The sequence below is a fragment of the Castor canadensis genome, chromosome 11, assembly GCF_047511655.1.
Source record: "Castor canadensis chromosome 11, mCasCan1.hap1v2, whole genome shotgun sequence".
Taxonomy (NCBI): domain Eukaryota; kingdom Metazoa; phylum Chordata; class Mammalia; order Rodentia; family Castoridae; genus Castor; species Castor canadensis.
The window spans coordinates 119,090,461-119,160,180 of NC_133396.1; the positions used below are offsets into that span (position 1 = coordinate 119,090,461).

The window sequence follows — 69,720 nt, forward strand, 5'->3', positions numbered from 1 at the left end:
TCAACTAGTTGATACTGAACTTGGAAGAAGCAAACTCATCAGAACTCCATAATCATCTCCTAGGGTTTAATTCCCCTGAAAACTTAGACTCTGATTCTGATACCCAACCACCTAGCAAATAACACAGAGATGAAAAGAACTGGAGGTCAACCGAACAGAAGAGAAAATGCTTTTCACCCCTCTCTTACACATAATAAGAGCAATTATATTCTAATAGTTACTCCATTTGACCTCTGGTACTGGGCCAAGCATTTCTACTAAATGGTTTGTCTGAATTATCTTCACAACATTCCTACGAAGTAGGAATTATTCCCATTATATAAGTGAGGAAAATGAGGAGTAGGGACTCGCACCACTAGAAAGGATAATGGGAAGATTTAGGTCTAAGTCTTTCTGACTCAAGCTGGCGTTCTACCCACAACAGACAGCTCCACAATCTTATCTGTAATTCTGAGGCCACAATAGCACTGAAAACCCCAAGACACTAATTAGGACTCTGGGGACTTTCACCCCAAATTTAACTTAAATTGCGGTGAGACTCCTTAGAATCTTTTATTATCCACTTAGCACGAATATTGATACTTCTCTTTACAACAGAAACATGAATGTATGTGACTTCAAGTTTCTCTCTTAGATGCAACTGGTGGGGTCATAAGTGAGATGGTGTAGAGCATCCTCAAAACTGTAGTGCTCTACACCTAAAATACCCAGAATTCCAAAAACACTGACTACAAGTATAAAAGAGAGCATGAACTTGTATTTATAAATTATTTTAATCATTTAAAAATATTTCCAAAGTCACTGATCGAACTTTGGGTGATAAATATTTATATGCATATGTGATGTATGTGATATAGCAAGGAATATGGTTTTTAAAGCAGAAAGAACTTCTGTCAAATGTTTGGATTTCATTTATCTCTCAAAAAACAAATTATATATGTGGGGCAAAAGTTTTTTTAATATTCTGGTAGTTTGGATTTCAATTAAATTGTGAAATCTTTGTAAATATATTTGCTTCCTACTGGTGCACTTTTGAGAAGTGAGAATTTGTCTTTTCACAAAGTTTAAGAGGACAGAACAAGTGATTATGACTTTTCTCTAGTCTGGAAGTGACATGCTGATTTTGCTCAAGTCAGGAAGTGTTTATGTTTTGAATTAACTAATAAAACAAAGAATGCTAAAAATAAATGTTGAGCAGCAACACATTAAAACAATTATACAACCATTATTTCTAGTAAACAAAGACTTCAATGATACTATTGCCTCTCTACATTTTTTTTTCCAAAAAGTAGTAACACATGAAAAGTAAACAGTGTAATTTTGTGGCTTAAAATGACACTTCCATGTAAATTGCTTGGTGCCATTAAGCTGTTCCTCTGTATTTACCACATTCATTTGTCACATATTGATATTGGCATTACCATCAGGCTTTTGTGAACTTAAGTGAACTGTTTCTTTTTTTTTAATTTTTCATTATGAGCCATTTTAAATATACACCAAACAAGAAAAACAACAAAATAAATATATCCAGTATATAAGCTCGATGATTATCAGTATTCTGCTGGACTTGCTTGACTAATCCTCTCTTCTTTGTCTTCTTCTTCATTATCTTCCACTTCCTCTTCCTCCTCCTCGTCCTCCTCCTCCCCTTCTTTCCCTCTCCTTTGCCTCTCACTTGCTCATTCTTTCTTGCTTTTTCTCCTCATGACATTTTAAAGCAAATTCAAGGTATCATGATATTTCATCACAAAATGCTTCTATATGAGTTCTTAAAAATAAGAAAATCTTTTTACTTAACAATTATCATTGAAACATTTAAAGTAACTATAACCTTCAAATTTTATCCATTATCTCGAAAATATATGAATAGTGTTCTTGTTTTTGCATACCATTGACTTACTAAGGATTGTTTCAACATTTTGAATTCCAATCATCAATTTTGTTGAAACATATTAGCTAAAATAATATATCCTTTATCACATGGACCCATGTAATCTATATCTGGGAAAACTGGTCATTAGACTGAAAAACATTGGGTTTGACTCCCAGCTCCTCCACTTACTCTCTGTGTGATCTTAAACAGGTGTGTAATTCTCATATGCCTCAAGTTCTTCTTCTGTAAAATGGGAAACTACCAACACACTTCCAAAGGTTTATTGCGAGGAGTGAACAGATTCCTGCAAATAAAGCATTTACTATTATACCCAGAATGTAGAAAGAACTGAATGAATTAAGTTTATTATTTGTGTGTTGTGTTTCCTTTTGAACATACATTGCAATTCTGCAATATGCTTAGTATTTCTTGCACTTTGAGTATACATGTTTTTATACTTAAGGAGAAATGCCTATAACATAAGCATCAAAATGGAGGCAAAGATTCCTGTAACTAAACTGCATTTAGCTCTCTTGGGGGGAGAATCAGCCCAAAATATTAATTAAAACCAGCAGAGATCCTCATGCAATTATAAGCCCTATGTTATATAGAAAGAAGGTATCCAAAAGAGCCAAAAACTGCATCTTTGTTGAGCCAGTGCAGTATGTAGAGGAGGAAATGAATTCAAATGCCTTCTGGTAACTCCTCTGTAACCTGGTTCCCACTTCTTTTAATTTCTTCTAAAAATAAATTTTTATTTTCCATTCTGATCTTGATTGCTAGTAGTAGTTGTACAAGGATGTTTTTAATGTTGCATAAACTCCTGGGACACCAATTTCCTCATCTGAAAAATGGTTCTCATCAAACTTGTTTTGTGGGATAGTTGGAAGGATTCAGGACAACAGTCAAGCATCCCTTACAGTATAGGTTCTCCTTAAAATGTTACTCTCTTTTTCACTTTGATTAAGTTTGGATTGCACCATTTATTGTAGGGATAAATAATATCCAATCCTTCTTGTTGCTCCTTTTTCAATTCCCTCACTGCCTCAGACACATTAATTTTCTCCCCTCTTTGCTTCTCATTTTTTTTTGTTTGTTTATTTTCTTTCCTCTCCCCTGTCATTGCTGGTCCATTTAGCAATGCCCTGAACTAAGGAGGCCAAGGCACCAACTAGACTATCATTACTGCAGCATCCAAAACTATTAACATCACCTTCCCACCACTACCAAAAACAATGACAGAAACAGAAACAAAAACTGCTTAGACTTATGTGGTAGGTTATAATCTTAAGTAGTTTTCACAGGTAATTATGTTGGATCCTGGACACAACCCTATGAATAGAATATTCTAATAAATTTTAAAATTTTGAAGAAATGGACAAATCTCTAGATACTTATGACCATACAAAATTGAACCAAGAGGATATCAACCACCTGAATATATCTATAACACAAAATGAAATTGAAATAGCAATAAAGTCTCCCAAAAAAGAAAATTCTGTGACCTGATGGATTCTCTGCTGAATTCTACCAGGCCTTTAAAGAAGAATTAATACCAACTGTCCTTAAACTTTTCCATGAAATAGAAAGGGAAGGAACACTGCCTAACTCATTTTATGAAGCCAGTATTACACTCATCCCAAAACCAGACAAAGACACCTCCAAAAAGGAGAACTATAGGCCAATCTCCTTAATGAACATTGATGCAAAAATCCTCAATAAAATAATGGAAAACTGAATCCAACAACACATCAGAAAGATCATTCACCACAACCAAGTCAGCTTCATCCCAGGAATACAGGGGTGGTTCAACATATGCAAATCTATAAATGTAATACAGCACATTAATAGAAGCAAAGACAAAAACCACTTGATCATCTCAATAGATGCAGAAAAAGCCTTTGATAAGATCCAACACCATATAAAAGCTCTAAGAAAACTAGGAATAGAAGGAAAGTACCTCAACATTGTAAAGGCTATATATGACAAACCTACAGCCAACATCATATTAATGGAGAAAAACTGAAACCATTCCCCCTAAAATCAGGAACTAGACAAGGATGCCCACTCTCCCCACTCCTATTCAACATAGTCCTGGAATCCTAGCCAGAGCAATTAGGCAAGAAGAAGGAATAAAAGGAATACAAATAGGTAAAGAAACTGTCAAAATATCCCTATTTGCAGACGACATGATCCTATACCTTAAAGACCCAAAAAACTCTACCCAAAAATTCCTAGACACCATAAACACTACAGCAAGGTGGCAGGATACAATATTAACTTACAAAATTATTAGCTTTTCTATACACCAACAACAAACAAATTGAGAAAGAATATATGGAAACAATTCCATTTACAATAGCCTCAAAAAAATCAAATACCTAGGAGTAAACTTAACAAAGGATGTGAATGACCTCTACAAGGAGAACTAAAAACCCCTGAAGAAAGAGATCCAGGAAGACACAAAAGTTGGTGAGATCTCCCGTGCTCATGGATTGGTAGAATCAACATAGTAAAAATGGCTATATTACCAAAAGCAATCTACATGTTTAATGCAGTTCCCATCAAAATCCCAATGACATTCATCACAGAGATTGAAAAAGCTACCCTAAAGTTCATATGGAAACACAAGAGACTGTGAATAGCCAAGGCAATACTCAGCAAAAAGAACAATGCTGGAGTATCACAATACCCAACTTCAAACTATATTACAAAGCAATAGCGATAAAAACAGGATGATACAGGCACAAAAACAGACATTAAGACCAGTGGAACAGAATAGAGGACCCGGATATGAATCCACACAGCTATGCCCACCTTATTTTTGACAAAGGTGCCAAAAACACACAATGGAGAAAAGACAGCCTCTTCAACAAATGTTGCTGGGAAAAGTGGTTTTACGCCTGCAAAAAACTGAAACTAGATCCATGTTTATCACCCTGTACTAGTATCAACTCAAAATGGATCAAGGACCTTAATATCTGACCCAAAACTCTGAAATTAGTACAGGAAAGAGCAGGGAATACTCTGGAAGTAATAGATATAGGCAAGGACTTCCTCAATAAAACCCCACCAGCTCAGCAACTAAGAGAAAGGATGGACAAATGGGACTACATAAAATTAAAAACAACAACAAAATAAATGGTCTCTAAACTAAAGAGACCACCCACAGAGTGGGAGAAAATATTTGCCAGCTATACATCAGACAAAGGACTAATAACCAGAATATGCAGAGAACTCAAAAAACTAAACTCTCCCAAAATCAGTGAACCAATGAAGAAATGGAAACTGAACTAAACAGAATTTTCTCGAAAGAAGAAATTCAAATAGCCAAAAAACACATGAAAAAATGTTCACCATCTCTGGCCATAAAGGAAATGCAAATCAAAACCACACCAAGATTCCACCTCACCCCTGTTAGTATCGCCATCATCAACAACAGGTGTTGGCGAGGATGTCAGGAAAAACAAACCCTCATACACTACTGGTGGGAATGTAAGCTAATGCAACCACTCTAGAAAACAAATATGGACTATGAGCACATGATAAAAGCGAGAGCACACAAGGGAGGGGTGAGGATAGGTAAGACACCTCAAAAATTAGCTAGCATTTGTTGCCCTTAATGCAGAGAAACTAAAGCAGATACCTTAAAGCAACTGAGGTCAATAGGAAAAGGGGACCAGGAACTAGAGAAAAGGTTAGATCAAAAAGAATTAACCTAGAAGGTAACACCCACGCACAGGAAATCAATGTGAGTCAATGCCCTGTATAGCTATCCTTATCTCAACCAGCAAAACCCCTTGTTCCTTCCTATTATTGCTTATACTCTCTCTACAACAAAATTAGAGATAAGGGCAAAATAGTTTCTGCTGGGTATTGAGGGGGGGAGCGGGAGGGGGTGGAGTGGGTGGTAAGGGAGGGGGTGGGGGCAGGGGGGAGAAATGAACCAAGCCTTGTATGCACATATGAATAATAAAAGAAAAATGAAAAAAAAAAAAGAAAACAAATATGGCGTCTTCTTAAAAATCTAAGCATAGATCCAGCAATCCCACTCTTGGGGCTATACCCAAAAGAATGTGACTCAGGTTACTCCTGAGGCACCTGCACACCCATGTTTATTGAAGCGCTATTCACAATAGCTAAGTTATGGAACCAGCCAAGATGCCCCACTACTAACAAATGGACTAAGAAAATGTGGTGTTTATACACAATGGAATTTTATGCAGCCATGAAGAAGAATGAAATCTTATCATTCGCAAGTAAATGGATGGAACTGGAGAACATCATCCTGAGTGAAGTTACCAGGCTCAGAAGACCAAAAATCGTATGTTCTCCCTCATATATGGACTTTAGATCTAGGGCAAATGCAGCAATGTTGTTGGACTTGGATCACATGCTAAGGGAAGAGCACATATGGGAGGAATGGGGATAAGTAGGAAACCCAAAACTTGGAAGTGTTTTGATGTCCCCACTGCAGAAGAGCTAATATAGTAACCTTAAAGCAACAGAGGTCAATATGGGAAGGGACTGTGAAGTAGTGAAGAGGTCTGGTAGAGATGAATCAATTTGGGTTGTAATACACTTGTGCATGGAACCAATGCTAGGAATCTCTCTGTATAGCTATCCTTATCTCAACTAGCAAAAACACTTTGTCTTTCTTGTTTATGTCTACTCTTCAACAAAATTGGAGAAAAGGACAGAACAGGTTCTGCCTGGAAGCGAAGGGGGTGGGGGAAGAGAGAAGGAGCAGGAGACAGGGGAGAGAAATGGCCCAAACAGTGTATACACATATGAATAAATGAATAATAAAAAAAGAATCCTTGGCTAATACACTCAAGCCTTATCTAAACTTAGCACTGGCTAAGGGAAAGTAAGAGACACAGAAAAAGTTGCCGTATTTTGTGTGTGATAACCCTTTAGTTTCTGTGAAAGATAAGAGAGAACAAAGACTGTAGAAAGCAAATGAAATTCCTACCACCAATTTTTAATAAGGAGTGAGTGTTCAAGTATTCACCTTCACTAAAGAAGGGAAGCAGTTGAGCAAAGCTGTCTACAGGACTTTATGGTGGCAACATTGTCTATAATACCCCCTAGAATGGAATGGACTTGTTGGCTGTTAGTTAATAGAAATAAGGTGAATGCCTCAAAAATAATAATTAAAAAATGCTATTCTCTTTATTATTTCAAAGACTTACTAGTGAGCAATATAATTTATTCTGTTACAGGATGATAAGAAAGATATCCAATCAGGATAACTTGCTTTTTCACTGTGCTCTCTCAATGTACAACTGTCAACCGTTGTATGTTTAGAAGAACTTGCTAAAATTATATAAACTCCTAAAATTATACCTTTCCTAGTTTCACTTTTATAGTGGGGAATTTTGAATATAAGTTATTGTTAAAATTGTCCAAATATTTATAACATTAATACACATTGAATGTCAAATTCAACTTTTCTTCCATTCTCTTCTCAAATAAGAGGTAGTTCTAGGACTTCTAAAGGATAATGGAAAATAATAATGTTTGTAATGGCAAAAACTCTGATGGTACCACATTAAAAAATAATAAAACAGATTGAGGGGAATCTAAAAAGGAAAAGGATATGAGAAAAGAAACAAAACTTCAGCCAAAAGTGATCAGCTGTGGGAGGAGAAGAAAGTAGAAGTGAGGTTTTAAAAGAAAGCAAACACCATTCTCATTATTGTTTAATAAGTATTTCTTGTGAGTTATCAAAGTGCTCTATAAACCATAGACTCAGATAAAATTCTTGGCCAGGAAAATAAATCAAGGACCCGTGGGTGCTAATGAGTAGAAACTCAATAACTCAACTATATCATTCAATAAAATAGGACAACTCAAGAGCTGACATCTACTTTCAGTCCATTCTGCATATCATGTCTGCTGTTATTATTCAATGTTGCTTTGTATTTTAGCTTTCATGGAACTTGACAGAAATAATCTGCTGTCATCTTGCTGCCTCCACTGGATTATGCCACCCTTGAAGGCGGGGACTCTACTTGCATCAATTTCTGTGTGCTCAGCCCTTGCAGTGCCTCCACATCCATGATCCCTTTTATGAGGGGGTCAGCCTGGAACCTGTCTCAAATGCCATTTACCCCCAGGCCCCCTACATGCTTGCTTCTTTTCATTTTCTGTTTCTAAATTAATGGTGTCACTCTGAAAGTGCCTCTCAACATAGTAATGTGGTGTTGGTCATCCTTAATTTTTACCTCTCTTTTATATCATGCACCAAACTTATAAACAAAAAACTCAATTACTTTTTCCCTAAAAATGTCTCTCAACTCTGAATTTCCTTGTCCATCCTCATGGTCACAACCTGGTATCTCACTTGAAATGTTTTGCCTACCTTCCAAGTCACGCATTTCTCTCCTTCCCTAAGCATCTGTCACTGGAAAGAGGAACTAGGAAACATCAGATTGTGTTGTTAAACAAACTAAAAAACAAATAATGTCAATCATTCATTTATTCAGAGGTTTCTCATTAGCCGTGAGAAAGTTTGGCCTTTTCTGTATAACACCTGCTGCTCCGTGTTTGGGAACTAGTGTCTTCCCTCAAGCTCATGTCTCAGCCTCTTCCTTGCACCCAGACACCTACACTCTCCAAAACTGAATTACTGCCTATCCCTCAAATACTCAGTACCTCCATTGTGATATGCACACAATTTCCTCTTCCTGAAATGCATCCCTCTTTTATTCTAGGTGAAGTTGTAGTCATTCAATCTCTTGCTTAATACTACCTCCCCTGAAAAAATTTTCCAAACCTCTAGTGTTTGCTGCTGTAACTACATGTTCTCACAGCAAACTGGTCATAATTCTATTAGACTGTTAATTATATGCTACCATCATCACTTGCTCATGTCACAGCACCCCAGGACAATGCTACTATGCCCATCAGTACAACTGGATCTCAGTGCATGATCTAGAAATACTTTAATGGAAAAAAATGAATCGATTAGTTAATTAATTAAAAGCCAGGCTAAGAAGCAACAGAGAGCTGTCACTCTGTTGATTGAAGAAGTTTGGTGTGATATTTTTACACTGATATTTTTCATTGAAGTTTCTAGTTTTCTTGAGATGAGAAAAGAGAAGTTAGTCTTTTAGGAACCTGCTAGCCTACATTGTCTTCCTGCCTAAACCACACACTAATTTTGGAAGATAAATGCAAGTGTGCTATTGTGGGGGAGGGTTGGTAACTGGGGACTGAACTCAGAGCTTCATACTTGCTAGGCAAGTGCTCTACTGCTTGAACCACACACACTCAGTCCTTTTGCTTTTAGTCCATTTTTCAGATAGGGTCTCACTAACATTGACAGGCAGGCCTCAAACCTTGATCCCCCTACCTCGCTACCTTCCAAGTAAGAGGGGTTATAGACATGTACCACCACACCTGGCCCCAATCATGCTTCTTTTTTTTTTAAGATTGCATTTAAAGAATTATTCTTACCTGTGTAGTTTACCTATGAAATGACTTTCTACTGGTTTCCCTTGCATAGGAAACATCTTAGTCCTTTTTTAGTAATCCTTGAGGGCTGGAGGTGTGGCTTAAGCCATAGAGTATCTGTTTTGCAGGCACTGAAGCTCTGAGTTCAAAGCCCAGTCAAAGAAAAAAGGCTTACTTTAAATAATCCTTGATTTTTCACAACTCAAAACATTTAAGTCCTTAGGGAAGCAGTACCTCATGGCAGTTCCAATCGTGAACTTTGAACCCAGGCAAATTAATAATAACCCAGACGTTTATTGTGAACATTAAATGCCTTAAAACATGCAAAACATTTATTTCTTCATGAGCCGTCCACCCGTCTTGATTTTGTTCTACTTCCTAGAAGTAGATTCTTCCTCCCTGAGTTGACCCCTCACTTGGATAACATGGTTGACTTTATCCTGGTTTACTAGTTGTTGACACTCTGATCTCCTTATCCGTATTCTGCATATCCTATGGGACTCCTGAAATCTACTCCAGATACCTCGTAGACTATCACTTGCCAAGGATGGATATTCTGACCCTTCCAAACTTAGGGGTTTGTTTGTAACTCTGCAGCCTTCTGCCTCTCCAGCTCTATTGGACTTAATTCTTGCTATGCATTTAGATACGTGACCCTAAACAAGACATCCAAGTTTAAATCTGTCTCTACATTGACCAGCTGTGCATCTCTAAGCAAGTTTTTCCCCTTGTGTCTCTTGGTTTCATTATTTCCTTATCTAAAACCTGGAGATAATATTAACTACCTTAGTAAGATATGTAATGAAATAAGATGCTACAAAGACAGCTTTTAGAAAATATAACACATAGACGCACTTGGTGTGTGAGCTACGATTATGAAGGCTGTCACTAGTATTTGTTGTGGTTATTAATTCTTCACTTCACCACAATGGGACTTACCTTTTTTTTTTATTCATATGTGCATACAGTGTTTGGATCATTTCTCCCCTCTTCCCCGACACCCCACCCTCCCCTCCCGGCCCCTGCCACTCTCCTCAACCCCCTCAATACCCAGCAGAAACTATTTTGCCCTTATCTCTAATTTTGTTGAAGAGAGAGTATAAGCAATAATAGGAAGGACCAAGGGGTTTTACTAGTTGAGATAAGGATAGCTATACAGGGCATTGACTCACATTGATTTCCTGTGCGTGGGTGTTACCTTCTAGGTTAATTCTTTTTGATCTAACCTTTTCTCTAGTTCCTGGTCCCCTTCTCCCATTGGCCTCAGTTACTGTAAAGTATCTGCTTTAGTTTCTCTGCATTGAGGGCAACACATGTTATCTAGTTTTTTAGGTGTCTTACCTATCCTCATACCTCCCTTGTGTGCTCTCGCTTTATCATGCCAGCACCTTGTTGTTAGTGGTCTTGCTAATAATGGCTATTCTAACAGGAGTGAGGTAGAATCTTAGTGTGGTTTTAATTTGTATTTCCTTTATCGCTAGAGATGATGAGCATTTTTTCATGTGTTTTTTGGCCATTTGAATTTCTTCTTTTGAGAAAGTTCTGTTTAGTTCACTTGCCCATTTCTTTATTGGTTCATTAATTTTGGGAGAATTTAGTTTTTTTAAGTTCCCTATATATTCTGGTTATCAGTCCTTTGTCTGATGTGTAGCTGGCAAATATTTTCTCCCACTCTGTGGGTGGTCTCTTCAGTTTAGAGACCATTTCTTTTGTTGAGCAGAAGCTTTTCAGTTTTATGAAGTCCCATTTATCTATGCTATCTCTTAGTTGCTGTGCTGCTGGGGTTCCATTGAGAAAGTTCTTACCTATACCTACTAATTCCAGAGTATTTCCTACTCTTTCCTGTACCAACTTTAGAGTTTGGAGTCTGATATTAAGATTCTTGATCCATTTTGAGTTAATATTGGTATAGGGTGATATATGGATCTAGTTTCAGTTTTTTGCAGACTGCTAGGTTTGCACCTAGGTATTTGATTTTTTTGAGGCTATTGTAAATGGATTTGTTTTCATATATTCTTTCTCGGTTTGTTCATTATTAGTGTATGGAAATGCTAATGATTTTTCTATGTTGATTTTTACATCCTGCTACCTTGCTATAGCTATTGATGGTGTCTAGGAGCTTTTGAGTAGAGTTTTTTGGGTCTTTAAGGTATAGGATCATATCATCTGCAAATAGGGATGTTTTGACAGTTTCTTTATCTATTTGTATTCCTTTTATTCCTTCCTCTTCCTAATTGCTCTGGCTAGGAATTCCAGTACTATGTTGAATAGGAGTGGAGATAGTGGGCATCCTTGTCTAGTTCTGATTTTATAGGGAATGGTTTCAGTTTTTCTCTGTTAAGTATAATGCTGGCTGTAGGTTTGTCATATATAGCTTTTATAATGTTTAGGTACTTTCCTTCTATTCCTAGTTTTCTTAGAGCTTTTATCAAAAAATGGTGTTGGATCTTATCCAAGGCTTTTTCTGCATCTATTGAGATGATCAAGTGGTTTTTGTCTTTGCTTCTGTTAATGTGGTTTATCATGCTTATTGATTTTCATATGTTGAACCACCCCTGCATTCCTGGGATGAAGCCTAATTGGTCATGGTGAATGATTTTTTGATGTGTTGCTGAATTCGGTTTGCAATTATTTTGTTGACGATTTTTGCATCAATGTTCATTAAGGAGATTGGCCTATTGTTCTCCTTTTTGGAGGTGCCTTTGCCTGGTTTTGGGCTTCCTAAAATGTATTAGGCAGTTTTCCTTCCCTTTCTATTTCATGGAACAGTTTAAGGAGGGTTGGTATCAGTTCTTCTTTAAAGGTCTGATAGAATTCAGCAGAGAATGCATCAGGTCCTGGACTTTCCTTTTTTGGGAGACTCTTGATTGCTACTTCAATTTCATTTTGTGTTATAGATCTATTCAGGTGATTAATATCCTCTTGGTTCAGTTTTGGATGATCATATTATCTAGAAATCTGTTCATTTCTTTAAGATTTTTGAATTTATTTGAATATAGGTTCTTGAAGTAGTCTCTGATGATTTCCTGGACTTTCATGGTATTTGTTGTTATCTCCTCTATTGCATTCTTGATTCTACTAATTTGGGTTTTTTCTCTCCTCATTTTAGTCAGGTTTGCCAGGGGTCTATCGATCTTGTTTATTTTTTCAAAGAACCAACTTTTTGTTTCATTAATTCTTTGTATGGTTTTTTTGGTTTCTTTTTCATTGATTTCAGCTCTTATTTTTACTATTTCTGTCCTTCTATTTCTTTTGGGATTTGCTTGTTCTTGTTTTTCTAGGAGGTTGAGATGTATCATTAGGTCATTGATTTGGGATCTTTCAATCTTTTTAATATATGCCCTCATGGCTATAAACTTTCCTCTCAAGACTGCCTTAGCTGTGTCCCATAGGTTCCGGAAGGTTGTGTTTTCATTTTCATTGACTTCCAGGAACTTTTTAATTTCCTCTTTTATTGCATCAATGACCCATTGTTCATTAAGCAATTAGTTATTCAGTTTCCAGCTGTTTGCATGGTTTTTGTTCTTTACTTTTGTTGTTGAGTTCTAGTTTTATTGCATGGTGATCAGATACAATGCATGGTATAATTTCTATTTTCTTATATTTGCTGAAGTTTGATTTGTGCTCTAGGATATGATCTATTTTGGAGAAGGTTCCATGGGCTACTGAGCAGAATGTATATTGTGTAGAAGTTGAGTGAAATGTTCTGTATATATCCACTAGGTCCATTTGATCTAGGGTTTATTTTAGATCTAGGATTTCTTTATTGATTTTTTGTTTGGATGACCTATCTATTGATGATAATGGGGTGTTAAAGTCTCCCACAACCACTGTGTTGGAGTTAATATATGCTTTTAGGTCCTTCAGGGTATGTTTGATGAAATTAGGTGCATTGACATTGGGTACAATAAGTTGATAATTGTTATTTCCTTTTGGTCTAGTTCCCCTTTTATTAGTTTGAAATGTCCTTCTTTATCTCGTTTGATCCATGTAGGTTTGAAGTCTACTTTGTCAGAGATAAGTATTGATACTCCTGCCTGTTTGGGGGGCCAGTGGCTTGGTAAATCTTCTTCCAGCCTTTCATCCTAAGCCTATGCTTATTTCTGTTGGTGAGATGGGTCTTCTGTAAGCAACAAATTGTTGGATTTTCCTTTTTAATCCAGTTCGTCAAGCGGTGCCTTTTGATGGGTGAATTAAGTCTGTTAACATTAAGTGTTAGCACTGATAGGTATGTGGTGATTCCTGTCATTTAGTTGTCTTAGTTGTTTGAAGGTTTGAATGTGTGTACCTAAGCTGTTTCTACTGTCTTGCTTTTTCTTTTCCTGTAGTTCAGTGCTGCCTGCCCTTTCATGGCTACGTTGGGTTTCACTTTCTGTGTGCAGAATCCTTTGAAGAATCTTTTGTAGTGGTGGCTTTGTGGTCACATATTGTTTTAGTTTCTGCTTATCATGGAAGACTTTTACTGGTCCATCTATTTTGAATGATAGTTTTGCTGGGTAGAGTATCCTGGGGTTGAAGTTATTTTCATTCAGTGCCCGGAAGGTCTCACCCCATGCTCTTCCTTCTTTTAATGTTTCTGTGAGACGTCTGCTGTGATTTTGATGGGTTTACCTTTGTATGTTATTTGTTTTTTCTCTCTTACAGCCTTCAATATTCTTTCTCGGGTCTCTGTATTTGTTGTTTTAATGATAATATGCCGTGGGGTTGTTCTATTTTGGTCTGGTCTGTTTGGTGTTCTGAGGCCTCTTGCATCTGTATGGGAACAGATTTCTCTAGATTTGGGAAATTTTCTGCTATTATTTTGTTGAATATATTACGCATTCCCTTTGCTTGCACCTCTTCTCTTTCTTCAATGCCCATGATTCTCAGGTTTGGTCTTTTGATGGAGTCAGTGAGTTCTTGCATTTTCTTTTCACAGGTCTTGAGTTGTTTAATTAATAGTTCTTCAGTTTTTCCTTTAATTACCATTTCATCTTCGAGTTCTGAGATTCTGTCTTCTTTTTGTTCTTTTCTGCTGGACTGACCTTCCGTTTTGTTTTGCAATTCTGTTTTGTTCTTTTTTCTGAGGTTTTCCATATCTTGAGTCATTTCCTCTTTAATGTTGTCTATTTTTGTCCTGAGTTCATTTATCTCTTCATTATTCATGTTCTTTGTTTCACTTTGGTGTTTATACAGTGCTTCTATGGTTTCTTTTATTTCTTCTTGTGCTTTTTCAAATTCTCTATTTTTTTTGTCTTGGAATTTCTTGAGTGTCTCCTGTACATTTTGGTTGACCCTATCCAGTATCACCTCTATAAAATTCTCATTAATTACTTGCAGGATTTCTTCTTTCAGATTGTTCTTGTGGGCTTCATTGGGTTCTTTGACATAGTTTATCTTCATTTTGTTGGAGTCTGGATCTGAGTATCTGTTTTCTTTGTTTCACTCTGGTTCCTGTACTAATTTTTTGCTGTGAGGAAAGTGGTTTCCCTGTTTTTTCTGTCTTCCCGTCATTACCCTTGGTGTTGTTATTGTCCCTGTACTGTGTGTAATTAAGTATTTTTAGCTTGTAATAATAACAATGGTAATATTTAGAATGGAAGGGTGAGAGGAGATGGAAAGCAAAGAAGCTAAAGAAAAAGGGGAAAACAAGTAAAGGAACAAGTAGAAAAAACAAAACAAACAAACAAAAAAGTTTCAAAAATATAAACAGGGAGAGATAGTGTACTAATCAACAGTAAGCTCAACAGGCAGTAGAGAGACAGAGAGAGGATTGAAAATAAAAAGTAAAAATAAATAAAAATAAAAATAAAAAATAAATAAATGAAAAAAATCTCCAAGTTCAAATGCAATAAAGTTTCAGTCTTAATAATTTTGGTGTTCATCCCTTAGCTTCCAATCCTGGAGATGGTGTCTCAGAAGTAGTTCTGTCATTGTCTCATCAAAGGGGAAAAAAACTAAAAAAAAACAAAACACAAAACAAAAAAAAACCCACAACATGTCCCAAGTTCAAATGCAATACAGTTTCAGTAAGTTTTTCAGCATGCAAGCGTAGTTTGGTTGTTGTCTCATAGAAGGTAAGGAGAAAAAAAAAAGAGTCTGGAGACAGTTCTGTGAATGGCTATCTGAGGCTGTGGCTCACATGCCTGCTGCTGTCAGCCTGCTGTTGCTGGAGGCTTTATTTATGCAGATCTCAGGAGTGAGCTTAACACTCACCTAGCCCCACAGGCTATGTTTACTTAGAGTTCTCCTGGGAGCAACCACCACTGCTACAAGCTTTCCCCTTTCCAAGCACACTGTGTAGGTGACACTGCACCCACTTTCTCAGGCCTGTGTGTTGATTTACAGTTCACATGGGAAGTTGGTCTCCCACCCTCTCCTGTGGAGTTTTCCTCCCACTGCAACTTTTACATGCTTTCCTGCTCCTGATTGCTGGGTGTGTGCCACTGCCACTGCTCTTGCCTTCTCTGGCCAGCTTTTTTATTTACAGCTCATGTGGGAAGTGGATCTTCCCCCTTCTCCTGTGGAGTTTTCCTCCCACTGCCACTTTTACAAGCTTTCCCGCTCCTGGTTGCTGAGTGTGTGGCCCCACTCCTGTCTTCTCCAGCTGGCTTTTTGTGAGGGATTTCCCTTCCCCCCCTCTTCGGCTCTCAGGGAGTCCCGCCTTCTTTGCTACATCTCTTCTTTGTTGTTATTGCTTATTATTTAGTTTTTTTTCCTTGGGTGGGGGTCAGTCTGTTCAGTGGGCTATGCTGATCTGGCCCAGGGTTGTCTGTGGGGGTACCGCGTACCACTTAGTTCACCTTGTGGTCCACATCTTCCCAAGCTGTCTGGGCACTGCCATCTGGCAGTGGCCTGGGGGCCCTCCCGGTTTCTCCATTTAACTTGAAGTGGAGATGCTCTGCGCAGGCTGGGGGTGTGGAGGGGTCAAAGTTTTGCCTCTTCTCCGTGGTTTTTCCTGTAAGGTGTATCTCCAGCATCTCTCCAAGATTTTACTTTAGGAGGCACACTTTCTGCTTCCTCCCTCTAGCCACTATCTTGGAATCTCGGGACTTATCTTCTTGAGCAGGGTTACAAAACATTTTCTTAAAAAGCCAGAGAACAAATATTTCAGATTCTGTGGGCCCAGAGGTAAGTGGAGATACTTATATAAACATTTAAAATCCAACCCTTTGCCTTAGTTTATAGACTGCTGTTCCAGAAGAACACTGTCCAGCAGAAAAATAAGGCTAGTCTCAATGTGAGTCACACAATTATTAAAATTTTTCTAGTAGCCATGCATTTAAAAAGTAAAAACAAATACATGAAACTAACTTGATATTTTATTTAAACCAATAAATTTTAAATATTATCATTATAAAATATAACCAATGTAAAAAAATTATTGAAATAATACTTACTTGGTACTAAAATTGTTGAAATCTGGGGCATATTTCACACTTACAGAACAAATCAATTCAGAAGAGCCAGATGTCAAGAGATGCATCTGGTGAGTATTTGAAAAACACAGTTTTAGAAGTATAAGATAAAAAGATTGAACTAAATAATATGCATATTTCCTTTTGCACTAAATGAAAATTGATTATGAAGTTAATTTAACTTTCTAATATCTCACCAACTCTTACAGTTTGGACTTCAGTGTCCCAAAAAGTTCATGATGTGAAGACTAGGTGCCCATCAGAGCACTGGTGGGAGGCGGTAGACCTCTGAGATATGGGGTCTGATGAGTGGTATTTAGATCATTGGGGGTGTGCCTTTGAAAAGGATAAAGGGATCCCAGCTCCTTTTCCTCTTTCTTTTGCTTCTGTGCCATGAAGTGTGAGCTGTTTTGTTCCACCATACACTAACACTCCCCCCACCATGATGTACCACCCAAAGTAATGAGGCCAATCAATCCTGGACTAAAACCTCTGAAACTATGGACCAAAATAAAACTTTTCTCTTTGTAACTTGATTGTCACAGGTATTCATCACAGTAATGTAAAGCTGACTTGCACACCAACATTTGTTTTGATTGTCCCTACATGTCCTGTAGTGCCACATACTATATTAAATACCAAGAAAAGACAGGCATCTTAAGAATGGGTCCCTTCTTCAAGAGTTCATTACCTAGCACAAGAAGAGTAATTTCTAAGCCTGTAAGAATATAACATAGTAAGAAAGGGACACAGAGTTGGATAAATGTTTAGCTAGGAAGCAAGGTGTAGACATCAAGAAAGAGATGGCCAATTCTCCTGAGGACTGAGGAGAGGTCCAGGACAGCACCCAGAAGTGGGAAAGTTGAGCTACATGTGCAGCATGGTGAAGAGTGTTAATCCCCACAGAGGGGCAGCCTGATGAAAGGCAGAAGGCATGACACAGCCTGGCACTACAAGAGAACTGCAGGTCATTCTGAGTGACCAGACAGAGCCACAGGTCCCTGTGAGGAGCCATATCTTGGAAGGAGTTATCCATCAATGATACTGAGACGTTTGGACTTTACCCAGTAGCTACTGAAGTGACCAGAGTTGGCATCAGCTTTGCAGTTTGTAAAGAAGGATTATAGAAGGAGATGCAGGGGACAAGGCAACATGTTGGGAGGTTGGTGCAGTAACCTAGACAAGCAATGATAAAGAGCCAAACCAAGACAGGACAGTATGGAACACAGGAGCAGAAAATGGCAAGGGCAATACCATTTTAGCTATGCAGTGAGAGAAAGTAGAGAAGAGACAGAGGGCCAGACTGATAGTTACAACTAGAAAAAGAATTGGATTTCTATTCATCATGGCAAGGAAAACAGGAGAAAGCCTTTCAAAAGAAAAGCAATCCCTTATAGAAGTTTCCATAAAGACCCATCTTCTACAGGATATTTCTCTATAGCAAGTCTGCCCTGGTCAAATTCAGTATAATGAGGCTTGATCAGTTTGTCCTTCCCTGAAAAGCTCAGTGAAAGAAACAACTATTTTTCAAAAGATGCTTGGTGAGTTTCCAGCCTTGCATGGGAACAATTGTGTTGCTGTATTGTGTGAGGCTTGGTTTCTGACAGAGATCTCAAGTTCACGATCTAATGTTCCTGAATCAATCACAAACTCCCCATAGAAAACTAGGTTTGCCAGCACTGCAAACTCTGAGCTGTTTTTCAGTGGTTTGATGGTGGAAATATATTGAACCTCTCTTCACTTCAAGTAGTCATTAGTTGTTCCCTGGTAAATCTTTCTCACCACACTTCTCAGTCTTGTTATCCCAGACTTTGCCATCAAATAGTGACCTTTCAGCACAGCACCAAGCATGACACCCTCCCTTAATGTGTCCTAGTCTAGCAGAAAGAGCCAAGATTTCTTACCTTAACAGCTCTCTTTATTAGAAAGCTTCCCAACCTTCAGTCTTCCTTTTCTGGTTCCCCCAGTGGAGCTGGATCACAAGTCCACCCTTAAACCACAAGCAAAGGGCAACTGGACTACCATGCCCTGACCTAGACCAAATATGGTTCATTCCATATGACTATGCTTTTGAAAGAAGGGTCACCATTCCTATTCATGTGCTACCAAAATAGCAATAGTTTCTCAGTTTCCCATTGCTGCTATAACAAATTACCACAAACTTAGTGGCTTAAGATAACACAAGTTTGTTATTTGTCAGATCTCAAAAATTTCTCTGAGTTAATCAAGGTGGGAGAAAGGAAGTGGGCCTTGTGGAGGCTCTAGGGAGGATTCAGGTTTCATATCTGTTCCTGGACTTGGAACCCCATCCTCCCTCTTCAAAGTCAACCATGTAGCACCTTCCAACCTCTCCCTCCACTTCTCTGTCCTTTTTCACCTCAACTTTTTTTTTTCATTTTTCTTTTATTATTCATATGTGCATACAAGGCTTGGTTCATTTCTCCCCCCTGCCCCCAACCCCTCCCTTACCACCCACTCTGCCCCCTCCCTCTCCCCCCCCCAATACCCAACAGAAACTATTTTGCCCTTATTTCTAATTTTGTTGTAGAGAGAGTATAAGCAATAACAGGAAGGAACAAGGGTTTTTGCTGGTTGAGATAAGGATAGCTATACAGGGCATTGACTCACATTGATTTCCTGTGCATGGGTGTTACCTTCTAGGTTAATTCTTTTTGATCAGCAACAAATGCTAGCTAATTTTTTAGGTGTCTTACCTATCCTCATCCCTCCCTTGTGTGCTCTCGCTTTTATCATGTGCTCATAGTCCAATCCCCTTGTTGTGTTTGCTCTTGATCTAATGTCCACATATGAGGGAGAACATACGATTTTTGGTTTTTTGAGCCAGGTTAACCTCACTCAGAATGATGTTCTCCAATTCCATCCATTTACCAGTGAATGATAACATTTCGTTCTTCTTCATGGCTGCATAAAATTCCATTGTGTATAGATACCACATTTTCTTAATCCATTCGTCAGTGCTGGGGCATCTTGGCTGTTTCCATACCTTGGCTATTGTGAATAGTGCCGCAATAAACATGGATGTGCAGGTGCCTCTGGAGTAACAGTCTTTTGGGTATATCCCCAAGAGTGGTATTGCTGGATCAAATTCACCTCAACTTTTTTTAATCTTACTCTCCTTCATATCTTTTTTTTTATGGCACTGGGGTTTGAACTCAGGACCTCACACTTGTTAGGCAGACACTCTTACTGCTCCACCAGCCCTTTTTTCTTGTACTCTATCAATTCTTTTTTTTTCTTTTATTATTCATATGTGCATACAAGGCTTGGGTCATTTCTACCCCCTGCCCCCACCCTCTCCCTTACCACCCACTCTGCCCCCTCCCTCTCCCCCCCACCCCCTCGGTACCCAGCAGAAACTATTTTGCCCTTATCTCTAATTTTGTTGTAGAGAGAGTATAAGCAATAACAGGAAGGGACAAGGGTTTTTACTGGTTGAGATAAGGATAGCTATACAGGGCATTGACTCACATTGATTTCCTGTGCGTGGGTGTTACCTTCTAGGTTAATTCTTTTTGATCTAACCTTTTCTCTAGTTCCTGGTCCCCTTTTCCTATTGACCTCAGTTGCTTTTAAGGTATCTGCTTTAGTTTCTCTGCGTTAAGGGCAACAAATGCTAGCTAGTTTTTTAGGTGTCTTACCTATCCTCATCCCTCCCTTGTGTGCTCTCGCTTTTATCATGTGCTCATAGTCCAATCCCCTTGTTCTGTTTGCCCTTGATCTAATGTCCACATATGAGGGAGAACATAGGATTTTTGGTCTTTTGGGCCAGGCTAACCTCACTCAGAATGATGTTCTCCAATTCCATCCATTTACCAGCGAATGATAACATTTCGTTCTTCTTCATGACTGCATAAAATTCCATTGTGTATAGATACAACATTTTCTTAATCCATTCGTCAGTGCTGGGGCATCTTGGCTGTTTCCATAACTTGGCTATTGTGAATAGTGCCGCAATAAACATGGATGTGCAGGTGCCTCTGGAGTAACCTGTGTCACAGTCTTTTGGGTATATCCCCAAGAGTGGTATTGCTGGATCAAATGGTAGATCAATGTCTAGCTTTTTAAGTAGCCTCCAAATTTTTTTCCAGAGTGGTTGTACTAGTTTACATTCCCACCAACAGTGTAAGAAGGTTCCTTTTTCCCCGCATACTCACCAACACCTGTTGGTGGTGGTGTTGCTGATGATGGCTATTCTAGCAGGCATGACACCAGCCCTTTTTTATGATGGGTTTTCCATGATAGGGTCTTGCAAACTATTTGCTGGGGCTGGCTTTTAGCTGTGATCCTCCTGATCTCTGCCTCTGAGTAGCTAGGATTATAGGTGTGAGTCACTGGTGACTAGCTTCCTTCATCCCTTTTATAAGGACTTTTGTGATTACATTGAGTCAGTCCAAATAACACAGGATATTGTCCTTTTTTTTCTTTTTTGCAGCAACAGTGTTTGAACTCAAGACCTTGCACTTGCTAGGCAAGTGCCTACCACTTGAGCCACACCCACAGCTTGCCATTAAAAATTCTTAACTGCATCTGCAAAGTCTCTTTTTCCATATAACAAAATGCATTACCAGGTTTCAGGGATTAGGATATGGCTATCTTTGGGGCCATTATTCAGACTATCACTGTTAAGCTTCTAAAACCCAAGGACAAAACATAATTGCAAGTGTACAGTATACCATGAGTCAGCCCCTAAGCTGGGCACTTTACAAATGGTACCCAGTGCAAGACTAACGTTTTGAGGGAGATAATGCCCCCATTTTATATAAGGAAGATGAAAGGTGATACCCAGAGTGGGTATGTTCAAAAGTCAGGAATCGACCTCAGTTCCATCCCTTGCCTGTGTCCTACTGTCTTCTGTTCTGCTTGGAAAAGTCCATTGGAAGACATTAGATACAGTGTTTTAAATCCCCAAAATTAGGTGATTTATTCAAGTGTACAGCTTGTCAGTGGCAAATGGACACCTGGACCTTATTTCTCTGATTTCCAAGAAACATACAATTTAAAGAAATCTAATAACAGTTTAATTTCAACTTACTTCTGAAGAGTAATCAGCCTCTACCCACCTATTTCTATTTCCTGTCTCAGCCTTGCAAGGTCATCAAAGCAAAGACTTTTAGAAGATGAATTTTTTACATCATGTTAACAATATCGAGTGAGTTTATGATTTCATTTCACTTTCATTTTAATGTTCTGGGAGAGTCTACGATTGCATTTAAATAATTACAATAGTGTTTATCACCCTGGAAAGAATTCTCCTATCTACTCAAAGTTATACATGAGATAAAAAATAAAAATAACTAATATTTGTGGTAAACAGAGTGTTGAAAATGAGTTTTTATATTTTTGAAAATTGGCAAGACTCACACATATATTTTAGCACATCCAGTACATAGCTATTTTAGTGTATTTGTGAACAGAGACATGTTCAAACCTAACCACATCCATTTGCCAAAAGATAGATGGGTGGTGGGGTATGAGACAACCTTTGTTCATTCAATGAATTCCTAACAAGACAAATGAAATCCAAATATAAAAAGCAGAATAATAGTCTTACATATTACAAGGAGACATATTTTTCCAGACAGCTCACGTATAAAGTAAAACTTCTAATTGTATCTTGCCTTTTAGTCATCTTCAACACCTTAGTCCTAATTTATTCTCTTTTTTTTTTTTCCTCTTCCTTTGCAATTGAACACCACAGTCAACTCTTAGGTCAGACAAGTACTCAATGAAAGTTAAAAATAAACACTCCTAGTGCCACAATCTTTGTCTCAAAAGTTTCATCACTAGTATTAATATTTTGACTTTCCTCTTTTCCATCATGCTTAAATATTAAGGACAAAGTGCAATAGAATATTTATCTAAATAATAATAGATAGAAACACCACTGTATGACCAACCCTGAGCCCCTAGCCAGCAATCAACAGACAATGAAACTTACTCAAAAATCATCAAGATACACAATGCTTGAGTGATATATAGTGTGTAGAAAAGTATTGACATATCAAAGAGAAAGGAAAGAATGCATTTAGCCCTGTTCTCAATGTTAAATCTTTAACATGTCCACCTGTAAATATAATAGGTTCATGTGTTTGTGATAAGGGAGGGCATGTGAGAATAGTGAATCTATTTTTTTTTGTCTATCTGTCTGAGAATCAAGTTTAACTTTTGTCTGAAGCTCAGCTAATTCTCCAGTTCAAATATGTCAGCAAAATACAGGCCCAACAATCCAGCATCCTTCTTCAATGTCCCCATAGGTCATGTCCTGCCTTTCTGCCTGCAGTCAGACCTCAGGACCCAGCCAAGTCCAGGTGAATAGGGTACGTGACATCCACTGTCAGGCTTCCCCATAGCCATCAGCTGCTGTTTTCCAGATGTTCACCCATTCACGGCATGCCAGTCTGCTGCTGCCGAGAAGTGGGAAGCTTACAAGTAAGTCATGAGGTAAAAATGTCTAGGAAGCTCCAGCAGGAGCCATCACGCAAAAGCGGAAATGGGGGCCATGCTCTAATTCCCCTTTAAAAGTACGGATATAGGGTGGAGTGTGGCTCAGTGGTACAGCACTTGCCCAGCATACATGAGGCCCTGCACCCAATTCCCACTATTAGAAAGAAAAAATAAAATACAGCACATTGATGAAATTGATGGAGAGCGTTCCCTTACAACCAACCATATTTGATATTGGGCAGAAACTCCTGGATAGTTTTTCTCAGACCCTTGGGAACGTCAGAAGGTTCTTATTAAAATGAACACGAAGTAATAAATTTTAATAGTCTCCAGAGGTACGTAATGCCAAAGAATAATACATAAAAAATGCTGATTTAATAAGAGCACATATAAACTCCTCATAAATCATTTATAGCAAAGCACAATTTTGAATTACTCAAAAGATACTGAGACCATGATAAATTATAATTCATGCTGAACTAAGCCTTATGTTCCCAGTATCAAACAAATAGATAAATTAATGTCCTTAATTAGCAGCTGATGAGGAGAAATCAATGCGTAGCTTTAAAAGAATCCTATAATGTCTGTGAAATTACCAAGTCTGTTGGCTAAAATAAGCATTCCCTCTTAGCTTTTTTTAACTTCCGCCCCCCCACACCATGTCCCTGCAAACTGTCAACCCATTCTATTATGCAGGGTTTTGTGGCACCCATCTTAGGAAACTGCTGTGTGACAAAGGTAGTTCCAATCCGTAATGATTACTGTATCTGTCATACAGATAGTTAAAGTCATACAGCAAAACCTAGAAAATCTGATGCCTCCCCATATGTCAGGATAACCAGTATTGTTTCTCTTACACATGTGCTAGACAGATGCAGTGCATTTGTTAACAGAATATAAAACATAACAAAGCCCATTTTCTCCAATTTTCATAAGCAGCACCTATGTGAGAGGAGAAGTTGGAGCTAAAGACTTTGGGGTTTTCCATTTGTCTATTCTAGTTGTCACAATCTGAAAAGGTATAATCACCCTGACAAGAAAGAGTCAACGGTTTCTATGGTAATTCGGAGAAGGCAATGCCAAAGATAGGCCAAAGGAGGTGGCAAAGGGGTCAAGATTATTACTACAGTTACTTTCCTCCTGAATCTCATTATTTTCCACAGTTTGAATGAGAAAATCCAATTTTTGTGACTTTTTCTTGATGTGCATGGAAAGTGTCAAACTGTAAGTTGAGGAAGAGAATGTTGGAGAGGAAGGGAGTGATAAGAAAATTCTCATCATAGAGCCCAACCACTAAGGTCAAAACTGACAGACAAGCACCAAGAGTCTCACTGTCATCCTCAAAGTAAGGCAAACCTTGCACTGAAAACCAAGGCCCTGGAGAAGAAAGAGTGGGAGGGGGGATGTTGGAGCACTGCGATTATCTTTTCAGACATATTTTTCAAGCGTCGGCAAGATAGAGAAGCAATCTGCCGAATTGCAGAGCATCATACATTATCCAGATATTTTAATTATCTGTCATGTTTTTTGTTTTAGAACTATAGTATTTTTTTTAATTTTTGTTGTTTTATTATTCATATGTGCATACAATGCTTGGGTCATTTCTCCCCCGTGCCCCCACCCCCTCCCTTACCATCCAATACCCAGCAGAAACTATTTTGCCCTTATTTCTAATTTTGTTGTAGAGAGAGTATAAGCAATAATAGGAAGGAACAAGGGTTTTTGCTGGTTGAGATAAGGATAGCTATACAGGGAGTTGACTCACATTGATTTCCTGTGCGTGTATGTTACCTTCTAGGTTAATTCTTCTTGAACTAACCTTTTCTCTATTCCTGGTCCCCTTTTCCTATTGGCCTCAGTTGCTTTTAAGGTATCTGCTTTTAGAACTATAGTATTTCGAAATTATGAATCTGGAAAAGTTTCTGGAGTGTGGGCTATCCATGGCCCAGGGCCTCTTCACACAAGAAATGGCACCAAGCTCCTCATCTCTGTGCTTCACTTTCCTGGTGTTCAAAAGTGAAGATTAAGGATGCCTATTCCTCTCCAACAACTGCCATCTCTAATGGATGCACTGGGCAAGAATGAGTGGGACAGGGCACAGTGGAAGAGTTTGGCCTTCAATAGAACCTGATTGTTGAAGAGCACATGCCAGAAGAGAGAAGCCCAAGTCTGGGTGTATTGTGGGGAGAGGGAAGCTACCCAGGCACCAGTCATAGGCAGGGTACATGCACACAGCAAAGACAAAGAGCAACACAGAAGAACAGAGTATCCCAATGGCCCCCAGTAAGTATGTTGGAGACAACTTCAGAAATATTCATCGCCGGTACACTTTTACTAAACACCTATTGTGTCCCAGACACTGTGCCGTATGCTCAGAATGGTGAACCACCTAGAAAGCATCTCTTCTGTGAGGGATTTTGCATTCTGTAAGGAAAAGAGATGTGAGAGTACCATCTGCCCTGAGGGGACCTAGCAATAGTGCCTCATCTAGGTTGAGCATATAGGGAAGGCTTCCTGAAAGCAATGTCACTTCTGTCAACCTAATGGATAACTAGAAGCCAGCCAAGTAAAGAGAGGAAGAGAGTATTCCAGGCTGAGGATTACTGCAAGGTCTTAAGGAAAGAGGGTTCATGATAATTGATGAACAAATGAACACCACTATCTTAGAATTTAATACATGGATTGGAAGAGAGGGAAAGTGACTTAAAAAGAGTGAAAGGTAAGGGCAAGTTCTAAAAGGTTTTTAAGTCAGATTAAGACTTTATTTAACTACCAAGAAGGTGTTATTTAAGAATGCAAGCAGAAGGGAAACACAATCCAATTTGTATCTTTGAGCATCACTGGCTTTAGTGTGAAGGATGTACTGGGAAGAAACTTAATTCAGAACTTCACAACTTTAGAATGCTAATGCAGTGGTCCAGGCAAGCAAAGTCGGTGATGTGAACTATGGAGGTGACAGTGGAGGTAGAAAGTGTGAAGGAGGTAAGAGCCACTGAGAAGCTTGTAGGGGTGACAGCTAGGCGTATGACATAGACTGTGGTCATGTACTCATTACATTGTACACATCAAATACATACAGCCTTTTGTATAACAATCATACCACAATACAGTGCTCCAAAAAAGCAGAATGGTGGGTTTTATTCTAAGTGTAAAGTCCATCACAGATGCCTTAAGCAAGTAGTGACAAAAGCTGGTGTGTTATTAGAACATCACTTTGACTGCACTGTGGACAATGAAACGAGACTGCTGCTTAGGCAACAGCTGTAGGAGTCTGCAGGAGAGGTGGAGAAAGAGATCAGATCTCAGTGGAGATGGAAGAAATACAATAGCTTTAAGGAAGGTAGGCAGAGGCTGGGGACAAGGGATAATGTCTTGCACAGCACACATTTTCTCTTTCCTATCAACATTTCCCATTCCATTGCAACCAATGACTTCTGGAAAGTAGTCCTTTGCAGAATCACAATTTAGCAAATAATATTCGATATGTTTTCACTCAGTCTCTTTGTTTGGCTTAGCTTATGTGTCAGGTGTATTTCAGGGCAGGTTTTCATTGGGTGGCTCATCTTACCATCTTCCCTTGACCCCACCCTCCTAGAAAACTTTACACAGCTGGAAAAGATGACTATTGGAGGCCAGAATGCCACTACTGTCCAGCAGGCCAAGAAATTACTTAAAAATCAGAATATTGACCAATTAACAGCCTAATAAAACTCCAGATGCCACCATAAATGGAGGCCTTAGCTGGCTTGAGAATAATCAAAAGGGGCTTTAGGACCTCCTAGACCTTTATTTTCCTGTTCCTCCTTAATTTCTACCTCCACTTACACTCATAAAGATAACCAGCACTGGCTTCTGTATGATGGCTCTGGAGACCATGACACTATCTGTACACAAGGGCATCACAAACCTTATTGACTCATCTAAATAGGTAACACGGTGTCAATGTCAGTCTCTAATAAAGAAAGCCCTGTAGTCAAAACACATCGATTGACCCCAATCCCCAATTCATTTCCCTTCCCAGTAGACACCATTTTTCTTTTTCTGTAATATTTGCTCAAAGTCTGCTACATGTATATACCTCAGGCTCTGGGTGTTGCCAGCACACTCAACCACAGCTGGTCTTACCTCTCCTAGAAAAAGAACCAGAGAAGAGGAGGCAGGGTAGGGAATTCCTGTAGGATCCTCTGTATTCCAGAGCAGGACTTCCTTAGCATATCCCTAGAAAGAAAATTTAACAGGGAGTAATTGGTGACAGGGAAAGAGACTCATGGTGCTGGCCAGCTGGTGGTCTGAGCAGGCAGTGGCTTTATGCTGATCTTCATTCTCTGTAGGATTTTGGTGATCTCATTAGCTCCCTCCTCAGCACTAAACATTCTTTCCAGATCATTTTCATTTATACCAACCAAGCTAACCTGAGATTTTTAAACAAATTCTACGTAAAAACTTTTCAACTTATGGCTCTTGGATTGAAGAGATTTCAGTGGAGGAAAGGGGACTTCCTAACACTTTACTCCCATGTTTTCCCCATACTGCTGTTAAGGAGCAATTCATACAATTCATATGTTATATGAACGCGTATATACTGCAAAGAAAAGAAGATAAACATATGGGTTCTCTCTCAGTTCTGACCCTCTCAAAATGTTTTCAGTAGTAGATATTAAGATACAAAAAAAAAACCAAAATCCAGCTTCTCAGACTATTCTGTTCCTTGCATTGTTTTCCTAACACAGCACCTCTTTATAAAATGAGGACCAGAGTATTCATGGCGGGGAGTGAAGTCATCTATTATCTGAACCACAGCACTGAGCTTCAGGAATCAAGATGATTACATTTTCCTACTTTGGTGTGGTTTTTTTCTAATAGAGAGGACAAATTTATATGGACTATTTTCCAAATCTTTTTTTCCATGTTTTAAAAATGTATTTCTTAATTCATATACTGTAAAACTCTCTCCCATGAATCAACAGTTCTATGGGCTTTGGCAAATGCACAGAGGTATCTATCCACTATGACCATAGAACAGAGCATGCCCCACAAAATTGTCCCCCAAAATTCTCCCATGCTCCCCTTGTATAATGAACCCCTCCCTCAGACTCACCCCCCCAAACCTATTTTTTCCATCCATATTGTTTGGCCACTTCTAGAATGTCATATAAGTGAAACCACACAGTAAATGACCTTTTGAGTATGGTTTTTCACTTAGCAAAATGTATTTGGGATTTAAGCGAGTGTTTGCATGTAGGGGCAGTTTTTTTATTATTATTATTGCTGAGTAACACTGCATTGCATGGACACATCCAGTTCACCCACCGAAAGACATTGGGATGGTTGTCAGTTTAGGGAGATTACATATAGTGCTTCTGTAAACACTGGTGTGAAGACTTTTATATGAACACAAATTTTATTTCTCTTGGGCAAATAGGAATTGGGATCAATAAAACATATAGTAAGGATAGGTTAAAACTGATAAGAAAACTTTTTAAGTTTTTAATAATGTAGTATTTTTTATTCCCACCTGCAAGGAGAGTTGCAATTGCTCTACAGCCTCATCAGCAATTAGTATTGTAGTTTTTCTTAAATTTTAGTCATTCTGATGAATGTGAGGAGATATATCACTGTGAATTTAAATTGTTTTTCCATAATAATGACCACTTCAGTTTTGGCCATACTTCAAGGCAGGAAGAAGAGAGAGACAATGGGTAGATGACAAGTGCAAGCCGAGGCTACACCTCTTTTAAGTCACGTTTCAGGAACCCTCATGACAACTTCTGATTGCATATCACTAGCTACAATCAGCCCCACAGCCTCCCTTGCCTGAAAAGAAGGTTGAGAAGTAGAGGTGTTTGTATCTGGATATATCACCACCTAGAAGAAATTAAGAACCTTTGGGTACAAAAGAGGACAATAGACAGAAGGTTGGCACCTCACAGCTCCTTGTCACACTAGGGTCTCTGTTTCTTTCCCAAAATCTTGTGCAGCCTATTCTTCACCTGGGACTGGACTGATCCTTACTAAATTCATCACATCATGTCACTCGAAACAATTCAGTGCTTCTCATCAACTTTGCAGTAAAACTCAAAGCTCATGCAGTTGTTCTGTGGTCTTCAGTGGTCTGCACCAATACTCACCTTGAGAAACTCACCTCTTCCATTCTTCCCTTTGATTACTGTGCTGCAGCTATACACTATTATTCCTCTTCTGTGAACAGCCCTGCTATCGTCTGGATCAGAATGTCACCCAGAGGCCCATGTGTTAAAGGTTTGATTCCAATATAGCACTATCGAGAGAAGGTGGAACCTCTAAGAGTTGTGGCCTACTATGAAGTCTCCCACTCACTGGGGGTGTGCCCTCAGAGAAGACAGTAAGATCCCAACTGCTTAACATCTCTCTCATGTCCCAGCCATGATGAACAGTTTTACTATACCATGTGTTCCCATCATGATATGCTGTCCCCCTCCCAACTAGAGGCTTAAAAGAAATGAGTCCAACCAACTCTGGACTGAAACCTCTAAAACCATGAACCAAAATAACCTTTTTCTCCTTATAAGTTATTCATCTAAGTTATTTATTATAATAATAGAAAGCTAGCTTACAAAATCCAAATATGCTCTGGTCTGGACTTTTGTACTTACTTCTCACTCTGCCTGGATAATTTTCCCTTTAAAAAGACTCACTGCCTCTCTTCCAACTCCTGCAGGCTTGCACACAAATGTCCCTGCATTTTGATGAAAAGCATCTCATATAAAATAGCACTATCAACCCCTTCCATACTCTGTTTTCTTGTTCGTAGCACCTAACATCATCTAATATATGATATATTCTGCTTATTTATTAGTATTTTATGTCCTCTCTCTAGAATACAAAAAAGCAGGAACTTGGTTTTACTCACTGCTGTTTCTAGAATAGGGTCTGGTACTCAACAAATATTCGCCCCCTGAATGAATGGAAAAAAGAGGGTCTTTGTGGAAAACTCACAGAAAGGAAGACTGCTGTGTATTTCCTCTTCCCTTCCTTTAGGTTCTTTTGTCTCCATTTCCCAGTTGGGCAAGAAGGACCCTAAAAGAATGAATAGTACAACTTGGTGTTTTGAGAAAGTGGAGCCTGACATTGCATCCCTATTTACATGTGGCCAAACTAGAGAATTCTGAAAAGTTAGGTCTCAGAGTTTCCTGCAATTGCGGGGCAAGAATATAGGGAGCAGCTGGAAGTGAAGGTTTGAAAGGAAAGGAGTCTTTCAGTCAGGATGAGGCAGCCAAGCTAGAGCCATATTGAAAGGTCCTACCCAAGTCCCTTAACAGAGCACTTAAATTTTTCTCATAATTCTAGAAGCTTTAAGTCTGAGACCAAGGCTAGAAGTCCTAAATTGCAATGTCCACATAGACAGTTCTTCCCAATGCTATGAAGAAGGACCTGTTCTAGGCCTTTCCTCTGGCTTCTGGGGGTTTGCTGGTAATGTGGTATTCTCTGGTTCATAGAAGACATGCAGGCTTCTGTCCCAATCACTTTATATAGCTTCTCTTTGTGTTCCAATTTGCTCTTTTCATTAGAACATGAATATATTAGCCCATCCTAATGGCCCCCCCCCAATTCCTGGAATGGTTTCAACAGGTGTAATTTTTTCATTTAATTACATGTGTACAAATTTTATTGCTCCATATTCACTCTCCTACCCCCTTTCCCCAACACCTCCCCCTCCCACTAATGCCAGTCCTCCCACGAAGGAGAATGGTTAAGGGGGTGAATTCACACATGATATATTTGATACACTGCAATAACCTATGTAAATACCACAATGTACCTCCACCCGTCACAGCAATAAAGGAAAAGTAAACAAATGAAAAATAAATAAGTAAATAAACAAATATAAATAAATAAATAATTATATCTGCAGAGACACCATGAGGTATGGGAATCAGAGCTTCAAGATACAAATTACAGGGTGGGAAGAAGACACAGTTCAACCTATAACAATCTCTCACCAAAGAAAATGAAGAAAAAGTTCAGTCTCTAGTAGGGCACCCCATATAAACCATGGCTAGGATAAAAACATAAAACCTTGGCAGGAAACTTCCCCCAGGTGAATGACCCACAATTTCAACAATAATCAGCTCACTACACAGTGAGATTGACACCACTAACAGAATGCTCCTCTTACCCAAGTCAAATGAAGACCTATTGATAATACCAAGTAATAAAATTAAAAGAAACACTTTTTCAAAGTAAGAAGTATCATTTAATTTTTTCCTACAGTAGAAATTTGAAATCAGAGGCTTGTGCTGAGGCCCTCTACCACTTGAGTCATGCCCCCAGTCCTTTTGTTTTTAGGTTGTTTTTCAGATAGGGTCTTGCATTTTTTTCCAGGCAGGCCTCAGATCATGATTCTCCTATCTCCACCTCCCAAGTGGCTGGGGCCACCAGCACAGGTCTCCATATTTGGCCCTAGAGAAACTTTTTTAAAAAGTAAGAAGTACCACTAAATTTTTAAACATCAGGCGATCACCAAGGCTGCAGAGGTATTACCCATAATTTCCTTTCCTTTATTTCCCTTCTAGCTGTCCAAGATACTGAAAGAAAAGAAGGCCGAGGGGAAGAAGTTGGCCCCAACCCCTGCTATTGTGAAGAAGTAGGAGAACAAGAAGGTGACAAATGTCCTCTTTGAGGAAAGGCTAGGAACTTTGTCGCTAGAACAGGACATCCAGTCCAAAAGAAACCTCATTGATTTGGTCATATAGTCAAACTACAGTGCAAAGGGGTCTTCTTTATCCTATGATTGGCTAGTTCCCCAAGGACTGGGACCCCCAGCTGCTCAACTGTGGAGCCAATCCATGGATTCAGTCCAGAGACAAAGGAAAAGAAGAAGGCTGTTGACAAGGAAGAAAGACATCTTGCTGAGAAACTATCTGTCCTTCCAGCAGGGGTCAATACTGTCCCCACTTTGGTGGAGAGCAAGAAGACTCAGCAGGTGCTGCCTGCAAGTGATGTGGATGCCATTGAGCTGGTTGTCTTCCTGCCTGCCCTGTGTAGGAAGTTGGGGCTCCTTACTGCTTCATCCAGGGGAAGGGCAGGCTAGAATGTATAATCCACAGAAAGACATGCAGGATGGTTACATTCATACTGGTTAACTCTGAAGTCCAGGGTGCTCTGGCTAAGCTGGTGAAAGTTCTCAGAACCCATCACAATGACAGATATGATGAGATCTACCACCACTGGAGAAGCAAGGTCTTGGATCCAAAAATCTAGGGCTCACAGTGACAAACTGCAACAGACAAAGGTTAAAGAACTTGCCAGTAAACTGGACTAAGTAAATTTTCTGTACATAAAAATAATAATAGGCTGAGGGTGTAGCTCCATAATTGAGCACTTGCCTAGCATGTGCAAGGCCCTGGGTTCAAACCACAGTGCTAAAAATAAAAATAATTAAATAAATAAGTTTATCTTTCAAAAAATTTTATGTCAGTGGCACCAACCTTTGCTAATCAAATAATGTATTTTCCATTAGTTGTGAGAAAAATCCATACTTTGGAGCCACCTTTTCTAAATAGGCTACAAGGCTCATCTTGAGTGGCAAGGCTGCATATTTTCTCTGTTAACGGCTATTGATTCACCTGTAGCAAAGAGTTTACGCACTTGCATTCGGTGTGAGCAGGGCTTTGCTTTGACGTCAAAAGTATGTCGGGGGCTTTTATTTGCTTTGTCTGGAAATATTTTTCTTGGACTGCCTTATTTGATTTTCTAGTGTCCGGGGAATTTAGAAAAGACGGAAGCACATCAAAAGTTTCTTTAGTGCTCTCTATCATCAAGTGAAGTTAGAACAGACTTAAAAGAACTGTCTGTCTCTCATGGATGTGGTACTTTTGTTGCAGGAGCTCAAAGTCTTTTACAACAGGTATTATTTTCCATTTTATAAAGTTTGAGGGGTGCTTAGAGGGTAGTCCAAATCCTACCAGAAGACATGAGGGAGAAGGAGATAAAAAATAAAATATGATAGCCCATACACTCTTCTTCTTAGAAAAATGTAATCACCAGCTTCCAAGTTATCTGGACATCTACCAACTAAATGAAATATCATCAACCAACCAAAGCAATCATTTATTTTAACAAACATTATTAAGTTTAACTGTGTGTCTCAGACTATTCTATATATGAGGGATGCAAAACTCTTGTAAATTTCCACTTGGAAGAGGGGGACAGACAATAAACAGGATTCATATATTAGTGTACTGGGTTGAGTGTTTCCCTCCAAAATTTCAACTGGAGACTGTGAAGGTAACATTATTTGATAATAGCATATTTCCAGATGTAATTAGATTAGGATGGGTTCCCACTGGATGAAGTCAGACCTTCAAATTTAACATGACTGGTGTCCTTGTAAGAAGAAGAAAATTTGGACACAAAGACACAGAGAAACAAAGAGAAGACCAAGTGACGACGGAGGCAGAAATTGGAGTGATGCAGGCCTAAGTCAAAGAATGCCAAGGGTTGCTGCGAACACCAGAAACCAGGAGGGAAGCATGAAATGGATCCTGCTTCACAGCCTCCAGAAGGAACCAACACTATTGACACCTTGACCTTGAACTTCTGGCTTCCAGAACTATGACAGAATAAATTTCTGCTGTTTTAAGCCACCCCCTTTATAGTACGTTCTTATGGCAACCTGAGGAAAAAAATAATAGAATTTATGAATAATGATACATGTAGGAAAACCAATTAAAGCACTGAATTAGGATATAAAGTCTTGGGGAAAGGTGCAATGGTAGGTTAGTCAGAAAAATCCTCCATGAGAAGGTAACAGGGATGGATAAAAGACTGAAAGAGGTAGAGTAACACAAATAATACCTGGAAAAAGTGTTCCAGGCAGAAGGCTAAACCTGTGCAAAGGCCATGACATGGGAGCCTCATGTTCAGGGAATGGCAAGGAAGTCATTGTGACTGGGGCGGAGTGACAGGTAGGGAGAGTAGAAAGAAGAAGCAATGGGCATCCAGATCACAGGCTGTTGTAAAGTTTGGCTGTTATTCTCAGTCAGACAGGAAGGAAGCTCTTGGACAACTTAGAAGAGAAGAGTGGAGCCTAGGAATGACAAGATCTGACATTTTAATAAGATTTATGAATAGTTGAGAATATTCTGTAAAGAACAAGACAGAGCCGGTAGACCAGTTAGAAAATTGCAGCAATAACCAAGGTGGGACACAGCAGTGACTTGGACCAGAGGTGAAGCTGCTTTGCACAAGATGGAATTCAGAATATTTTTTGTAGACATGGCTGTAGAACACTGCAGATCAGATGCAGAACAGGGATAAAAAGAGCATAATAAGGTAGGGTTCCAAGTCACTCTACCTGAAGCAGTAGAAGAATGGATTTTCTTTTCACTGTGACAGGTTGAGGGACTGGAGAGGTGATCAGGAATCGTTTGGGAAAAAAAAAAAAGGAATCGTTTGGGGACTGTGAACCCTCAAATGCCATTTAGATATACAAGTGGGAAACTTGACTGGGCAGTTAGGCCCACAAGATGGAGTGAGGGAGACGTCTTGGCAGAAGATTCTAATTTAGACATCAGAACACAGGTGGCGGTCACCTGTCTATACATTCCTGACACCACTCTACAACACTCTCATGAAGGATACAGAATTTGGCAATGTAGGGAAGGTGACCCTGCCTCTAACTTGGGATGGTTCCCTGCCTTTCTTATGTGAAGAATTATAAAAATGGATTGTGGCAATCTGTTCAATGTTTTACATTGTTACATATTTGTTATTTATATCCCTCTGGTTTTTTTAATATGTTAAATAACTCACAATGTTCAAACACATAAAATAAGAAATTTATAATACGGAAAAGTGGAATGGAAACTAGAAAGAGAAGTTAAATAAACCAAATACCTGTGAGTAGGAGATTTCTTCTAGTTCTTTTTATGATTATAATACTTTGTGAAAGGATGAGAAGACAGCAGGTGTCAGCTTCTATGGGAAATTTCACTATTTTCTCCCCTTTTGGAAAAAATCTTGGATGAATTTCTTTGAGTTGATGAATGAAAGCTCTGTGCTGATCAGAGATCTTACCATTCAATTATCAGCTGGCTGCCCCTCAAGTCTGTAAGGAAAGCTGGCTTTCTTCACTCAAGACACAAAATGAGTCAGAATAGCAAGGATCCCAAACTCCTTTCTCAGTGGACAGTCTCAGCATCAGTCTTACCATAAAGTACTGTTTTTAGAAACAGATTTTATGGACTATCGTTTGATCCTCTGACCTCTCTGTGGTCTATTTTTTTAACATTTTGTTTGGACTTTGGAAGAGGAGAGAGAATCTAAGCACCAAGTCTGACTCGAACTTCCTACAGTTCTAGTCTCCCATCCTTGTCAGTGACTTGCATTTAGTGTGATTCTAATAGGATATGTGATCTTTGTCTAGGAGGGTCCCTGAAAGCTAAATATGCCTGAATTTCAATTGGCAGTCTTTTGTGTAAAGGACAATAAAACCCAGTAGCAAGGATTGTACTGTCTCTGAAATATCTTGCTGGCGTGATTTAAATTCTAATCAATGCTGGCTGCCAAGGTTAGGAAGGGAACTTAGAAAGTGTATTGGTAGCTCTGTTTTAGAACTAGACCCATTGATGATGTGATCATCATCCCTGGGATAGCAGCTTCACTAGGCTTCTTTTCCCCAAAGTCTACTAGTTCTTGCTTATATGTATCCAGCAAGTGATGAATGCCATGAGGTGGCATAAATCAAATCTCACTGAGAAAATGACAGAAACACACATGCATACTACAAAAGCCATCAACAGTACAATAAGATCATGTGACAAGGTGTATTAGAACTAATAAGTGCTATAAGAAGTCAAATGAACAGAATATCAGGATCACCAAGAATATATGAGGAAGGCTTCATGAAGACATGAAAACTGAAATTGAGGCCAGACACAGAGGCTCACAACTGTAATCTCAACTACTCAGGAGGTGGATGGCAGGAGGATCCCAGTTTGAGGTCAGCCTAGTCAAAAAGTTAATAGAGTCCCATCTCAATCAATAAACCGGATGTGGTGACTCATGACTGGTTGCAGCTATAGGGAGGCATGAGTTGGAGAATCATGATCCAAGGCCAGCCCAGGCCAAAAGCACAAGATCCTATCCAAAAAACAACTAAAGCAAAATGGGGGGGTGGGGTGAGGGGCTGGGTGTGTGGCTCTATTGGTAGAGCACCTGCCTAGCAAATTCAGTCTATTGGTTTAAATCCCAGGACTGCCAAAAAAAAATAAGTAAGTAAAAAAGGAAGCAACCTAAGATTAAGATCACCAAGCATTTGAAGAATGCTTCATGAGGACATGAAAACTGAGATGGGTCCTGAAGAATTTATATTCACCACGGTCAAGACAAGCACAGTCCAAAATGGTGTGAGAGACAAAATAATGCCTCCCCCAAGATGTCCATAACCCCATCCCTCAGAACCTATAAATACACATGGCAAAGTGGACTTCGCAGATGTGATTCAGATGGAGGGATTATCTGGGATTGTTCTAGTGGGTGTATTCTAATTACATGAGTCTTTAAAACTGAAGAGTAAGGCAGGAGGGGCAGTCAGGAAGGTGGGGAGATAATGGAAGGGGCAGGAAAGATGAAGCATGAAATGGACTTGATCCACCGCTGCTAACTTTGAAGGTGGAGTAAGAGGCCCTAAATTTAGGATTGCAAGTAGCCTCTAGGAGCTGGGAATGGCATTCAGCTGACAGCCAGCAAGAAAATGGCTCTTCAATCTTACAATTGCAAGGAACTGAATTCTGTCAACAACCTAAATGATCCCAGGAGCAGAATCTCCCTTGTTGCCTTCAGAAAAGAACACAGCTCTGCAAACACCAAGGTTTCAGTCCAGTAATATCCATGTGAGATTTCTCACTCAGAGTGGTAAGATAATCAATCTATGTTGCTAAGTACAAGGTAATTTGTTACAGTAGAAATAGAAAATTACACACATAGGCATCATTCCAATGGCTCTCATAGGGAACCTCAGCCAAAACATTCTACTTCTTGTACAGTACTTATCTCTTCAGCCCATCAGAAAACCATGGAACATGGCTACAATTATACTGCCCTCCTGAAAATCCTCAAAATGGTTGCCAAACCCACTTCTGAAGGCTTCCTGACACAAAGTTCTGTATGCATTGAACCATGCAGTTCTAAGACTTTGACAAAAATTAAGCAAACTAGGGAAGGACACCTGTCCTAAGACAACAAAAATGGTTGTAGGTGACCCTGGAACATGCTGTATACCCATGGTAATGGATGAAGCAATCGAATCCTCCATTTGACTCCAAGAGTCATGAGACAGATGGCTGTTAGTAGAAGGAAAGAGGCACACAGAGGAGAATGGCCATTTAGAAGCTACTGGGAGGCATGACACAACCCACAAGTTAGCTGAAATCCTGATATTAAAAGAAGAAGCAAAAAAAGAAGGGAACATAGGCAGTTGTTTGACAATGGTTGGAGTAGTGAAGGCAGAATGTCCACAATTAAACCACAGCAGAAGATCTTGAGGGTCATGAGAGCAAGAATGCATAAGCCACGCTGTACTGGAAGAAACTTCTGCCCTCTATGAAGCTTTCTGAGAAATTCCCCCATTGTTCATTTCCTTTTCTTTGTATCCTTATATCAAACCTTTTCTGTTTGGGTGAGATGACATCTCTCTGTGCAAACTGAAAGCTGAAGTAGCACACAGGTAAGATCTGCATGACTGTACTTGCTAAGGGCTACCTGCTCTGCTGAATGAAAAGAGGATTATTATCTTTTGCCCTCCAAGAGAGTTGACCTCTGTGGATGTCATTGATTCTTGTCTGGCAGATGATTTATTGAAAAGTTGGCTATGATTTCCCAGAAATTATTCTGATAATGCCCAGCCATTCCCAACATGAGCAGTTAGTTTCAATAGGCAGGAAGTAAAACACTAGCTTCAATCCTACGCAACATATCATTCAGCAATTAGCTCAACTAGCAGAAAGGTAGCCTACTATCATTTTCAGTTGTTTCACCAGCACGAGTCTATTCTCCTCTACCAAGCCTTTGGGGACTTTTGATAAAATAATTTTGTTTCCGAGAGTATCATCATACTCGATGACCATCATTCTTCCGTTTCTACCACAAAACACTATCTACTTTGACTACTTTTCAGGAAAAATCTTCTATGAAATGATCCCATAGCAAGAATAATGCCTCACCAATAGAAAACACAAGATTGACTGCTTAGAAATGTCTTTCTTTAAAAAATAAAAATAAAAAACAGATGGAGAGTTACAGGAAGATGTATTCATGGATCCCTTACCTCTTTTTCAGATATGGATAAATATAGATACTATTTGCTGAAGCTATTATGTGCACCCTGAGAACATATTACAACTACCTTGTGAAAGGTAGAAGCTAGCCATGTTGCTTTAGCAGTGAAGAGCTCAAGTTTAGAGGAATTTGCTTGCCTAACTGCTCTATAGCACTCATTCTGAAGTCAGCATGTTCCAAAGTCTTTATACCTTCTTTATTCCTTATGCCTGCCTTAAATTCTTTCCTTATTAATTTGAATCGTAAAAGTAAGCAAACCCTGAATATCTTAGGAAGCAGGGCTATAATTCCTACTTTAATCTGCCTAATTTAATTAGTAGGTACTGGGGGAAGGTCAGTAGTTTCAAGCAGAAAAGGTTTACATTAAGACCTGGTGCCACCTGTTGGTTAATCCATGCAAATCACTATACAGTTTATTTCCACGCACACACTCACTACCCCCAAAATCAATCTGTCAAGAGATCATGTAAAAATTCTTTGGAATTTTTTGGAATTCTTTGGAATTTTTTGGAGGCCTCTAGCCTCCAAAATTTGTTGGTGCCCCATAAAAATCACTGAATTTAGAAATCAAATCCCAATTCTCTCATGGAAAGGGAAGTTCATTCCTCTGAGCTTGAGTTTCTCACTTGCAAAAACAAAATACCCTCCTACATTCAAGTTTGTTGTGAGGATCCTGGGAGATAATGTATGGGAATGTGCCCAGTAGAAAGCAGCACTCTACTGAACTTACAACACTGCCACTCTTCATTGGTACCCATCACTACTTTCCATTTAAAATTTGAGCTACATGACTAAGGTGAGCATTGCACATCTGTCTCTCCACTATTTATCCCAGATTTCCTACCTTTATTCTCATCTGCCTATATCAGAGTTATCTCTCTTCTTCCATTTTACAAATTCCCAAAGGAATTGACTGATTGCTCTTTCCTTAGTCACAATACATAGCGTAATGTTACATGTATACAGAGGGCTTAAATATATATTTAATTTTTTAAATACTTTTCCTTAATGAGTGTATAGTATCAGATAAGAATCAACTTCAATATGTTTCATTAAGAGGAAGGAGATGGGTTTTAATGACAGGTATGGGGATGAAGAAGGGAAAAGGAGGAAATGTGTACTTCAAATAGAAATAGTCTATTTGTGAAGGACCTAAGAGTAGAAATGCTGCTTTTTAGGAGAAAATAATCCTCTTAAATTTTTTGAGAATTTTTTCACAAACATTCTGCAATGTAGAGCTGGTAAGTGACTTATTCAGAAGTTACAGTGTACAAGTCAACACATTAGCATGGGTTTCCTGCCACTGTGTGTATTTCCACTACACTGGAGTACCAACCCACTGCATGGCCAAAGCTAATATTACCGTAATGTACATGTACACACATACTCATAGCTACCCTTCAAAACCTGACTCAAATGTTACTTCTTTGGGAAGCCTTTCATGGTACCCTCAGGCATATCTGAAAAGTTCAAGTTATCGTAATCTGTAACCCTTTATTCTATTTTCAGGGCTTTCTTTCCCTCATAGAACCATTAGCACGTTATCCTACCACTTAGCACAGTGCTTGGCACATTTTAGAAGAGCAATAATCACGAATACACAATATCTCTGTGCTGTCTTGTGCAGTGGCTGCCTTCTGGGAGTCTACTATTGATAGATATAGGGAAAGATGGCCTCTTTCACCTTGTGATATCTAGGAAAGTACAAAGAACCATGACAAAAAAGTCAGTCTCATAAACTAAAAGACTAAACAAGACTTTGAACAGCATTTTGAAATTTTGAAATTTAAAGTGTTAGGTATCAGTTAGGCACAGGTGGCTCACACTTGTAATCCTAGCTACACTACTTGGAAGTCTGAGATTTGGAGGATCATGGTTCTAGGCCAGCCCAGGCAAATAGGTGAAGAGACCTCCTCCCCCATCTCCAAAATTAGCAGAACAAAATGGATTGGAAGTGTGGCTCAAGCAGTAGAGTGTCTGCTTTGCCATAGCAAAGTCCTGAGTTCAAACCCCAGTACCACCAAAAAAAAATTTTTAAAGAAAAAAATGTATTAGGTATCAATCAATAGTGAAGAATGCTGAAAGAAGTTTTGGAAGGGCTAATGTTATGTAGTAGGTGAACGTGGCATTTGGAACTCAAGTTTAGGAGCCATATTTGTTTTCTCTGAACATGCACAAGTGGCTTCCTCTCTCAAAACAAAACCTATCATTTCTGACTTTTTTCATACCTTATTAACAAGCTACACCCAGCCTGCCTTCTTCTACCTTTGTCTCTATACAACATATTCCCAAGACAGTACCGAGTGGTCCCTATAAAATGGGAGTGAGAACTTCTGCTCAGAGCGCTCCAATCACTCTAACGTTAGTGAGAATGAGGGTTGGGAAAGCTAGCTATCCAGATGCTAGAGGCAACTCCAAGTGAGGGCAGAGCTTTATTACTGCTTGGAAATACCAGATGTGCTGGGTACTGGGGGTCCACGCCTATAATCCCAGCTACTTGGGAGGCTGAGATTGGAAGGATCTTGGTTCAAGGCCAGCCTGAGCAAATAGTTCAAGAGACACCCCACCTTCATCTCCAAAATAACCAGAGCAAAATGGACTGGAGGTATAGCTCAAGTGGTAGCACTCCTGACACTTGTAAGCTCAAAACCCTATATTCAAGCCCCTGTCCCACCAAAAATAAAAAATAAAAAAAGAAATAGCAGATAGGTAAAAGAGGAGATTCAAAATCTATCCATTTTCACGATATTTTACCATCAATGATTTCAACACAACATATGGAATCCCTGGATGTACTGAATCAAATTCAGCTGTTGCAAATGGTTATTAAAATGAATTCAAATTTCACACCTGTTCATTTGTAAAAAAAAAAAAAAGTTTCTAGTTGATGATAACTGTCAATAACTGTCAAGAATTTGAAACAAACGGTCCACTAAAAAAATCTAGGAATTATATTTGACTGTTTCAAGCCAAAAATCTAATACCAAAAAAAAAAAAATTCATGGTCATAGAAGTGAGTTCATGTCTCTTATTTAAAATGCTACAAGATTTTATTTATTTATAAGTTTTATAAATATTTTCTCTTGCATTCTAGTTTTCATTTTTCTCATAGTAATTATATAACTTAGATAAAATATAATACTTTGCTTTGTCATCGAGCCCCAGGACAGATATTCCCAGCCCTTCCCCCCAGTTTTTCCAGCCTCCCTACAAATGCCATCCCTTCCTATGTGTGCTATTGCATGAAAATTTATTGGAAAGCACTGGAAGAATGTCAAGAGAAATGAGAGACAGCAAAACCAATTCAGACTCACATTGTACTCTTCTCTAGCTAGGTGATCTAAAATGAAATCATTCTGAAGTTTATTTTCCATATCCACAAAAGGGATTATCTTATCAAGCACTTGTGAGAACAGAATGAGATGATGCAGAGAAAGCACTGGGCACAGTGCCCAGCGTGTAGGAATCTCTTGGTGAGCAGCAATTGTGCCATGATGGTAATGATAATGAAGATGGTTGATGGTGATCAGAGGCTTCAAATTACAAAACCGATTTTACGTTTGACTTTCCATATCTGGAGCATTACGGAAGTACAGTAAGAATTGTGCACACATTACACTGACAAGAACTGAGAAACTTATTTTTCACACACTGTGCTGAAAATTCTAAGTTCATTAAATTGGGCTTGGTACTTCATTAAATGGTCCCAGCATGCTACACAAATTACAGGGTGCTAAATTAGAATTTCTTTAATTCAACTCTGAAACCATGAAATGCAGCCTACAGAAAAATATTTCTTTATAGTCTGTCATTCTGCTTACTTTTCTCAGTTTTTAAATATAGATAAGAAATAAAAATGGCACCATCTCTCCAAGAATCTCATGCATTTTTCATGCATGTGTGGCATTAATATACCTTTACTGGCTTCCTGAGGTATATTTATGACAGTCTACCATCTGCAAGTGAGGTTCCAACTAGAAAGAAATATTTATATACACGAGGGAGTCATACATAATTTAATACTGGAGTGGGAAAGAAGAATGTGTTCAGCAATGTAGTACAAAATCCCTTACTCTTATCTACATCTGAGTAGGAGTTGAAGATCAAAGACTTTTCTTCTTAAGAAATTGAGAACCATAGATTGAGAATAAGAAAAAAAAATTAACTTGGATAATTTCCGTTAACCATTAGCTACAAAACCAAGGATGACTTTTATGAATTTGTAAAATAAGGGATAAAGGAGAATGATGAAAGGGATGAATTCAACAATGATATATGTAAGAAATTTTGTAAATGTCACACTGTACCCCCAATACAACAATGATAAAAAATAAATTATAAAAAAAGAAAAAAATTTTTTAAAAAGAAGAAATAGGGATAAAACTGAAATTTTCCTTAGAATATTTAGGGATAATTTTTAATATGGCACTGTGTGTTTTACAGTTCTGAGAAAGTCTAGTAACAAAACAGAGTGGTACATGTTATCTATGTAATATTAGCTCAACTGTACCATATTAGCAATGATCTCCAACTTTCTAAGAGCTAGTACTAGACACCTTTATTGGGACACAGTATGTTTTCATACTTGGCACCTCATACTTATTGCTTTAGGAGATATTTATGCTTTCTGAAAATTTCATACCTTTTTTGCAATTTTGATTCCACAATTTATAGTGCTTGTTAACAGCATGAAATTTTTAATTAAGAGTTTTAGATTATATGATAATATATAGTGCTGCATTTTAAATATAAGTTCAATGACAGTATAAAGCACAAAGATATATAAATTAAATAATAATAAAGTGAAGGAAATTTAGCAAATTTTTCTATAAACTTGAGTTTCAACTAGCAAAATTTATGTATATGTCACAAAAAGACATTGTGGTTGTAATTAATGCTGTTCAAATATATGTCACCTTTCTCCTCCTGGATAGATAGTGTCTATTTGCGTTTCTCAGTGCTGTCATAACAAAGTACCACAAACTGGGTAGCTTCAAACACCAGTGACATATTTCCTCATAGTTGGGGAGGCAAGAAGTCAAAATCAAGATGTGGGCAGAGTTGACTCCTCTTGGGGCTGAGAATCTGTTGCAGGCTTCTCTCCCAGCTGCTGGTAGCCTCTGGCTTTCCTTATGGACATTGCTCCCCCTGTGTTCCTACATCTTCTTCCCTATGCCATACCTGCCATGTTCTGTGTCATTTTGTATAAGGACACCAGCCATGTAGTGTTAGGGCCCACCCTATTGACCTCATTTCAACATGATAAACTCTATGAAGATCCTATTTCCAGATAAGGTCACGTTCACAGGCACAAGGGATTAAAACCTAAACGTCTTTTGGGGATACAATTCCACACATAAGAGGAGGGGTGCACTTTAACTGCCTGCTTTGAAATTAGGCCTGATTACATGATTTGCTACACCCAATGAAATGGGAGCAGAACAAATATGTGTGCATTTCCTTTTTCCTGCCTGAAGCATGTGCTTAGATGCAACATCTGTCAGCCTGAGACCTTGAATCTTTGTGACGAGCCAGCTCTCAGGATATCACCAACAAGAACTAAAGGTTCCCTACCTTAAGCCATTGAGATTTCAAGGTTACTTTTTACTGCACCATAACCGAGACTGTTCAGATAGATACAGATGTATACTTAAAAGTGGAGACAAGAAAAGAAAGGCAAGGAGAGAGGACTGTTGGGGGAGAGGGGGGTTGGGGGAGAGGGAGACAGGTAGGGAAAGTGGGAGAAGAAAAAGGAGGAAGATGGAGAAAGAGTTGGAAGGAGGTTAAACAATAGACACTAACTCTCTTTGGACATGCAGCATTAAAAAATAATAAATTTTTGCAATTTATCAAATAAGTCAAGAGAATCAAGGGAAACAGTAAGCAAGAAAACATAAAAAAAGCATGGAAGTACAGAAAGGAACTATGGGTATGGTTATTGACACGTGAAATTGATTGGAATCAAATAAATGGAAAACTTACTAAATACCTGTGAAGACTGAGCTCCCCAAGTCCTAAACCTACTGCTTCAGAAATGAAGGGAACACAAGAGAAAAAAAAATGGCTGCTCTCCTCTTCAACAAAAACTGCTGAGAAAACTGATTAGCAGTCTGCAAAAAACTGAAACTAAACCCATGTATGTCACCCTATACCAGTATTAAATCAAAATGGATCAAGGACCTTAATATCAGACCCCAAACTCTAAAGTTGGTACAGGAAAGAGTAGGAAATACTCTGGAATTAATAGGTATAGGCAAGAACTTTCTCAATGGAACCCCAGCAACACAACAACTAAGAGATAGCATAAATAAATGGGACTTCATAAAACTAAAAAGCTTCTGCTCATCAAAAGAAATGGTCTCCAAACTGAAGAGACCACCCACAGAGTGGGAGAAAATATTTGCCAGCTACACATCAGACAAAGGACTGATAACCAGAATATATAGGGAACTTGAAAACTAAATTCTCCCAAAATTAATGAACCAATAAAGAAATGGGCACGTGAACTAAACAGAACTTTCTCAAAAGAAGAAATTCAAATGGCCAAAAAACACATGAAAAAGTGCTCACAATCCCTAGCAATAAAGGAAATGCAAATTAAAACCACACTAAGATTCCACCTCACCCCTGTTAGAATAGCCATCATTAGCAACACCACTACAACAGGTGTTGGCGAGGATGTGGGGAAAAAGGAACCCTCTTACACTGTTGGTGGGAATGTAAACTAGTACAATCACTCTGGAAAACATTTGGAGTCTACTTAAAAAGCTAAACATTGATCTACCATATGGTCCAGCAATACCACTCTTGGGGATATACCCAAAAGACTGTGACACAGGTTACTCCAGAGGCACCTGCACACCCATGTTTATTGCAGCACTATTCACAATAGCCAAGTTATGGAAACAGCCAAGATGCCCCACTATTGACTAATGGATCAAGAAAATGTGGTATTTATACACCATGGAAGTTTATGCAGCCATGAAGAAGAACGAAATGTTATCATTCACTGGTAGATGGATGGAATTGGAGAACATCATTCTGAGTGAGGTTAGCATGTCCCAAAAGACCAAAAATCATATGTTCTCCCTCATATGTGGACATTAGATCAAGGGCAAACACAACAAGGGGATTGGACTTTGAGCACATGATAAAAGCGAGAGCACACAAGGGAGGGGTGAGGATAGGTAAGACACCCAAAAAACTAGATAGCATTTGTTGCCCTCAATGCAGAGAAACTAAAGCAGATACTTTAAAGCAACTGAGGCCAATAGGAGAAGGGAACCAGGAACTAGAGAAAAGGTTAGTTCAAGAAGAATTAACTTAGAAGGTAACACACACGCACAGGAAATCAATGCGAGTCAACTCCCTGTATAGTTATCCTTATCTCAACCAGCAAAAACCCTTGGTCCTTCCTATTATTGCTTATACTCTCTCTTCAACAAAACTAGAGATAAGGGCAAAATAGTTTCTGCCTGGTAGCGAGGGGTAAGGAGAGGTAAGGGAGGGAGGTGGGGGTAAAGAGAGGGAGTGGGGGTAAGGGGGGAGAAATGACCCAAACAATGTATGCACATATGAATAAAGTAAAAATTTTTTAAAAAAAAGGCTGCTCTCTTAAGCAGCTTACAAACTCTATTACATATAAATTACAAACTCTATTGCATATAAAATTAAGGTTGAAATTAAAGTTCTTTTTCCTTTCACAATGTTTGAGTTGTTTTAGTAATCTATTCATAAAAACAAAGAAATAATACAGAAAAATTTAAACTCTGGTGGCTAAAATATTCTCCCTTATGTGAATAACATTCACCCCAGCAGTAACAGCCAAGGTCAGGAATGTGAGGGGTAAGGGCATCATGGGAATCTCAACAGGGATCAGAAGTTGGTTTTATTGCAAACATCCACAGATTCTCCAGGCAAGTGACACAAATGGTGTTCAGGTCAAACAAACTATATTTGGTAAAATTTAGATAGGCTGTGTTCATGTCTGACTTTTTAAATTATTTGTTATGTTTTCACTGAAGGAATATTTCAGGTTTATTTTACTCATCTATACTTCAGATTGATATTTTTCTGCAAAAAAAAGCACTGTAATAAATGCTGTGTAAGAATTTGCTGTTTTTTTAAAAAGCCCATTAAGCTCTTTATCAATTCAAATTTGCAGTTATATGGCTGGTTGTAAGCCCAAGAAAGTTTTGAAAATTAAGTTCTTGTTTAACTTCAATATACTGTTATCTATGCTAAACAATTTGGTCTGATCTTCCCAGAGAAATCAGGTGCTTTCATGAGAGAGAGGAAGGGGAATGTGAGAAAGAGAGGAACTGAGATTATACAAAGCGGAAGGGAATCTTTGAACGCAAAGACTATTGATTGATTGGATTCAAACTAGGGTCTGGGTATAATTATTTTTGTCTTGATTTTTATTTAGACAGTAAAATACCTAGTCAAAATAATCCTGTCAAATCCAGGGAAACCTTCCTTAATATGGAAAAAAAGATTTTATGGTAATGAATCCATTGGAAATCCAGTCTTGAACAATTTGGCAATGTTTTTACAGATGGTAATTATTTTACGTCCCTGCATTTGATTTATCAATCTGAAAAACCAAACTTGAGTTATATATTCATACATAGGACACATTCTTAAAATATCCTCCTTTCCTCAAAGTGTTACCTATAAAGATGAAACTAATCTTCCTCATACTCTACCCTCAACACATGTGTGATACAGGCAGACACATACATTCAAGTTCACACTTGTGCACACACACACATGTGTATACACTTCGTTATTGTTAGTGCTGTAACTAGATCCAAATTCAAAAATACCCTAAGGGGACAACAAAAAGTCAAACCCTAGAATAAAGAATTACACACCAAAAACAGTGCAGAATTTTGCTTGCTTATGTTGGCAAAGCTGTAGAGAATATGTGTAAGAATGTATTTTGAGGTATTTAGCACAAGAAGAAAAGAATATAACTTTAAGTTAGTTCTAAATTTATCATCACAGTCACTCAGCAAAAATTCTGGATTTGCTATCCTTCTCAAATAGCTGGGAATGGTGCTAACAGTGTACTCAGATGGTCCACAGAAATCTTGACACCATGTTGGACCACACTAAGTGAAGGTGAAATGCCAGAAATTCCTCAATGCAATGCAGTGAATGGATTCCAAAGATTTTGGAAGATAAGGATGCTGAAGTGTGTATATCATGTGATCAATCCCACTCATCCCTAGACTAAGTGTCCCAAAGTGATTGGGAAGACCCTCCTTACACTAAGTCCTGTGAAGGCAGCATCAACATCTATGGAAAGCTCTTTAGTCACTGATCTATGTAAGCCAGAGTTTCCATTGCAACAGCCTGTATTGAAATGCACTTTCTGACTTAAATTGGATTTGAAGGATTCTGGCAAAGGCCTTAATCTCCAGCAGCAAGGTAGAAGCTTTTATAAAAATCATCAAGGCAAGCAATCCAAATGGTTCACTTCTTTAGCAGTGACCAAGGGGTCTTGAGGACAAAATATCTGGGCAGCTCACTGAGCTCCTATTTAACTTTTTAATGAAAACTGCTCCAAACCAGATAAACAAAGGTCCTTTGTGACAAACAATGAATGGAGTTCAGACAAGATGATCCCAGTTAATTTCTCAGCACCTTCTGAGTTTATCTCACCAAGCTATTGGGCAAATCGCTGAAATGGATAGCCTTAAAAACAGGAAGGCTTTCTCCACTGGTTCACCTGCCCATGGCAATATGGATAAGATGAAAGAAAAGGTCAAATAGAAGTTTGTTCCTTTTCTTCCTTACCAATGCCATAAATCCAAAACTTCAAAGCTCAAATTACCATCATCATCAAAGATTTAGAAGATGCAGGTGAGAACCCTCTCCATACTCATTGAGCTCTTTCAGATTGGCCAGTGTTGAAGTATTGGAAGTATTGGAAGCAAAATGTGAATTTGAGAAAGCTGAATCATGAGGTGACAATTGAGAGCACCAGTTTTGAAGATGTCTCCTTACAGGAGCAAAGCAACTTAGGTCCAGTACCTGCCATGCAGCTCTTAGGCTGGCAAGAGTGTCTATTGTACCCCAATATGCAATGCTACAAGTTAACTTCTGTCATTTGGCAAGACACCTTAACATTCTACCCCAGGTTAAGATAATTAGATCAGCTCTAATTAATTCAATTCTCACAATTGAATGTACAGGACACTGACCATCTTACTATCATGTTGGCTCACTATGTTGATGACATCACCTCCTACTAGCAGAGCCTGGGGAGCTGGACATAGTAAGTCCTCTAGATGCCTTAGAAACAGATATTCATGTAGTAAGCTGGAAGCAGATCCTATGAGAATAAGAGGACTAATAAGTCAGTAAAGAAGAACATGCAGGGTTCAGTGATCTGGAAGGCATGGGATATGCACTTGCGAAGGGCAAGTTCCTGGCTCCACCATTAAGAAAGCAACACAGCATACTTTGAGTCTATTTGAATAGGAGAAGCAAAATAAGTCAGATTTGGGGTAACGCTCTAACACATTTACTAAGTAACTTTCAGCCACTGACTGTGTGAAGCCAACAGCAAGGTAATGGTCTCTAGCTTGGTAAACAGGACAGCCAAGACTTCTGCTTCAAGCTTGTGACCCAAAGATTCAAGGGAATCAAAAGATCTCAAGTTAACCAAGATGTTATATGGAAACTAAGAAATACCTCCAGAAGAATCATAAAGGAAGTCTCTTGAGTCCTCAAGGTTACATCTTCACCTGTCAAAATTCTACCTGTCTGCTAAGGCACATCTCAAACCTACCTCCTCCATGAGATCTTCCAGAACTCCCCCCAAAATATACGTCTCCTTCCTTTGAGTTTCTCAGAGAACTTCGTGTTTCTTCTCTTCCCTTAGTCATTACATTCTGCATTACAACTATTTGTGGATTTGTCTTCTCATTTTAGAACAGAAGTAGTTTGAACACTTTTCTTTGAGGATTCTAAAGCACACAGTAGGTACCCTCACAATAATATTAAGTCAGATTGTTGATGAAGTCAACACAGTGTGCATCTTCCTCTAATCCGTGATACATGTTCTGGGTGAAAGAAAATTAAAACATCAGTATCCTCTGTGGCAAAGGTGCTTACAATTAGAGATTAAAGGATTAACATCTAGAGTGCGGGAAATACCTCAGCCATTGTTTATATTGCCCGGTTTCTGTTACATCCAGGGATCTCAGCTGACTTGGATGCTAATAAACAACACACATTACATTTGGAAGTAGACATGATCAATGGAGATGGTGGCCTCATCCAGGAAAATTGGACAGAGACATGTGGGCTGGTTGTAACGAAGCACTGAATAGCCCAGCTACTGTAAGACTCAGTGTGCAGCAATGCCCTGTGCTGTTCCAATGTTCTTTTCTTGCTTTTGTTGTCAGCAATGATGTAGCTTCCAATCAGAAGATTTCCAAATTCTTTGTGTCACACATGGAAGAATCCATGACAGGACTCGTGGGTATAATTGAATTTATTAAAAATTAGGGAGAAGAATTAAAGAAGGGAGTATGGTGGGACCAGATAGAAGCTGAGAGACAAGACAGAGAGAGAGGGAGAGAGAGAGAGAGGAGGAGAGAAAGAAAGGATCTCTTTTCCAGCTGCTATTAAAACTTATGCTAATTTATGGAAAGGGAAGAACCTGGTGATTCCCAACCAATAACTGATGAGTGGGGCGGGCATGGGTGGTCCCTGGGCCAGGTGAGGATGGTTTGAGTTGTCCTTGAGCTAGGGCATGAATAACCTATACATATTTGCAATTGAAAAGAAGACTCAGAGAAAAAGAGGAATGTTCAACCTGAAATACAATATTAGTTATATATATTTTTAAGAGTCTCGAACTCTCCCTAATTCTAGCCTGCCTCACTTCCAGTTCAATTTTCTATCATCTACCTTAAGCTGGTACATTATGTTTGTGTTTTGTCACTTTGCCTTTCCTAGAAAAGACATAAGACAGTTATTAAAAGGAATCATTTCTTGTTTTCATGGAATCTGAAATGAAGATTTTGATTAAATTTCTTTGACTCATTTATAACATGTCACATTATAGTATTTTCCCTTGATAAAAAGACTTTCATGCATTTTAAATTATGGACTCCAGATTTTAAACATTGAAAATAATTCATCTTTTTGTAAATTCAATCCTTTCCATGTAGAAATTTTAACAGTTATTACTAATTGGTTTAATTGCTAAGCAATATTCTCTATCTTTCCTGACCTTCACCAACACTATTCCTCAGTTTTTATTATGCAATATGTCCTTGCTTCTTAAAATTTCATAAGGAATACAATAGAAAACAATCATGCCATCAAATTTACTGACATAAAACCATAATCATGCATTTATATCTGACTAGAAATACTACCTGTTACCATCCTTTGAAACCAGAGGACATTAACACTGCGATACACATACTGACTTTGAAGTAGGTTTGAACTCATATTGTTCCACATTCTCTCAGCTTCCCAAAGACACCCACGTCTTCATGACTCTGGCTTGATATCAAATCATACATCACATGTGGCTGCCTAAGTAGCAAAATCCAATGACAGCTCACAGGCTTTGAATGAGAGTAAAAGCTTTGGGTTAGTTGTTTTTGCAGGATGCTGTTACCTGGCCTTGCTCAGGCAAATGTGTCAGACAGATATGCTTTCTAAATGTCTCTCTCAAAATAATCAGGGGGCTCTTTCAAGGTGCTGAGTAATACTCTTAATTTATAATGCTTTCAATTCAAGAATCACAAAGTTCTCTACTCTCCTACACTGTTATGAGGATACATTCTTACAATATTTTACTAGAATTAGACATGTAATGTATCAATCCTTAATGTATAGATCAAAGCCATGGAAAAAAAGGCTGCATGCTTTCTCATCTAACAAGGCTACTTTCAGAAATTTATTCCCTGATGAGGAAGTGAGATAAAAGGAACACTTCTACACTGTTGGTAGGAATGTAAATTAGTACAACTGCTATGGAAAGCAATATGGAGGTCCCTCAAAAAACTAAAAATAAAACTACCGTGCCATCCAGCAATATCATTCTTGGGCATATATATGTATTCTAGGATGTGATAGAGTCACTTGCACACCCATGTTTATTGCAACACTATTTACAATAACCAAGCTTTAGAAACAGCCCAGATGCCCCACAACTGATGAATGAATTAAGAAAATGTGACATATATACACCGGGAAGTTTTATATAGCAATAAAGAAGAATGAAGTTACATTGCTTGCAGGTAAATGGATGGAACTGGAGAACATCATGTTAAGCAAAGTAAACCAGGCTCAAAAACTCAAAGGTCACATGTTTTCCCTCATATGTGGAATCTAGATCTGTAAGTTAAATGTATATATAGATACATATACGGTCATGTATATGCATATATAGTAAAAAAGAGAACAAAATTGTATTAGTGAGTCTATCTGAAGGGACTGCAAAAGGCAGGGACAGAGACAGAAAATGTTATAGATGAAAAATATGGAAACCACCCACATATATACGTGTGTGTGTGTGTGTGCATGTATAATATAATGCACTGTACTGTAAGCTGTTGAATATTAGGGGAGCATAGTTACAGAGAAAGAGTAAGTAATGGCAGGGTTAATTTAATTAAAACACTATATATACAGGCCTGAAGAACCAAGGCAAAACCCCCTTGGACTATCAGTATACACTTTTTACAAAATGAAAGCTAGGAAGATAAAATAAGTCTTTTCCAGTGGGAGGGATGGCCAAAAAGAAAGTATGAATGAAGGTGAATATGGTGAATGTATTTTGCATTTAGATCAGAAAATAGAAGAATCAAACCTGTTGAAATTGTTCTAAGAGGGAGAGGAGGAGGGAAGAGGGAGAATGATGGAGGGGGTAAATCTTACTAAGATATATTGTAAGCACATAGGTAAATATCGCAATGTACCCCTCCCATACAACTATTATGTGCTAATAATTTTTTTAAAAAAAGAAAGAAATTTATTCTAAGCAAAAATTATCCTGAATGATGATGACAAACATCCCTAGCAATATTAGATGCAGCATTGTCTCTAATAATAAAAACAGAAAAGAACCTAAATATCCAGCAATAAGAGATTAGCAAAGAAAATCACAGCACATTTTTAATATGCTGGATACTTAGCATTACTAAGCACTGTGATATACAAGAAATATTTGTTAACATGGGAAAAGTCACAATATATTGCTGACAAAAACTAATTTGATCACTCAAATACTATTTTGTTTAAATGTATGTCAATAACAGGTGTGCACTGACAAGGCACCACACTTCAGCTCCAATCATTTCCCTTGCACTAACACTTCTAATGGGACATGTCTTCTTTCAGACAGAAAGGAAAAATTTTTGCTCCAGAATTTCTCAGACTAGAGGTCACTGTGTCTACCTTGGTCTTTGCCCATCCCCCTCCCACTGGTATCTACCCCTGGAAAAGACCTATTTTACCTTCTTATCCTTCATTTTGTAAAAAGTGTATACTGATAGTACAAGGAGTTTTGTCTTGGTTTTTCAAGCCTGTATATATAGTGCTTTAATTAAGAGCCAGCAGGCTGACAGGTCTACCTCCACGTCCCCCATGACTGGGAGGCTTATACCATATTCAGATCTTGTCTTTGTCCGCAAGGAGAAGGATCTAAATGAGTCACTGCCCACTTTCAGGCACAGAAAGCCACTTCAACCCCGCTTTCATGGACACCTCCATCCTTTGAGATTAGTCAGATTTTGTAGGACAAGGAATTGTCCCTGGTATAAATGCCCACCCTGATCCCATATGTAATAGAGGAAGTTACAATTGAGGCCATACCAATAAGGAGTGTGACATTAAAACAAAAGAACTTTTATGATCTTTCAATTAAAAATTGAATTTTGGCCAATCATCTGAGTAGAAAGACTGAATTATCTCTTTAATTCTTTTTCTAGTCTCTCTATACAAAACGATATTACAAAATTTCAAAAAGGCAGTCAATGAGTATTCAAATCAAAATGTAGGGATGGAAAAGACTGTCAAGCAATAAAACAGTTAAAACAATGATCTATGGCTTTCCTGGGTTTTATGACATTTGTATTTTCAACTCTATAAAATTTACAATTTCTGTATTTTCTTTTTCATTCTATATGAATATTCACTTTTGGCCTCATTTTGTATTTATAATCTTATAACCTTTTTCTTAAACAAAGTTTAGGCCTCAAAAACATTCTGGATTCATTCTTGATCTGTGAGGTACTGACTGTAAGGTTGTTAAGTGATGAGGAAAACAGTAAGATTATAGGTGTTCATTTTTGTTTTGTTTTGTTTTCTGCTTTTCTGTGTTTACCACAGAAGGAAGGAAGAGAAGAACCCAGGAAAGCTTCACATAACTCTGCTCCAGTAGTGTGAGCAGTTGGTTTTCGTAGGATGAGAACGTACAGTTACATTTGTCCCTTTCTGTCCACAGTTTCTGCATCCTCTGATTCAACCAACCACCAATTGAAAAACAAAGTGTTTGTACTAAACATTTACAGACTTTCTTCTTGCCATTATTCCCTAAACAATGCAGTATAACAATTTTTCACATAGTATTAGGTATAATATATAATCTGGGGGATGTTTTAAGGTATATGAGAGAATGTGTATAGCTTATATGCAAATACTATGCCATTTTAGATAAAGGCATAGTACTCCAGAGATTTTGGTGGCCACAGAGGGTCCTGGAAGCAATCCCTCATGGACATGGAAGAACAACTGTATTTGATTGGCTACACTAGGGGTTTGGCTTATTTGGGTATTGGTCAATGGGAGGTCCCTAGTTACCTAACCAATATGCTAATTGGCTGTTTGTGATTGGCTGATGCTCAAATAAAAATTAATTAGTTATAAGAAATATCTCTAAGTTAACTTGTGGTTTATTGCATAATTGTTCCAGGACAGAAAGAACCCCAGGATAATGGCCACCTGCTTATTTTGCTTTAACATTTCTTATTCAATCCCTTCCCTTAGGGCTTGGCAAACTCTCCTGGAAGTCAGGGCCAGATGCTAAAATGTGTTGCACCATTAATCAGGCATTCTGGGTTGGCTCAGCAGGGTTCAAACATAATGAATACAGATATCTGTGCCCACCTCAATTCCACACCCTATTCTTTTCCAGTGTTTATTTGTTTATTTGTAAACACTGATTGGAGAGTTTTATTTTACAGGACGAGGTGGAGGGTTAAGGGAAAGCAGAAGTAGAGCACAGGGTATGATGTCTGTTCCCAATAACTCTCTCACATGCTGTTAGAACAGCTGGCATGGGTATTTTAAGGAGGTGTCTAGGAGCCCAGGCTTTGAAAGATGGTACCTGGTGACATTTGACTCTTCTGTTTCCTCATCTGCTAAAGGAGTCATTGAGATCATTCAATAATTGTTTCAAATTCTACAAAGCCCTCAATAAGTGTTCCTATTGAGAAAAATATGGTCCTTTGTTTTATCTATTCTTTAAGTAAATATGGTAATTTGAATAATATCTTATAGAACCTCCTGTGATAATCACCTTTAAAGATACACACATAATTGAAAAAATATATGTGTGGACATTGTCACAGAAGATTCTCAGTCTTTCTCCCCAAGGTCTGTTTCATAAAAGAGAACATTTAATGGTCTGCCTAGTTGGAGTGAGAGGGGATGTCTATTGCAACATTGAGAAATTTTTGCTTACAAAAGAAAATGAAAGAAAAATTAAAAGATATTATTGGTAGCACGGTCCCACAATCTCAGATTATCACGTGGAGAATCCAACCAGAACATTTGGGGATAACTCAACTTTTCAACATCAGCTCTTAGAAATCATTAAAAACTCAACTGCAATGATAAAATCTGTTTACCTAGGATAATAATAACCAGTCATTCTCTAATGTTTCCAACAGATATTCATAGGCATGACACAAAGTGAAAATACAAGCTGTTTCTCAGATTCTTTTGAATAGTAACCAGTCCTTAAGTTGCAACATAATATGATCTAATGAATAGGAGTTTTGTTATTTCCCAACCCCTATACATAGTCAAAAATAAAATCTCTTGACTATGCAGCAAGGATAATATATTCTGACTTATTTATACCTAGTTCCTCTTGGAAGTTCTTCCATACTCTGATTTCTGAAACTTCTCTAAGACTCTTGCATTTCAAATGCAAAACAAACTCTCGGTTTCTCTCCAGTGAACCAATTAAAACTTCCACACTTGGTGGGAGGTGGTGGTTTGAGCTTTAAGGGTAGTAGGGAGACAGGGTAAGATGAAAAACAATTGTTTTCATTTGTCTTTTTAGCTGAGGATCAAGGTGGTGAGACCGTCATTATTTCAGTAACTATCATTTTCACAAAGTGCTTTTAAAGGAATATTTTTTTCTATCACACTTATCCATAAATCTATTCCAAATCCCTCTCCTATATTCTAAAGAACATTTTGTTTTCTGGAATGGGTTACTTGTACAGCACTTTGGCACAAGACTAGAAACTAAGCATCCTAGATTTTCTCAAGAATATTCTGTGAAATATTAATCATTTGATGGTCAAATAAGAAGGGAAAATGCTACAAGTTAGACACTACTCATGGCATATTAAAAGAGATAAAAAGTACTGCTTAAAGAACTCTTCGTTAAGGTCTTGTGCACTTTTTTCTTTACCATAAAATCCTTTTCATTTTCTTATGGACCATCTATAAACATACTAAATATGGATGGTTTCCCATTGGCAAATGCTGAGTTCCAGAGCATTAAGGCAGAAAACTGCATGGGTGATATTTCAGAGTCCTCCTAGGATGTGCCTGAGGATCCTTTGACTCAGGTTCTAGGACTTTTCAAGGTGCATGCTTTTATTACTCAGTAATGAACTTTCTAAATCATGAAGTAAGCTTCAGTATCATTTTTTTTTTTCTGTACTGGGGATTAAACTCAGGGCCTGGCACCTACCACCTGAGCCATGCACCCAGTCCTTTTGCTTTTACATTGCTCTCCAAATAGGATCACCCACTAATTTTGCCCAGGCAGGCCTTGCACTCTCAATGCTCCTGTGTCTACCTCCCTAGCAGCTAGGATTACAGGTACATTCATCACACCCTGCCTAGTAAAAGTGAATTTGTATTCTAATACATTTCAACCAAACTATTAACCAAGTTCACCCTAAGTGCTAAGTATTCACTACAACATACAAGGGTAGGATTATTTCATTTTAAAATGAGGAAAGTGAGTGGAGAGTGTTAATTTATTTGTTGGAGATTGTCTTACAATACTGAACCCTATCCAGTGGGCTGCTACAATTCATTCTGATTGGTTAAGTTCCAGTTCTGATTGAATGCCAAATTGTTAATGCTTTGAACATCACCTTTAAGCATAGCAAACTAGGCACATAATTAATCATGCTGAATCTCTCTCTCTCTCTCTCTCTCTCTCTCTCTCTCTCTCTCTCTCTCTCGTTTTTATCTAACAGTGGGAATCTGGAAACTATTTATGTGACTTAGAACTAATATATGAAAATGCCCTGCATATGAAGACACACAATAAATAACTATAACTACATATAAAGCACATAGTCTATGAGAATTTGAGCTGCAATGCGTAGCAGTGCCTTTCTATCCTGTTAGGCCAAGCAAGATGCCATCGAGAGTGAAAGTGCCTGACTTCCTTTCCCTCCATCTCACCCACTTGGGCACACTCCCATTAACCATGCTGTAAGCATCCTCACATGCTCCAACCTCCCACAACTCTTCCCTAACACTGTCTCAAGTCACCACTTGGTTTAAATAAGTCAAAAATCAACTTTGACCTATGAAAATACAGAAGGGTGACTTTTGAAATGATTCAGGCACTAATGTACACCAGTTGTGTGGGGGTGGGTGTTTCCCTATTTAGATAAGACAGCACAGGAAACAAAAACCGATTTAAAGCTAACAAAAGACAGACAATGGCTTTACTCTGCATCAGAGAAACGGCTCCCAGGAGCCCCACGAGATGAGTAATGACCCAGGCTGGCTCTGAATAGAACAGCTTATTAAAATGACATCCAAAGACCATTTAGAATGAGACCCAGAGCTGGGACAGTGTTTTGTAGCATTTGTTTGTATCAAAACTAGGACAGCACTGGATGTGGTGGTACACACGTATAATCCCAGCTACTCAGGAAGCCAAGGCAGGAACATCCAAGTTTGAAGCCAGTATATGCAACCCTGTCTCAAAATAATTTAAAACTAAGACTGGCTCCCCCAAGGCCACCCGGGACAGATTCAGGGTCCCGTGACCAGCTTGGCCAAGGAGAGGAAATGGGTGCATTGAGGCCTAGCAGAGCCCCACTCACCCCAATGTCAGTGCCCATGGCGAGCAGGGGAGCCAGAGACCTGCAAGCATTTCTTCAAGGTCATCAGTTACCTCAACGTGATCAAGACCAGGGCATGGGCAAGGTCAGCATCATCAAGCACTATGTCTGTACGTCCACCAGCTCTTCTCCCAGCACTACCCAGTCACCATCAGTGTGGACTTGAACCTCAAGTCCTCACCTAGGGACAGCAGGATGCTGGTGCAACTGCAGCTGTGGGACACGGAAGGGCAAGAGTGCTTTGGCACCATGACCTGAGTACCCTATACAGATACTCTTGGTGCTTTGGGAGTCTTTGATATGCCAAGAGGTTCCACATTTGAGGCAGTCTTAAAGTGGCAAAGTGATCTGGATAGGAAAGTTCTTCTTCCCAAAGGAAACCCTATTCCTGCTGTTATCCTAGCTAACAAATATGACCAGAAGAGGGATGATGACCAGAGTCCTCCCCAGATAGACCAACTCTGCAAAAGACCATGGCGTCACTGGATGGTTTGAGACTTCTGCCAAGAGTGACATCAACATAGGCAAAGCCACCGGTTCCTAGTGGAGAATCTCGCAAAGCCCCAAAGCTTTCGTAGTGAAAAACAGGATCTGTATAAATTAAACTCAATCTGGAGACCTTGATAGCAGACTCTGGTGCTGCCACTGGGGCTCCACTTATCCTGGGCCTGCCTGGGTCCTGAGCACCTGCCTGAGAACTGTTACAGGTGATGCTGTGCTCTGTGAATCTCCCACAGGCCTCCACTGCTCACCTAAAGATGGAACAGGTGAAGCCTCACTACTAGAGGCTCTGTGACTAGCAGATGACCCATAGGCTTTGGCTGTGCCATCATATGAGGGCAAGGTTTACAACCTTTTCAGAATCTCTATTAATGACTTTCTAGTTGTAGCTTTTAGTGTAAGTACTTGGATGGTAATAAAATGTTCCTGAGGTGTTCCTGGGGGAAAAAAGGAAAGGATTGGAGATGTAGCTCAGTGGTGGAGTGCTTGGCTAGCATGCACAAGGGTTCAATCACCAGAACCAGAAGAAAAAGTAAATAAATATTATGGGAGCCTATAGAGATCATTCATTCTAACCCCTTACCCGAGCTACTATCCCTCTACAACAAACCTCAAGGCCCCATCTTGCTAAACACTGCTAGTAAGGAAATCCACATATTTTTAATGATTATGAACATTCTGACTGCTAGAAAGACATCCATTCCAAAGAGTTAAAATTATGCATGCAAAGAGTCGGGCACAGTGGTATACACCTGTAATCCCAGCTCTACTTGGGAGGATGGTGGTTTGAGGCCAGTGAGGGGAAAAGTTTGTCAAACCCCATCTCAATAAACATGAGTCTGTCATTTCAACTATGTGGAAGGTGTAAATGAGATGATCTGGTCAAGACCCACCAGAGGCAAAAATGCAGAACCTATTCAAAAAAGAATTGGGGGCATGGCTACAGGGCCTACAAACATAAGGCCCTAAATTCAAATTCCAGTACCACCAAAAAAAGTTCTACATCCCTGAAAAATTTACTCAGTGGGCCTTCTGCCGGAAGACATTTCCCATCTGTTTCCCCTAAGTCTCTCTTTCTTTAGTTTATCATTTCCACTCCCTTTGTTCCTTCTTCACACCCCACATTTTCCAGGCTCTTTACAAATCTGATCCCTGCATTTGAACTTGATTCAGTTTGTCAATAATAATTCTCTTAGTCAACAAGAGAGAGAGCAGGAGATACTAGCCTTTCTCCCTTTACAGAAAAACAGCATAATTAGACAGTTGTTCTTGAAGGAAAAGAGCTATAGGAGGGCTTGAGGATCCACCAAGAACTTGGAGCCACACAGTTGTACAAAAAAAGAGCAAATAATTGAACAGAGGATATATCTGGGGGCTGGGCATAAGAAGACAACTGGAGCTTTCTAGGATCCATACCAGACCTGTGGTGGGGACTCCAGGGTCTCCAGTAACCAGATATGTAATAATAAAACTTCCCTGCAGTGTTCCTAGTCACTGAGTACCTCAACAGCCTTAAGACAGCCACCAACTCCCAGGGCATCAAAGCAGAGGACCCCTTGGTGACACTGGAGCCCCCACGACTGCAGTCCAACCCCACTCAGTCCCCAGCTCCAAACTGCTCCATAAATGGCTGTGCACGGCCTCTGCAGCCACCACTGCAATGCCTGCAACCACATGAGACCCTGAGGCCACTCTAGCTCTGCCCCAGCTCTCCAGCTGCTCCGAAGTTTCCTTCCTGCACAATACACACTGCTACCAATCCTGCAGTGAGGATGCCTACACCCCAGGGAATAGGTGCCACCACCACTTTTTACCCCAGAGCTACAGTCCTCCCCCCACTGTGAAGAGATACCTACACTCCTGTGCCTGTGGCAGCATTACTCAGGGTAGCCAAAACATGGAAGGGACCTAAGCATTCACCAACAAAAGAGTGGATTCCACAGAGGACCTTACTCATCCTTTAGAAAAGAGGGAAATTCTGCCATTTGTGACAACTTGAGTGATCCAGCGGGTCTTTATATTAAAGTAACAAGCCACATCAGAAAAACAAGAACTGCAAAATACCACAAATTTCATGTGTGGAATGTGGAATCTAAATTTTTAAAATTTTTTCTAACTTTTGAATTATCATACAATTAATAATGTAAGGGGATTTCATTGTGATAATTACATACATACATACAGTATGTCTTGAACAAGTTCACCCCTTCCATTATATGGAATCTAATTAAAAAAAAAAAAAGACTGAACTCATTGTAACAGAGACCAGAAGGATGTTTGCCAGGAGCTGTGGTGTGGGGAAAAGGAGAGATGTTGGTCAAAGGGTCCAAATTTTCAGTTACAAGATGAATGAGCGCTGGAAGCCTAACATACAACATGGCAACAGTAAGTTTAATGATGTATTATACCCTTGAAATTTGCTGAAAGTAGATCTCAAGTGCTCTTATCTAAAAGTGGTAACTAGGTGAGGTGATGGATGTTACCTTGATTATAGTAATCATATCATTATGTATATGCATATCAAACATCATATTATACACCTTAAATACACTGATTTGTCAATCATACTGCAATAAAGCTGAGAAAGAGAAAATAACAGTAATGGTGGTGATTTTCTTGTACATCTAATCTGGAAATGAATACAAAATCCCACATGTGATCTGACAAGTACTATTACGAACACTTCCCTTGTTCCGGACATCTTCTGTCCAACACAGCCTAAGAACATCAATTGTTTTTTCAGCAACTCTAGATCACTGAGATAACTTAGATAACTCAGGCAAAGCTTATAAGCAATAAAACCACCTTCAATCCACCCAGGGAAAACCCATTCGCCTGAATTCCTTAAGCCCTTGACTAGAGTCAGAACTGTGGAAGTAATAATATTCATACTTACCAGTTCTAGAGACTGAGCAAGACCTAAGGTAGCATAAACCTGGGCAAGAGATGAGTGTCAAGAACTGTAAAGGGGAAAAAAAAAAAAAGAACTGTAAAGGGTCTGAAATCTTACACTACTTATAAGTTAACATGTTTATTTGCCGCAGTAGCATGCAGAAGGCACACGACTCCCATGTCAGATACAGGACGTAACTGCTCATAGCAAGAGCACTAGCCAGGCAACACTGTTGTTCCCCTGAACCCTAATTCCCCCAGGGCAGCATGAAGAGCCGGGGGTGATACTCTCATATGAGATGGGCTGCATTACATGAAACAAACTGATTTTAGGGAACTTGAATCTTTTCTTCCAGGTGATACACATATCTGCCCTTTGCTCCAGAGGGAGACACTACCTGTACTTTCCAGGTCTGTTTGCTACATGAGTGTCCTCCCAAATACAGTCTGGAACAAGGCAGGCAAAGTATAGGGAAATATGAACCCCATGTGGAATTGTCTCCCAGCAACAGACCATTCAACAAGTGACTCTGAAAACTATTTAGAGAAAGAATGACATTTAGAATTTGCTTCATACTGTAAAATAAATTCCAGGCATGACAACTAATTGCAACATGTGATCCTTGCATGAAGTCTACACTGGGGCAAAATTATGTTGCTGTTAAAAAATTGTGAGAATAACTAGCTAAATTTGAATAAATCTATGTTAGATAAATATTTCATCTAGCTTAATTTCCTAGATAACTATTAAGATTAATTTCTTAGATAACAATTTTACCAAGATTAATTTTATCAAGATTAATTTTCTAGATAACTGTTTTACCAAGGTTAACTTCTTACTTTGATAATATTACTACCTTCATATCTATAATAATGTGTGCATTTCTGAATTATACCTTCAAGGAAAATATTGATCTAATGACACATGTCCAGATTTGAATGACCAGAATGACAAAAAGCTTGGTTTATATTTTTTTAAAGAAATATATATTGAAAGCCAGGTCCCCATGGCTCACACCTACTCAGGAAATAATTCTACATATCTTTACCTTGATTTAATATGATTTAACTATGATGTTAAGGAGCTGATGCCTATAATCCTAGCTACTCAGGAGGCAGAGATCAGAAGTATCACAGTTTGAAGCCAGCCCCAGGCAAACAGTTTGTGAGACCCTATCTTAAAAAACCCATCACAAAACAGGGCAGGTGGAGTGGCTCAAGCAGTCAGAGCACCTGCCTAGCAAAGTATGAGGTCCTGAGTTCAGACCCCAGTGCTGCCCAAAAAAAGGGAAATACATATCGAATTATTTAGGGTAAGAGAAAAAGGAGGGCATCATGTATGTAACTTACTCTCAAATAGTTTAGAAATATATATATATATTTCTTTTATGTAAATATAAATATATAAAAGGCATAGAACTAAAGAAAGAAAAAGATAAATATATGAAATATTAATATCTTTTTTTTTTTGCAGTATTGGGGCTTGAATTCAGAGTCTACACCTTGAGTCACTCTGCCAGTCCTTTTTTGAGAAGGGATTTTTCAAGATAGGGTCTCATGGAACTATGTACCCAGGCTGGCTTTGAACTGAGATCCTCCTGATCTCTGCCTCCTAAGTAGCTAGGATTATAGGCATCAGCTCCTTAATATCATAGTTAAGTCATAGTAAATCAAGGTAAAGTTATGTAGAATTATTTCTACTGTTCTTGCTACTTTTCAGTAAGACATTATTTCAAACTAATTTTTTTAAATCACAAATAAACAGAAAAAGTACTAAGACATATTTAATTAATCTCAGGATACAAAAGAGTTTTTTAATTAAAAGAAATTAGAAATTTCTCAAAGGACCAATGACAGAAGGATAGGGTGGGGGAGGCAGAGAAAACTCAAGTGGAATGACCTCACTTAGCTTCTCTCCCCTACCTATTTGTTCTGCCTCCACGCCCTCCTTCCAGCTCTCCCTTCATTCCCTTCCTGGACAGGAACTTTCCATATTTTATGTACTGATTTCTCACCATTTGGTGGTTTATAAGAAAACTCTGGACTATAAGCTTTACTTGTGATATATAACTAGAAAATTATTTAATTTTGAAAACTCTTTTCTGCCTGAATAATGCCTATATTTTAAGACTGTCTTGTCATAGACTTCAAGATCCTATACTGAAAGTCAAAAATATCTTTACCTTTCTGCCAAAAGAACTTCATTTTCCTTTTGGCAAATGAGGTGTTTAGAATCATGGGTGAATCACACTTGTACATGTGAATAAGAATAGAGCATTGATGTGTTTGAAAAAAACATACTATTTTTGTTACTTTGGAATGTGATTGGAAAAAGTAATGCACAAAATTGAATGATACAAGCAATGATGATTGTGCAGGAGAAGGATGACTACTGGGTATATTTACATATCTTTCTAAATTTTCAGAACATAATACAACGTGTATGTACTTCCATTACAGTTTGAACATAAAATGTCCCCCCATAGGCTCACCAGCTGGTGGTTCTATTTTGGGAAGTTCTGGAAAATTTAGGAAGTGGGACGGAGCTAGAAGAAGTAGGTTACTGGGGTCATGCCTTTGAAGGTTATATCTGATTGCTGGTCTCTTCCTCACTCTTGCTGTTTCCTGTCCATCATAAGGTGAATGACCTCTTCCCACACATGCTCCTGCCACCATAATGTTCTGCTCAAGTACATCATGAAGCCAAAAACCATGGACTAAACCCTCTGAAACCATGAGCCAAAGTAAATCCTTCCTCCTGTAAGTTTGATGTCTCATGTATTTTGTCACAGCAAGAAAAGTAACTATTACAACTAGTTCTAAAATCAGAGACAAAAAGGTAAAAAGGACAGGACAGTGATCATTTGTCCACATCTTGTTTGTTTGTGACAGGCTGAATGATCATATCAGGGGATCTGTGTGAACATAGTAACATAAGGACCCTCTTCTACTTGTTGCCCCTAATTACTCAGAACAAGGTTTTCTCTGGGATTGTGACTACTTCTAAATCACCTTTAACTATTTCCCTGGATTACAGTTTCTGCAAAGATATACTCTAAGAGAAAAAAGACACCATTTCATCTTAATCCTACACAAAGGAGGTAAAGTTCCTTTTAGAGTTGTCCTTTTCAAAGACAATTTAGGTCAAGTCATTAGCCATGCAGCACTGCTATGAGCTGTATTGGTGTCAAATGTTGTAATTGTTTTTAAAAAAATAAAGAAAAAAGAAGGAAATTGAGCCACAAAAATCAAAACTTGCCCTCAAGGAATAAACTTGTCACTAAAAAGTATAAAATAGAGCATGAGTCACTTAAACCTCCAGTTAATCCCCTGGCTACTGAACCTTACTCTTAATCCAGTCGGGGCTACAACCAGCCCACAAAAACACATGGCTGAAGCCTTTCATGAATTAAATATGTACCATTAGTCGTGTTGGAGAAATAAAGGAAAAAGAACATTCTTAGTTTCTCTTTAAGAAAATTTCAGGTCTGCACTCTAAGTAAATGTAAATCACTGTACAGTGGCTCACTTATTTTTCCTTTTCCTCTTGTTTGTCTTTACTACAGCATTGACTTTCTTTTGTTTCTCACTTCAATAACTTAAACACTAAAATGGAAATTGAAGATAATGCTATGGTCATAACAGGAAATTCTGTCTCAATTTCATTCTGACCACCAGTCCCCAAGCACCCTAGCTCATGGTTTCCAGAAACTAGGTAATTTAAATCAAACTGGAGGCTTGGATGATTACAGAGACTCAATGCAAAACTTTTCTGGAAAAATTTAAAACTGAATCCTGAACTTTTAGAAGACAGCCTAAAAATAAATACTTATGGCTTTGGATTTAACACTGGTTTCTTAGCTATGACACCAAAGCACTAGAAATGAAAGAAAGACCATATGAATTAGATTTCATCAAAATTAAAAAGGTTTGAGCATCAAAGCTTATTTACTGAGAAAGTATGAAAGCAACCTGCAACAGAAGAGAAAATATTTGCAAATAACATATATGAGAAAGATCTAGTATATATCATATATAAAGAAATGTTAGCCCAGCAGCACAGCAACTAAGAGATAGCATAGATAAATGGGACCTCATAAAGCTAAAAAGCTTCTGTTCATCAAAAGAAATGGTCTCTAAACTGAAGAGAACACCCACAGAGTGGGAGAAAATATTTGCCAACTATACATCAGACAAAGGATTGATAACCAGAATATATAGGGAACTTAAAAAACTAAATTCTCCCAAAACTAATGAACCAATAAAGAAATGGGCAAGTGAACTAAACAGAACTTTCTCAAAAGAAATTCAAATGGCCAAAAAACACATGAAAAAATGCTCACCATCTCTAGCAATAAAGGAAATGCAACTTAAAACCACGCTAAGATTCCACCTCACCAACAGGTGTTGGCGAGGATGCGGGGGAAAAAGGAACCCTCTTACACTGTTGGTGGGAATGTAGACTAGTACAACCACTCTGGAAAAAAATTTGGAGGCTACTTAAAAAGCTAGACATCGATCTACCATTTGATCCAGCAATACCACTCTTGGGGATATACCCAAAAGAAATAAAAGAAAAAGGAAAAAAAAAAGAAATGTTAGAACTTTACAACAAAAAGACAAAAACTCAATTTTAAAATTGGCAAATCTTTTTTTTTTCATTTTTCTTTTATTATTCATATGTGCATACAAGGCTTGGTTCATTTCTCCCCCCTGCCCCCACCCCCTCCCTTACCACCCACTCCGCCCCCTCCCTCTCCTCCCCCTCAATACCCAGCAGAAACTATTTTGCCCTTATTTCTAATTTTGTTGTAGAGAGAGTATAAGCAATAATAGGAAGGAACAAGGGTTTTTGCTGGTTGAGATAAGGATAGCTATACAGGGCATTGACTCACATTGATTTCCTGTGCGTGGGTGTTACCTTCTAGGTTAATTCTTTTTGATCTAACCTTTTCTCTAGTACCTGTTCCCCTTTTCCTATTGGCCTCAGTTGCCTTAAGGTATCTGCTTTAGTTTCTCTGCGTTAAGGGCAACAAATGCTAGCTAGTTTTTTAGGTGTCTTACCTATCCTCACCCCTCCCTTGTGTGCTCTCGCTTTTATCATGTGCTAATAGTCCAATCCCCTTGTTGTGTTTGCCCTTGATCTAATGTCCACATATGAGGGAGAACATAAGATTTTTGGTCTTTTGGGCCAGGCTAATGTCACTCAGAATGATGTTCTCCAATTCCATCCATTTACCAGCGAATGATAACATTTCGTTCTTCTTCATGGCTGCATAAAATTCCATTGTGTATAGATACCACATTTTCTGAATCCATTCGTCGGTGGTGGGGCATCTTGGCTGTTTCCATAACTTGGGTATTGTGAATAGTGCCGCAATAAACATGGATGTGCAGGTGCCTCTGGAGTAACAGTCTTTTGGGTATATCCCCAAGAGTGGTATTGCTGGATCAAATGGTAGATCGATGTCCAGCTTTTTAAGTAGCCTCCAAATTTTTTTCCAGAGTGGTTGTACTAGTCTACATTCCCACCAACAGTGTAAGAGGGTTCCTTTTTCCCCGCATCCTCGCCAACACCTGTTGTTGGTGGTGTTGCTGATGATGGCTATTCTAACAGGGGTGAGGTGGAATCTTAGCGTGGTTTTAATTTGCATTTCCTTTATTGCTAGAGATGGTGAGCATTTTTTCATGTGTTTTCTGGCCATTTGAATTTCTTCTTTTGAGAAAGTTCTGTTTAGTTCACGTGCCCATTTCTTTAATGGTTCATTAGCTTTGGGAGAATTTAGTTTTTTAAGTTCCCTGTATATTCTGGTTATCAGTCCTTTGTCTGATGTATAGTTGGCAAATATTTTCTCCCACTCTGTGGGTGTTCTCTTCAGTTTAGAGACCATTTCTTTTGATGAACAGAAGCTTTTTAGTTTTATGAGGTCCCATTTATCTATGCTATCTCTTAGTTGCTGTGCTGCTGGGGTTTCATTGAGAAAGTTCTTACCTATACCTACTAACTCCAGAGTATTTCCTACTCTTTCTTGTATCAACTTAAGAGTTTGGGGTCTGATATTAAGATCCTTGATCCATTTTGAGTTAATCATGGTATAGGGTGATATACATGGATCTAGTTTCAGTTTTTTGCAGACTGCTAACCAGTTTTCCCAGCAGTTTTTGTTGAAGAGGCTGCTATTTCTCCATCGTATATTTTTAGCTCCTTTGTCAAAGATAAGTTGCTCATAGTTGTGTGGCTTCATATCTGGATCCTCTATTCTGTTCCACTGGTCTTCATGTTTGTTTTTGTGCCAGTACCATGCTGTTTTTATTGTTATTGCTTTGTAATATAGTTTGAAGTCAGGTATTGTGATACCTCCTGCATTGTTCTTTTGACTGAGTATTGCCTTGGCTATTCGTGGCCTCTTGGGTTTCCATATAAATTTAACAGTAGATTTTTCAATCTCTTTAATGAATGTCATTGGAATTTTGATGGGAATTGCATTAAACATGTAGATTACTTTGGGGAGTATAGACATTTTTACTATGTTGATTCTACCAATCCATGAGCATGGGAGATCTCTCCACTTTCTATAGTCTTCCTCAATCTCTTTCTTCAGAAGTGTATAGTTTTCCTTGTAGAGGTCTTTCACATCTTTTGTTAGGCTTACACCTAGGTGTTTGATTTTGTTTGAGGCTATTGTAAATGGAATTGTTTTCATACATTCTTTTTCCGTTTGCTCATTGTTAGTGTATAGAAATGCTAATGATTTTTCTACGTTGATTTTATATCCTGCTACCTTGCTATAGCTATTGATGATGTCTAAAAGCTTCTGAGTAGAGTTTTTTGGGTCTTTAAGGTATAGGATCATGACGTCTGCAAATAGGGATATTTTGACAGTTTCTTTACTTATTTGTATTCCTTTTATTCCTTCTTCTTGCCTAATTGCTCTGGTTAGGAATTCCAGTACTATGTTGAATAGGAGTGGAGATAGTAGGCATCCTTGTCTGGTTCCTGATTTTAGAGGGAATGGTTTCAGTTTTTCTGCATTAAGTATAATGCTGGCTGTAGGTTTGTCATATATAGCTTTTATAATGTTGAGGAACTTTCCTTCTATTCCTAGTTTTCTTAGAGCTTTTATCATGAAATGATGTTGGATCTTATCAAAGGCTTTTTCTGCATCTATTGAGATGATCAAGTGGTTTTTGTCTTTGCTTCTGTTAATGTGGTTTATTACGTTTATTGATTTTCGTATGTTGAACCACCCCTGCATCCCTGGGATGAAGCCTACTTGGTCGTGGTAAATAATCTTTTTGATGTGTTGCTGAATTCGGTTTGCCATTATTTTGTTGAGGATTTTTGCATCAATGTTCATTAAGGAGATTGGCCTATAGTTCTCCTTTTTGGAGGTGTCTTTGCCTGGTTTTGGGATAAGTGTAATACTAGCTTCATAAAATGTGTTTGGCAGTTTTCCTTCCCTTTCTATTTCGTGGAACAGTTTAAGGAGGGTTGGTATCAGTTCTTCTTTAAAGGTCTGATAGAATTCAGCAGAGAATCCATCAGGTCCTGGACTTTTCTTTTTGGGGAGACTCTTGATTGCTGCTTCAATTTCATTTTGTGTTATAGGTCTATTCAGGTGATTAATTTCCTCTTGGTTCAGTTTTGGATGATCATATGTATCTAGAAATCTGTCCATTTCTTTTAGATTTTCAAATTTATTTGAATATAGTTTCTCGAAGTAATCTCTGATGATTCCCTGGACTTCCATGGTGTTTGTTGTTATCTCCCCTTTAGCATTCCTGGTTCTACTAATTTGGGTTTTTTCTCTCCTCATTTTAGTCAGGTTTGCCAGGGGTCTATCGATCTTGTTTATTTTTTCAAAGAACCAACTTTTTGTTTCATTAATTCTTTGTATGGTTTTTTTGGTTTCTATTTCATTGATTTCAGCTCTTATTTTTATTATTTCTCTCCTTCTATTTGTTTTGGGATTTGCTTGTTCTTGTTTTTCTAGGAGTTTGAGATGTATCATTAGGTCATTGATTTGGGAACTTTCAATCTTTTTAATATATGTACTCATGGCTATAAACTTTCCTCTCAAGACTGCCTTAGCTGTGTCCCATAGGTTCCGGTAGGTTGTGTTTTCATTTTCATTGACTTCCAGGAACTTTTTAATTTCCTCTTTTATTGCATCGATGATCCATTCTTCATTAAGTAATGAGTTATTTAGTTTCCAGCTGTTTGCATTTTTTTTTTGTCTTTACTTTTGTTGTTGAGTTCTACTTTTACTGCATTGTGGTCAGATAGTATGCACGGTATTATTTCTATTTTCTTATATTTGCTGAGGCTTGCTTTGTGCCCTAGGATATGATCTATTTTGGAGAAGGTTCCATGGGCTGCTGAGAAGAATGTATATTGTGTAGAGGTTGGATGAAATGTTCTGTAGACATCTACTAGGTCCACTTG

At 38.5% G+C, this 69,720-nt stretch overlaps 1 pseudogene; it reads left to right on the forward strand.

Annotated features, from left to right (window-relative positions):
• Positions 1-23,142: 23,142 nt before the first annotated feature.
• LOC109702536 (ras-related protein Rab-32-like) lies at positions 23,143-58,505 on the forward strand (annotated as a pseudogene).
• Positions 58,506-69,720: the final 11,215 nt, after the last annotated feature.